This window comes from Durio zibethinus, chromosome 7 (assembly GCF_047325235.1).
Source record: "Durio zibethinus cultivar Kanyao isolate XHJ-2024 chromosome 7, ASM4732523v1, whole genome shotgun sequence".
Taxonomy (NCBI): Eukaryota; Viridiplantae; Streptophyta; class Magnoliopsida; order Malvales; family Malvaceae; genus Durio; species Durio zibethinus.
This window is the reverse complement of record NC_143168.1, coordinates 14,132,132-14,204,220: the sequence shown is the minus strand read 5'-3', so window position 1 is coordinate 14,204,220 and position 72,089 is coordinate 14,132,132. Positions and strand designations below refer to the sequence as shown.

The window sequence follows — 72,089 nt, the reverse complement described above, 5'->3', positions numbered from 1 at the left end:
TTATCTGCCCACTTATTCATGCATTTCGATGCCTTTTCTAAGTATACTTACGTAATTTTTATGTTATATCTCTATTTTTTGCTAAGGTTGAAGGCTCGTAGATTTTTTTCTCAATATAACTTAAGAGATGTATGCATTAACCTTGATAGTTGTTTATTAACCACTTCGAAAGGACTCTTGTTTATAGAAAAACACTTGTTGAAATTAAAATAAAACTGAGCTACATCCAACAATAAATGTTAGTTCATCTGATTAGCTTAAACAAAGTGTCTTAAATACTTATCCAACAACCCATTAAATTGTTCAGCTTAACCATCGATTTATGGGTGATAACTTGAAGAGATGTTGAGCTAAGATCTTGAAAAGTTTTTTTTTTAAATAAACCAGTGAATCTTGAATCCCTATCAGTGACAATGGTTTGAGAAGGGCCTTAATATTTGATCACATGCTTAAATATTAGATGGGCCATATCTTTCACAGTGTAATACTTTTGGGTTGGAATGAACGTGGCATATTTCGAGAAGTGATCAATTACCACCAATATAGACCTAACATTAGCAACCTTAAGAAGGCCCCATATAAAGTTAATAGAGATACTTTCCCAAGGTCTTATAGGTATAGGTAGTGATTCAAACATTTTTGCTAGTTTCTTCTTTTCATCTTTGTCCAATTGGCAAATAAGGTAAGTCTTCATATAGTTCATCACATTTTGTTGTAAATGAAGACAATAATATCTTTATTTCAATAAAGCCAAAGTATGTTGCCAACCATGATGACTTGCCCATAATATGTCACGGTATTCCTTTATTAGCATCTATTTTAGACCTTTTGTTTTTGGCACAAACAATTAAAAATCCTTTGTTAATAAGGCCCTATTTTCTTGCCAAAAGTATTTGGATTTTTTTTTCTACCAGTTTTAAGATGGCACTAGCCTATGGGGGTTTCTTTATATTATCTTCAATTAGATTATGGATATCTATTATAACTTTACTAGCCAACATTGGGGTAATTTTTCTTAAGGTAGCCAACTCTGTCCATCTACTTAATGCATTTGCTATTTGATTGGTTTTTTTTATTATGTGCTCAAAACAAAATTCAAATTCAATTAAAAACTTTTACCATTTAGCTTGCTTAGCCGTGAGTTTTAGCTAGGTGAAAAAATGACTAACCATAGCATTGTTCATCTTAACCACGAATTGTGAACCTAATAAGTAATGCCAACATGCCCTCAAACAATGGATTACTGCTAGGAGCTTTTTCTTTTGAGCCATATATTTTATTTTGGCTTCACTCAACTTTTAACTTTTAAATGCTATCGAGTGTCGTTCTTGTAAAAGCACTCTTCAATAGTGAAATTAGATGCATCTGTTTGAACTTTAAAAGGCATCATAATATCAAGGAGACCCAAGACAAGGTCCTTCATCATGGTTTTTTTCAAGCTTTTAAAAGCCTTTTGACATTCATTTGTCCAACACTAATTATGCTCTTTTTTCAATAGCTCAGTGAGGGCCATTATTCTACAAGAGTACTCTTCCATAAATCTCTTATAATAGTTGACTAGTCCAAAAAATGAGTAGAGTTAATTGACATTCTTTGGTGTTGCCCACTCCTTGATAGCCTTAACTTTTTTCATGTCCATTCAAATGTAGTTTTGCTCAACAATGTGGCCTAGAAAGTGAATCCATGTTTGAGAAAATGCGTATTTCTCTTTTTTTACATATAACTGATTGTCATATAGTATTTGAAACATAAAATATAGGTGCTCTTAGTGTTCTTCCAAAGTAAAACTATATAGACCACTATGTCATTTAAGTATATGACTATAAACTTATCAAGATAGTCATGGAACACCTAATTCATTAAGGTACAAAATATGATAGGGGCATTGTCAATCCAAAATGCATAACAAGAAATTCAAATGCACTATACCATATTACACAAATGGTTTTTGGCTCATCTCTTTTAGCAATTTTAACCTAATTATAGCCAAATCTCAAGTCTAATTTGAAGAAGTATTTGGCCTGGCTTAGTTGATCAAATAGATTCGTAATGAGAGGGATAAGATATTTGTTTCTTACAATGACTTTGTTCAAGGCTCTGTAGTCCATACATAACTATAGACTCCTATCATTTTTTTTTTGAAGTAACACTAATGCCCTAAATGGTGCTTTTGATGGTCTAATGAATTTGGCTTGTAAAAACTTATCTAATTGCGTTCTCAATTCAGTTAGCTCTGATGGAGCCATGTGATATGGGCTTTTAGTTGATGGCTTAACTCTCAAGAAAAGTTCAATCTTATGGTCTACTAATCTTTTAGGGGATAGGGCCTTAAACAATTGCATTGGCATCATATTCTTAAACTCTTCCAATACTTTTCCCACCCCATCAGGCTCCAGTTCTGATTAAATTCATCTTTAAAAATTGGTATGGCCATATAGAAGGGCTCCCATCTTCTTACCCCTTTCTTAAATTATAACATCAAAATCATTTTCTTTATACTTTTAAGAAGTATTGTGGTTTACACCACATATGAGCATTGCTTCAAGAACAATAAACAACTAGTTGTGAGAGGGATCACTTGAGCCAACATCATGAAGTCTAATCCTAGGACAACAAGAAAGTCATCCATAAGGGAAATCGTGAAGTTTACATTTTCTTTCCATAGCCCTAACTTGGTCATCACACTTTTGGAGCTTTCACTGATTGTAAAGGTTGGTGAATTAACCGCTTTCATTTCTTCTTGTATGATAAAGGTATCAGTTGCAGTCATATCTACCATGGCTTTTATGGTTTTGCCATTGAGCATTAAGTCTACATATATTAGGCCTTTCCTAGGTTTTTTTTTTATCATGTTTAGTTGGGTATGGAAAGCATTAAGAAACCACATTAAACCTATCCTTATTGGCTGATCCTTAACTTCTTTGACAGTTTTTGGTGCTTTGGAAGATTCTTAAGAAAAAGCTTTTAAGGCATTAAGGTTATTTCTATATGGGCATTCAGCCACCCAATGTGGCATTCCGACATAGAAAGCAAGCTAGTGGTTGCTTCGACCTAAAATTTGATGCATTGTTTACCTTATGTTAGGCATTGTCTTGACCAGAATGCCTCTTATCTAATCCCTCACTCAAGGGTTGGTCTACTCTGGCCATCTTTCCTCTATTCCTAAAGTTAGAGTTATTGCTATCTGATGGAAGATTTTTTCACTTTGAGGGGCCATCATTACAATCATTAAGCCATTTGGCAGTAGGCATGACAGTGGCTATATCTTACACCTTTTATCTTTGTAATTTTATCCTAGCCCAAGCTTTGAAGCCCTTAAAGAAATAGAATATCTTGTCTTTTTTAGACATGTCTCTAATATCCAACATTAGGGTAGAAAAAAGCACTTCACAAACTCTTATACCATTTCTATTTGCACCAATTCTAGAAGCTTTCTTCAAGCCATGTACTCCACATTCTCAGGAAATAATTGATTTTTCTACTCTTGCTTAAGATCAACCTAAGTTTTAATAGTGCATTCATCATTTACAAATTTTGAACGCCACCATAGCTTGGCATTCTTAGCAAGGTAATTGAAGCCATTGCAACCTTATCCTTCTCTAATTCTATGTGCATAGCTTAAAAGTATTGTTCCATAACAAACAAAAAATTCTTAAGCTCTTTGAAATCCCTTGCCCTTTCATAATGTCTAGGCTCCAACACCTAAGCCCTTTTCCCTTTATCCATTGAGCTAGAACTTAATCTGGCCACACAAGGTATCTCTTATCTTATCACCCAAGCTATTTAAAGTATTGGATAACTCTCAATGGGTTGTTTCAATCTCCCTCAGTTGATCATGGGTTACCACATGAACTTTTAAGGTAGCCACCTCAGCTTCAAGTTCTTCAATCTTTTGTCGGTCATCAAATCCACCACTTGTTGCCATTTTATCAACTCTCTAGCATTTTTCGATCGTACTTTGATATCATGTGTTACAAGCTAAGCTTTCTCTTGATAAAGCAATAGACTGTATGGCACTTGAATAAACACTTTCACAGAAGTCAACCAAAGATAACTCGATATCTGAATAAGCAACAAACCAATTACAAGTTAATTTCAAGAATGCACAACAATATATCGGGGCATAATGGGTGCAAGCCAAGGTGACCCTTGGTGCCCTTGAAAGAAAAAAAGTTTTATTAATATCGAGAATAGTACAATGAATATAAAAGTAACATCTAATCTTCCCATCATCATCGAAGCCAGAGGGACAGCCCTAGATGATTGATCTAGTACGTACCTTAAGTAGTGAGGCAGCCCAACAACACGCTAACTGCTCACTCCTTCTAGAGAGCTTAAGAAAATTTATGGCTATACTCCATTACAATGTCTAAAATAAGGATACTTTTTCTTAGCACATGAGATCTACGCTTCCCCTTGGCATGTCTAATTAATCATGGCCCTGTACATGAGTGGCTCATGACATTCTATACCCGATCATGGCCCTACGCAAGGTTGGCTCACTACATTAGGGGTGGGAATGAGAGTGAGACAGAGATAGAGAGAGTAAGGGATTTTGGAACGGTAGGGAGCAAAGCCAGAATCGTGTTCAATTTGAGATTACAGATTCTTTTCAGCAGAGAAAGTTCAATGGACAAGGAAGCTAATATCTGTTTTCGTGGACAACATTCATCCTTAAAGTAAGGATGGTGACCTGTAGGATCGTATAAAGAAGCATGGCAGAATAATGGATTTCTACATCCCAACACGCAAAAGGAAGTCAAAACGAAGTAAGTTTGGCTTCTTTAGATTCAAAGACATGAGGGAAGAGTTGACAGTCATTAGAGCGGTGGACGGACTAGAATGGATGGGATGGAAACTAAAAGTGAGTTTTGCAAAGTATGAGCGACAACTCAGTGGCAAAATCAGCAGCAGTCTTTGGACCGGAAATGATAACAGAAGGGTGTTCTATCACCATCAAAGTTATGTGGGCAAAGGAAAAGCAAACACAAAGGTTGTAAAAGGAAAAAAGTGTAAATTAATCAGATAACAAGCAGTCAACCCCCGTAAATGTCGAGGTGAATAGTTAAAGGAATATGTCAAAGAAACAGAATTGGTGTCTATAACCAGAAACCAGGTCTCGTCGTTTATTATAATTGAATAAGATGAACTAGAAATGGATTGGCTAGAAAAATATGCAATAGCAGAGGTAAAGAATCCACAATCTATCCACTTACTACAACGGCACATCATCAGTCAAGGGGTGTTGCAATTCTTAGTCACAGTAATGGGAGGTAGTATTGTGCTCCTGTCATTCGAATCAAAGGATGAAATGCTAGGCATGTTGGAAGAAGGTAAAACATGGCTCAATGAATGGATCTTCTGGACTAAACCATGGAACATTGATTTTATCTCCTATGATAAGTTCGTATGGTTGAAACTAAAAAATGTCCTTCTACATGCGTGAAGGAGTTGATGAAGGAGATGTACAGTCAAGAGACAAAGAAGATGAACAACCAAGTGACAATAACAGAAGAAGGAACATACAATGTAGTAACGAATTCTCGAAGCTAGGAACATAGCTGAAAGAGATATTAGTCGGCAGCATCTTTCAAAAGTTTTATCTTCTCAAGAAGTCTCAGATGAACCAAAGCTGTTCTTTAAAGGAACCAGTGGGGAACTAACCAGCATGGCAGAAAGGATCCCACTAGATGAAGACACACTGATGGGAGGCAAAGATTGTATAGCTGGGCCTTCAAAAAAGCAAAGAACACCGTAACGAATCAACAAGTTGGGCTTTTAAATAATGAAAGAAGTGTCAACGATCTAGGGTGTGTCATTGCCAGCCCAAATTTTAGAGAGTAGAATGTAAGTACCCAAAGTAAAAAGAGCAGACTTGGAGATGTTAAAAAGAGTTAAAATCCTTACATTAACAGATAAACAAAAAATGGCCAATTGAAAAAGACTGTGTTGAAGCCACAGAAACTAGTCGAGGGTTGAAAAAGGAGAAAAGAAACAAGAAATACATGCTGGTGAATGATCGTAACTCAAACCAGCATTATATTCATAAAGCCAACAGGAAATCTAATAAAGGGAAGAGATTTTATTGTAAAGACATCCTACAGGAGAATGAAGGGATAGAATCAAGGCCTTTGAAGAAGCAACCTCAGATGAAGATATAAGGAGTCGCAATCAAATGCTCAAAAACGAAGCGCTGAAAACATTAGAGGTGGGGACACTGTTAGGCTTTTTAGCAAGGGCAAAAGAGAAGGAAGCATTTGAGAAATTAATAGCCATTGGAGGTCGAATGGGAAGGTAACAATTAATTTTCGAGGTATATCCTTTTGATATGAAGTCAATTGAAGCTATGAAAATTATCTCTTTCAATATAAGAGTGATCGGTGAAAAGGTGAAGAAAAGGGTTTTCAAGAAGCTTCTAAGGAGGGAGAAACCAACCATTGTATTTTTACAAGAAACAAAATGTGTAAGAATCTCAGATAGGATTATTTCGTAGTTTTGGGGGCAGTGGTGGAATCAATTTCGTAAATAGTGATGCAAATGGTTTAGCAGGGGGATTAATTTGTATGTGGGCAGCGGATGCCATTGAGGTAACATCCACCGTTATCAATGAAAGATATAATTAGCTGAAAGGAAAATTTACAAATTGCTCTAAAATAGTTAATTTATTCAATTTGTATGCCCCAAATGAGGTGAATGAGAGAATAAATTTTGGGAGGAATTGGAGGAACTACAAAGAGAAAATGATGAACTGTGGTGCTGTACGGGAGATTTTATTATAGTACTGTCAGAGGATGAAAGGGCATGTATCTCAGACATGTCTACATTGACAAGGGATTTTATTAACTTTTTTCAAACAATGGAGCTGATGGATCTCCCTTTAGCAGGTAAAAAGTGTACCTAGTGCAGGAGAGGTAATGAACCGGCAATGAGCAGATCAGACAGGTTTTTATTATCCCCAAACTGGTTGCCTATCTTCTCGTCTATCAATCAATGGAGTTTGGACATTGCAATCTCTGACCAAGTAGCAATTTGTTTGCGTATTGACGTCTATGATTGGGGTCCAGAACCCTTCAAGTTTTTCAACCATTGGCTTGGAAATGATGATTTCAATGATTTAGTGGAAGAATAATGGAAAAGCTACGAAGTGCAAGGTTATGCGGGTTATTAGCTTATTCAAAAAATGAAGTTTCTCAAGAAGGTATCAGGTCTTAGCAAGGCTATATCAAAGACGGGATGGGGAGAATCCATTAACACTCTGACTAAAGAAATCAATAAGTTAGAGAAGAAATTTGAAGAAAGGCCACTAGAGGAGAATACTGGTGCTTTAATCTCTGCAAAAAAAAAAAAAAAATTTATGGCAACTTCAAAACATTGAAGAAAAAACATGGAGACAAAAGTTCAAAATGAGGTGGATCTGAGAGGGAGACAGGAACATAAAAGTATTTTCATTGTATAGCAAACGGCAGATGGCGAAACAACTTGCTGTCTCACATCTCCTACAGGGGCAAGCATCTTAATACCCTTAAACAAGTGAGATCAGCTGTTGAAAGTTTCTATAAAGAGCTTTTCAAGAAAACAGCAGGTCCTCTATTCTTTTTCTCAAATGTGGAGACTAATAAAATAACAATCTCCCAAGCTGAGCATTTAGAAAAGCCTTTCTTTGAGGAAGAGGAATGGGAGGCAATTGAGAAATGTGATCTCCTGGCCCAGATGGGTTCAATCTCAACTTTATAAAAAGCAAGTAGGGACTCCTAAAATCAGACATCTTGGAATTTTTCCATGATTTTCACAGGTCCGGGAAGTTTCCAAAAGGAATCAATTGCTCGTTGATTATTCTTGCTGCAAAAAAATAGTGCTCAGAATCTCTAATGGATTTTCAACCTATTTCTCTTATTGATAGTGTCTACAAGATCCAGGCAAAGTTTTAGCCAACAGGCTGAAACAGGTTACCGGTTCTATTATAAACCACTCTCAATTTGCATTTGTCGAAGGTTGCCAAATCATGAATAGCATCCTGATAGTAAATGAGGTAATTGATTGCATAAAGAAGGATCCTAAAGGAGGTCTTTTATTCAAACTGGACTTTTGAAGCTTTTGATAGTGTGGAATGGGACTTTCTAGTCTCTATGATTAATCTTATAGGTTTAGGTAAAAGATGGATCTCGTGGATTAAGGAATGCCTTGCGACAACCTTTGTCTCAATTCTCATCAATGGTTCTCCAATAAATTTTATAAAGATATATAAGGGTTTTCGCCAAGGCGACCCGTTATCCCCATTCTCGTTCAATATAGTGGCAGAGGGATTAAGTATTCTTCTTCAAAAGGTTGTCACTTTGGGAATTTTCAAAAAAATCCACATAGTACAAAGAGATCTGCACATATCTTATTTACAGTTTGCAAATGATACTATCATATTCTGTGAGGGGAATATGGAACATCTTTTGCAGATGAAAAGGATATTAAGATGCTGTCAACTGTGCTCTGGGCTGAAGGTAAATTTTGCTAAAAGTGCTTTATATGGCGTGAATGTGGACAGTCATAAGATCGAAGAATGGGCTGGAATCATTCATTGCAGAGCTGGCTTCCTTCCTACCAAATACCTGAGTCTCCTTCTTGAAGCAAACCTATGGAAGACCTCAACTTGGCAACCGGTGATTGATAAATAAGAAGCAAACTTAGTTTATGGAAGAGCAAATTACTGTCGATAGGGGGTCGAGTGGAGTTAATCGAATCAGTTTTCACAAACTTGCCAATTTATTATATGTCTCTATTTAAAATATAGTGTGGAGTTGCGCACGAACCTGAAAAAATCCAAAGACAGGTTTTATGGGGAGACACAGAGGATAAGAGAAAAATGAGATTAGTAGATTGGCGTACACTCTGTAGAAGCAAGCAATATGGTGTATGGTGGTATGGGATTACTCAGCTTTGAAATCTGTAATGAATCTCTTCTACTAAAATGGCCTTGAAGATTCAATAGAGAGTCAAACTCTTTACGGAGAAAAGTTATCTGTGAGAAATATAACTTGTCCTCAACCAACTTGTGGCCTGCACCCTGCCAATCCCGCTCATACTCTCATGCATGGAGGAACATCCAAAACAACTGGTGTGCTGGAAATAAGCTAACCTTGTTAGTTCAACTTTTCTTCTTTGTGCAGGTGATGGAGCTAGGATTAACTTGTGGACGGATAAATGGATAAATGGCCTCATCTTAAAAAACTCTTTTAGTAGAATATGTGCGCTAACAATCAACAAAGTAGGCCATATCAAAGACTATGGCAAGTGGGAAGGCTTAATCTGACGTTGGCACATTCCATTAGTGAGAAACCTCTTCAATTGGGAGACAGACCTTTGGAAGCAATTTATGGAATTGCTAAATGCAATATCTCTATCTCCTATGGCTAACGATAGAATGATTTGGTCTCCCACAACAAATGGAGTTTACAAGCCAAAATCTTTTAGATTGAGCTGGAAAAATCAGGATACTTTAAACCACTGATCGAAAGCTACATATGGAAAGGTCTTGCTCCTTCGAAAGTTGAGATTTTCTGTTGGAAGGCCATGAAAGGCTGTACACCGATAAAGGATGTTCTCCAAGTACGAAATTGTTTAAGGAATATTACGAACAAATGTGTTTTCTGTGATAAGGTAGAACCGGTGAATCGTTTGCGTTTTCTCTGTTTATTCTCCATGAAGGTATGGTGCAAATGTGTTTACAATGGGGCATTTAATAGGTTATCTTAACTTTTGAAATTTGCTCTTCCTATCTTGGAACGAACGGTTGAGAAACAACGACCAATAGCTGTTACGGGAGACACTGTTCTACGCTATCTTCAACCAGAAAAGTCTTTCAGCGGACCAAATCTTTAATCTGATCAGCATCAGACTCGAATGGTGGTTAAAGGCAAAATTTCCGCGTACGAACCTATCCGTTACTAATTTTGAAGGTTGAATCAAAGATATTACACTCACAACAATCAGAAAGCCAGCCAGACCGCGTATCTCCTAATTGCTGTCATGATAGTTTAAAGGGATGCGCTAGATAAAAATTTGAAAAGTTTCAAAATAGAGGAGTTACTACCGATATTATTTTTTTAAATATGATTTATCACTTAAAAATTTTATTTTTCTAATAAAGTTGAAAGAAAATTTAAAGTTTATCAAAAATATATTTTTGATTTTAGAAAATAGAGTTGAATTTGAAAGTTTAGTTATGCATGAAAAAATATTAATATCCTCATAACGTTTGTTCAAAAATGATACTAATTAAATACGTTATCTTTAGTAGTGGTAAAAATGATTTTAATCTGAAATTTAATGATAAATCCTTTTATTTTCTTTTTTAAACTAAAAAATATATTTTATTGAACCTTTATTTACGAATAGTGCAAAAAATCTTTAGAGTAAAGAATTGCTTTAAAATTCTTCAATATCTAAATAGAATTTAAAAATAATTTTTTCACGTAAGATTTAGTACAAAATTCTTTAAAATGAAAATAACATTATTTGTAAATAATAATTGTTGATGATATCTCAATATATAAGTAAAGTACTAATAATTATTTCTTTTAGAATGTTATTTTTGTTTTATTTTAAAATTATGTATTTTAAGTAACATACATTTAAAAAAAAAAAAATTTAATGCAAAAAACTAGTGATTTTGCAATTAGTTAGCAAATAATAACTAAAAGACAAACACATGCGAATGAGTGCAAACAATGATATATAGATGCATATATGCCAATGGATATTGTGCATGATAATAAGATTCAAATTTGAAATCGGGTTTTTAAATATAGTGAGACGACTGAGACTTTTCAACTTCTAGGTGAAGTTTAGGTGAGACTATTTGTATTTAAGATCACATTTTTAGTTACATTTTTTGTTTAATCTTATTATTATTATTATTATTATTATTATTATTATTATTATTATTATTATATATTTGTTACGGAATCACATGAAAATTTTAATGAAATAAAATTTCTTAAATATCTCATCCCTTAGGTAGCATTCAGGAATAAATTATCTCATAGAAAATTTTCCCATGAATCATTAGAATTTTGGATGGATTTAGGGTTTGGATCAAATTTAGGGTTTCATGATTAAGGATTAAGGATTTTAGTTTTTAGGGCTATAAGGTTTTAGTGCTTTTTTTTTTTTTATCTATGAGAAAAATAAAAATTATTGATAATCCGAACTTCCTCAATCATTCCTAACATCTAGGTGAACTTTGAAAACAAATTTGGTTTTCATAATTCTTTTTTTCCCTTAAAAGTTTTATTTTCAATGCAACATGAAGTAAATAAATTATATAAGTGAAAGCTAAAATTTAGAACAATCAATTTAATCAATTTTATGCCTATATTATTCCTATTTACTTACTGCCATTTCCTTTCCAAAAATTAAAAATGAAATAAATTTTATTTGTTATTTTATTTACTTATGAAAATTTATACTTTCTATTTTAAATTTAAATTTAATTTAATTTAAATTTTTTAATTTTTTATTCTTCAATTCTCCAATATCTATGCGAAATTAAATTTTCAAAATACTATTTTGAAATCCCTCCAACATCTAAGCATAATTTCGAAAAATCATTTTTTTCATACATATATTATTCTATTTTATTCCTTAAAATCAATTTTTCAATACTTTTCTTAAAATAATCAATTTTTATTTTCAGACTTATTCATTATTATTATTTTTTCATATGAAAACATTTATTTTGTTTATCATTATTTATTAAATTTTTATAACACTAAATGTCTTAACTATACACAACAAATTTATTTAAAAAAAAAAAAAGACATTTAGTAGTGAAAAATATTAAAGTACCAATAAATATTTAAGCAATTTATGCACATAATAACACATTAAGATAAAAGAGACAAATATATCGAATAAAACTATGGGCCTTGGACCCAAAACGTCCAAATTTGGCCTCTAATGGAATGGGCTTAACTTAGGTCCACCAACTACAACCCACCTAGCTTCCTATCTTTTCCTTTTTCCTTAATAAGCAAATTCAAACTTTACCATTTAGCATTTTCTTTTGACTTTTCTAAGTTCGATTCTTTCCACCTTTTTATTTCCTTCCCTTTTTGCCAAACTAGATGCCATTCATATTTCTTAAAACTAACCGAATATATATCTTTTTGATTTGATTGCTTTGCTTCTTTTTTTTTTTTGTATTTGCTCAACTTTGGTTTTTTACTCCAATGAGCATTATGAATTTTTCCTAAAACTAGTTCCCTAAGGTTCACGATATGCTTGATTCGGATTTAGGTGTCTAAATGTTCTCAAATTGTTTATTATATCATCGATCATATTTAGACTAGTAGGAACCCCGAACCTCACCTATTATAAGCTATAAACAGAAAGGGTTCGTCTGAGTGAAAGTGTTTTGCTAGCAAATATAAAGGTTATTACCTCACAAGAGCATAACTATTTAACTTTCTCTTAAAAGAGATAAAGCTCAGGTCTAGAGTTTATGCATGCAAGTCATTATGCAAACTGTGTGTGAGAAAATATATCAATCAAAAGCAATATATGGGCAAAACAAATATCAAAATCAAAGTAAGATAGTAATTATCATGCAATAAATTTGAAGAAATAAAATGAAGGGAATTAAAATCAAATGTCATCTAAAACCATTAAATCAAAATCTTTAAATAACGTATGATTAACTTTTGGCTTGAAACAAAAATGTCCCTAGTGGAGTCAGCAAGCTGTCATAACAATTTTGACAAGACTGCTAAATGAAAATTTTGAAAAGTTTCAAAACAGGAAGAGTTGCCATCAACATTTTTTTTAGTCAGTGTGATTGGTCACTTAAAAAGTTTATCTTTTTAATAAAACCAAAAGAAAATTTAAGGTTTATTAAAAAGATACTTTTCGTTTTCGAAAACAAAGCTGGGTTCGAAAGTTAAGTTATATGTGAGAAATGATTAGCATTCCTATAGCACCCATTCAAACATTGTACCAATTAAATGTGTTATCTTTAGTAATGGATAAAAATATTTTTAATTTGAAATTTAATAATAATTCCCTTCACATTCTTTTTTAAACAAGAAAATCAATTTTATTAAATCATTATTTAAGAATATTGCAAAAAATCTTTAGGTTAAATAATTACTTTAAGATTCTCCAACATCTAGATAAAATTTAAAGATAACTTTTTTTGCCTAAGATTTAATACAATATTCTTTAAAAATGAAAATAACATTCCTTGTAGATGATAATTGTTGGTGATTATCCAATATCTAAGCAAAGTACCAAGAATTATTTTCTTTGGAATGTTATTTTTGTTTTTTTTTTAAATTCTATATTTTAAATAACACACATTTTTTTAGAAAATATTTTTATGAGAAAAACCAATGATGTTACAATTAGCTAGCAAATAATAATTAAAAGGTATAAATATGCGTAATAAGTTCAAACAATAACACATAGATACATTTATGCTAATGGTTGTTGTGCATGATAATGAGATGCAATTTTGAAACAAATCCTTAAATATAATGACACCACTTGAACTATTCAACCTCTAAACAGAGTTTAGGTACAATTATTTATATTTAAAATCTCAATTTTAGTTATATTTTTCGTTTAATCTTATTATTATTATTGTTGTTGTTGTTGTCGTCAGAATTTTAAAAAATGGTGGAATAGCTAAATAACAACCACTATTTTACGGTAACACTGATGTCTACCTTAGCTGTTGAAAAAAATTGGGTGAGAATGTCATTCACGATGGTAACGGCATGTTACAATTGCAAAAATTGTCCTAACAATAAATTGCAGCAAAAGTAGACCACCATTGCCGCAACTTTGTTTTTTGTCCAAAGAAAAAGAAAAAAAATCTCAATTTTCATTTAAGAAAAGCCAAAAAATAAAAAAACACAACCTTAATCAAATTCAAAACCTACATTAAGATCAAGCACAAGCAAGTAAAGAGATGGGGTTTCAAGTTTGAAAAAGGAAAAAGATGCACTGTTCAAGGGGAAAAAGGAAGAGAAAGGAAAAGAGGAAAGATTGTTTTATGCTAGGCAACAAATAGAGCAACAGCAGGCGATGGTTGGAACTAGAAGTGGCATCTTGGGTTAGAAAAGAAGAAGAAGGCATTGCTCATGAGAAAAGAAAGAAAGAAGAGAAGAAAAATGAATTAGGGATTTGCTAGGAATTAAATGACATAGTTTGAAGGTTAAGGACAAAAAAAAAAAAGGGCTTGGACTAGACCCATACTATGTTTTGACACAAAAGTTGGCAACTTATTTGGTTTTTGGGCTTGTTGGATTTATGGTTATAGGTCTTAATATCAAAACTTAATTGAATATAATTTTTATACTTTTTAGTTTTTTATTTGCAATTTGTTCATTTTTAATTCATAAATATAAAATATTTATAAATAAAGAGATACATTATTAATAACTAAATAAATATAAAGCTATTTAGAGTATGAAGAACCCTTACAATGACAAAAAATTATGAATATTATTTTTTCTCATATAAATAAAAAAGTCATAAAATTACTTTAAAAATTATTAAAATTTTTTTTATGATTATAATTATAATTATTATATTTTATAATAAATTGTGTAAAATTGAAAAAGTTCACGACTGCAATGAACGCAATGAGCATGATAGCAATTGTTATGTCCGCAACTGTGATAAATGTAATACGATCGAAAAAAAGACCTCTACTGTAATTTAAATCCCTTGTTATTATTATATTTTTTTGTTAAGAAATCACATGAAAAATTAATGAAATAAAATTTTCTAAATACTCTATCCTCTAGGTAGCATTCGAGAACAAATTATCTCATTGAAAATTTTCACATGAATCTTTAGAATTTTGGATAGTTTTAGGTGGATTTAAAGTTTGGATCAAATTTAGGGTTTCATGGTTAGGGTTTTAGTGTTTTAGTGCTTTTTTTTTTAATCTATGAGAAAAATGAAAATTGTTGATAACTCAAACTTCTTCAATCATTTCCAACATCTAGACGAACTTACGAAACAAATTTGATTTTCACAATAAATTATGCAAGTGAATGCTAAAAATTAGAACGACCAATCTAATCAATTTTATGCCTATTTTACTCCTATTTACTTACTACCATTTCATTTCTAAAACTTAAAAATAAAATAAATTTTATTTGTTATTTTATTTACTTGTGAAAATTTCTACTTTATATTTTAAATTTTAATTTAATTTAACTTAACTTAATTTTTTTTAATTTTTAATTCTTTAATTCCTTAACATCTAGGTGGAATTAAAATTTCAAAATACGATTTTGAATTTCCTCCATCATTTAGGCAGGGTCTTCAAAAATCATTGTTTTTATATAAATATTATTCTATTTTATTTCTTAAAAGTAATTTTTCAATACTTTTGTTAAAAAATTAATTTTTAGACTTATTCATTATTATTTTTTTATACGAAAATATTTATTTTGTTTATCATTATTTATTAAATTTTTTATAGCACCAATAAATATTTAAACAATTTATTCATATAATAACACATTAAAATAAAAAAGGAAAAATATACCTAACAAAACTATGGGCCTTGGACCCAAAATGTTTGGACTTGGCCTCTAATGGAATGAGCTTGAATTGGGTTCACTAACTGCAACCCGTTTGACTTCCTATCCCTTCCGTTTTCCCTAATGAGCAAATCCAAACTCAACCTTTAAGCCTTCTTCTTTAACTTTTCTAAGTCATATTCCTTTCACCTTTTTATTTCTTCTCTTTTTTGCCAAACTAAGTGTTTTCCTGTCTCTTGAAACTGATTGAATATGTTTATCTTTTATTGGATTGCTTTACTTTTTTTTATTATTTTTTTGTATTTGCTTAACTTAGATCTTTTTTACTCTAATGAGCACTATCAATTTGTTTTTTTTTTTTATTTTTTTTAAAGAAACAAAAATGTAAAAAGGGATTTTTGGATCTATGAATGGTGGTTTTGGTGGTGGGTTTCGGTCAGTTTCAGGTAATAGGTTTTGTCTTAGTTGCATAGAGGTTTTTTTATTTTTAGGTCAAGGCAAGTAGAAGGTGACAGCTTGAGTTGTGGGTGGTAATCTCAACATAGGCAAGGGAACGCTTTCCTCACTTGTTAATCTTAATGGCTTTCTTTGCTGGTTGGCTAGAGTTTTCACAAAAAGTAACTTTGTCCGATCTTATTCATTCAACCTAGGCTACGTAGACTGCAGGAGTTTTTTCACCTGCGACTGGTAGCTCGAGTTCTTTATTCTTGTTTTTGAAACCGAGACCTCCGAACAATTGGAGAGTAATCATAGTGGTAATGGGTGTTGTTTCAGTGGTGGACACTAGGGATGGGTGGTGTTTTTCAGTTGGGATGATTTTTTATTATGATGGTGGGTTGGGATTTTTAGTGGATATTGGCTGAAAGTGTGAAGGTGGGAGGGTTTCAATTCTAGATAGGATGGGTTTCGATGGTTTTTTTGTTGATTTCCCTTTGGATTTGTAGTGGTACGTAATGGGGTTGGCATGGGTGGAGACAAGTTTTTTAGGAATTTTGGGTTGTTTTAGTTGTAAGGTTTTGGTGGTATGCTATGAAGGCTAGTTTGTTAGTGGTTTAGCTTTGATTCTTGGTGGGAATGGCAAGGGATTGGGTTTGTTTTTGGCAGGGATGCTAGGGCTTTTTAGTTGCTTGACAATGAGGGTTTGCAATTGGTTTCAACAGGGTTGCAAGGATGGGGTTCTTTTGCCATGTCTTTATCCCAAATTGATGATTTTGGCTCAGTTTTATTATGTACATTTTTTTAGACAAATCTCTTAAATTTTCAAGGATTGAAATCCCATTGCCAGTAGGACTTCAACTGTACATATTAGTTGTATTAGAATCCCAGTGTTAGGGTGGTTGGTAGAGCTAGAAGGAGATTAGGTATCGATGGAGGCTCGTTGTACTGACACCCACTATCACTGCCTTCTGACTTTTTTTTTTAACAAAATTAAATAAGACTTAATGAATTTTAAAAAAAGCCCTCACATAGATTATGGTCCAAAGATATTGAATTTGGGCTAATGGTAATGGAGATTGATTTTGGGCTTTAAAATTAGGCTTAAAATTATCATAATTAAGCCTACAAGACTCAATATAAGCCTTAATTGTGCAAATTGACATCTTGAACAAAATTGAGATTTACCTAAACAAAAATTGGTATCTATAGTCGCTATCTCCTCATGGCATATGAAAATCAATATTGATGGTTCCGCTACTGGCAAACTAGGTACTGCAAGCATATGAGAGAATATTTCCACATTAGAACAGTAACATCTTGATGAATTTTTTTTTTAAAGAATATCAGGATCAAAGACTCAAATTTGGTCAAGTCACTAGCAAGCCTTGAAGCTCTAACCTTAGTGGTAGATGCAAAAATCAATCTTTTTCCAAAGGTCATTGAAAATTACTTTAAAATGGTAATTGCTTGTCTTAACAAACTCAATGACAGTCCATGGAAATATATTGATATCATAAACAAGCTTTTAAACTTATTTAGCAAAATAAAAAAAGTCACTTTTGGTAATGTATTTAGAAAAGCTAACCATATCGTAGACTCTTTAGCTAAGATAGAGTCAACTGAGACCGCAATTTGGTGGCATAGCTATAATTCTATAACCTATTACGTTTTAATAAAAATTATTTCAATTTTCAAAAGAAAAAAAAATCAACATTCAACCTAAAGAATACCAATGGATTTTTTAATTCTTCTCTAGTCCTATGAAGTATTTTCAATTCAAACAAATATATACCCATACTTATGTAGACTATCTCATTCTCCTCTAGTCCACTCAAACATATACACATATATAAAGATGTTAATCTCTTATAATCCTATAGGGTCTCTACCCAATAAAATCCTATAACTCTCTTGTATCTTTTTTTCATATCTAACCCTATAGAGACTACCTATTTATAAGCATACAAATTTGCCTATCAAGAATCTATTTCTTTTTAGAATTCTTTTTTTGCAAGTCTTCTTATCTATTAAGCAATACCTTGTTAATTTCAAATAAATCTTTTATGGGATTTAACTTATTATTCCTAACAATCTCCATATTGACTCAAATTCCATCAATTATTAATTTTCATATTAGACATGTTTGGCTCTATCTATAATGAAAGTCTCATAACAATCTTTTTTTATGTCTTCATGTTTCATGCTAATTAATTTCTCAAAACATGAAATCGAACTCTTCCCTTAAGTCGAGTTCCTCTAGGCTTGCTTTTTCTTATTTTTGAACCTTCTACTCTGATACCACTTATTAGAATTATGACAATACCAATACTAGTTGTTAAGCATAAAAGCGCCAATATATTCAAGGCAACTAAAGCATAATCAAACAATCAAGCAACCACATAAGAGAACAATTTAACGTGATTCAGCCTGACTGACTTACATCCATTGATAAGAAAAAAAAATCTATTAATTGTAAAAAATTACAAACATACAATCATCAACACTCAATCCCAAACAATATACATATAGCTTTTTATTATTCTTTAGTCTTATAGAATATTCTCAACCCAAATAAACATATACCAAAATGCACCTAAGAACCATACCTAAGTAAACCATCTTATTCTTCTCTAGTGTACTCAAATATACACACCTATAAATACTTCAATTTTTTATAATCTTATGGGGTGTCTATCTAATAAAACCTTACAACTCTTTTACATCTTTTTTTCAGACCTAACCCAATAGAAACTTCACCTATTATAAGCATATAAACTTGCCTATTAAGAATCCATTTTCTCTTAGAATTATCCTTCTGTAACTTTTCATACCTATCAAGTAATATCTTGCTAATTTTAAACAAATCTCTTATGGGATTTGAGTGATTATTCCCAATAGTATATTATAAGCACTAATTTTTTTATATTTTAATAGTTTTTTATAGAATAAATGTAGTTTATTTTTTAACAGTGTTTATACCTTAAACACTAATACTATTTTTATAACACTGAAGCTCACAACGTTTTTGAATGAAATATGGCCAAAAAATTCACAAAAAAATGATTTCTATATTTAGTATAATTGGGAGATAAAATGATGAAGATATAAAACAAGATCAGAAATGAATACCTAAAACACAAGCTAAAAAATATAAATTAAACCACTATATAAGAATTGATAATGATCGATATGCCTTGGCTTTTGAACAACTAAATACATGACTTTAGAAAGAAAAATATCTAAAAATTATAAATAATATCTTTAAACTTGAATAAAATATAGCCTAAACTTAATTATTGTTTTCAATTTTTGAAGAATTAATTTCTTTATCTCTCTTTTTCTTCTTTTTTTTTTTTCTCAAACAAGCAAAAAAAAAAAAATCAAAAAATTTAATTCTCTCAAGTGGTTGAAATAATGTCTAAGGATATTCCAAGAGGCAACCCATTTTCTTCTTCAAGAACAACTAGCAAGTTGTCTATAGGTTTGAGGAATGACCGAGGTACATGGTACCTAATAATACACATAATGATATTAATTAGTATATTACAAATTTCATTCATGTAAAATTTTTTTAAGTTATTTAATCAATAATATTTTAATTGATTCCTAGTAAGCAATTTTTTGGACAATTGGCATGCAATGAATTAATTTGTGGTTTTGCAAAAAAAAAAAAAAAAAGGTTCCATTGAAAGGAGTAATTGGTTATTATGATAATGGTAGACATAAGTTTTTGCTATATTATCCCTTAAATTTCATTCATATCCTTGGTTTAGTAAATACTTTTATTTTTTACTTTTGTTCTTTGTCTTTGGTTTTTCATTTATTTTTTGCTTTATCATTTTTATTAATTTTTCTGTCAAAAAGAGTAAAAAATAAAATTATTTACCATACTGAAATATCAAAGGAAAAAAAAGTATCTACCATACTAAACCTAATGATTTTTACCTTGATGCATGACATTTTTTTGAAAGCTAAACTTGAACTATATATAGAGAGGTAGATGCACCCTTTGTAATAAGTTGTACATGGACACACTTAAAAGTTGAGAAATAAAAAAAATGAAAAAATAGTTTTCTTAAAAACCTCCGTCAATATTTTTTTCGTCTATAAAATTAATAAATTTAGTAATAGTTTCTTTTATATATTATAAGTGGAAATTATTAAAAAAAGTCTTGGATCCATCATTTTATATATATATATATATGTAGGTCTGTATGTATGTATGAAATTATGTGAGAAGAATTTATAGCATACCAAGTTTGATAAGGTGTTCCTTGTGGTGTAAGAAATGAAACCCAATATCTGCCTATGCTTTGGCCATTAACCCATACTTCACCTTTCCCCATGGACCCAAGATTTAGTCCAAGCGAATCATCTCCTGCTGGTGCATCAAATGTAGTCTGTGACATTAAATGGAAATTTATGCATGCATGGTTAGCGTACGTTATTTTATTAAAAGCTTACTCATGAGAAAAATACATTCATAAATTAAGATTTCATTTGTTTTGTAGAAAATAATTTTTGAAAAATAATTTTTATATTTTTAAATATTTGTTTGATAAAAAACTAACTGATCAAAGAAAAATTTCATACTGATCAATAAAAAATAAGATAATTTTTTGGAAATTGTCTTACCTTTTTGAAAAGTGGAAGACAATTTTTAAAAAACTATATCTATCAATAGAATTACTTATCAATATATTTAAGCATAATTTTACTCAAATTAGATCTTATACCTAATTTTTTTATGCTCAAACTTAATTGATGCAATCTAAAATATTATTGTATTAATAAATAATATGTTTTTAAATTTTACTTAAAAAATTAAAATATTAATATTAAAAGTCTTTTAATATTTTAATTTTAAATATTTTTATAGTTTTATTGAAGTAAAACTTTGAAAATAATATTTTATATTCGAACTTGATTTGATTCGACTTAAAATATTATTATATTAATAAAAATATTTTATTTAATTTTAATTAAAATATTAAAATATTAGCATTCAAAATTTTTTTATATTTCAATTTTAAATATTTTTATTTTATGTATTATTAAACATAAATATTTTTAGTATTTCAATAATAAATAGTATTATATTATTATTTTAATAATAAATAATAACATATCTCATAATATTTTTATCATTTTAATAATTAATGTTAAATAATATAATAATATTATTTTCTTAATATGAATATTTTTAATAATTTCTTATTAATCTTTAGTTTAAACTATACACTTTTATATTTTTATTTGTTAAGGTATTTATATTACTATTTTAATAATAAATATAAATAAAAAATATTTTGTTATGATTTAATAATAGATACTTTCAATATAAAATATGAATATTTTAATAGTATAAATATTTTAATAATAAACATTATTATTTTAATATTAATAAAAATAATATTTTAAGAATAGTAATACTATTTTAAGTATTTTAAAATATTAATATAAAGAATAATAAAAGTTTTATTTTAAGTATTTTTATTTTAATATAATATTTTAATATTAAATATTATTATTAAAATATAATTATTCTTGAATATTAATATTTTTAATAATAAATAATTTCAATATACATTAATAATTAATATTTTTTAAATATTTTAATAGTTATATTAATATTATTTGAAAAAAAACATATTTTTTAGAAAATAACTAAATAACAAAAAATATTTTTCATTATCTCATCTAAGTAATAAAAAATCTTTACTTTCCAAAAAATATTTTTTGAAATCAATTTCAGTGAAACAAATGAAGCCTAAGTTTATAAATGTCATTTTCTAAGACTTTTAAAAAGATTGGATTTGTGCACTATGCTTAAATGATGCCATTATTTTAAAAAAAAAAAATTTAATTTAAGACTTCATAAATGACATGATATAAAATAAAAAATAGATGTAGGCTTGATTTGGATTGAAACGCACTCTTATTGGAGAATAAAACAAATACACACAGCACATTAATACACAAACAATAGGGTAGGCCTAAAACAAAAATCCTTGGTTCGATCCAATTCAAAATGATTTACTATAAATTCAATTCAGTTAACAAATAAATCTTTATAATTGTAATATTTTTGCAATGAAAAAAATTACAAAAAACTCCTTATTCAAAACTTAACCTAAATCTTAATTACACACTTTTAATAATCTATTGAATTAGCTATTATTTTGGTGTCTAACTATTTGGAATAATCCAACTAAAATCAAAACTTTTTATTTATAAAGATGAAACCTCTAATAACTCTACTAAATTTCTCATGTGTGATTCAAGACAAACTCTCAACTATTATAACTCTATTCAATTGTCAATATGGGATTAAAAGATTGAAGACAAATCTTAACAAATCTTCCATTAACTTGAATCTTCAAACACTTTGATAGCATCTATAAAACTGACCCTGCTTGCCTATCTTCTTTTTCTATATTGCTAGAATCCTAACAACTAAACCTCTATCAAGTATTTACAAGTGATTTTTAAACTTTTTCCTTTGCAAAACCACTCTATTATTCTTGTATACTTTTCATCAATCATTTTGTCCATCGTATGTATACCAATGAGAAGCTAACTCACCTAAGGTAATCAAATTATGGTTACAACTCGGTATGTACCTCACATGATGAAGAGTCATAATAGTACCATTATAAGATTTAAGGTGGACACTCCTAATACCTTGAATTTACGCCTTTTTCTTGTTTCCAACCACAACATCAACATACTTCTCATCTCTTCCAACTCTACAAAGTAACTCTTATAATTGTAAACATAGATAAAAGTAGCTGAATTTAAAATCTAACCTTTATTACTTTTCAATGTCTAAGCTTTATCCCTACAAGTCATCTAAATGAGACCACCATCAAACATAATAGCAATAGTGTCACTATTTCTTTCATTTGATTGATTCTCCTTATTCTCCCTTTTGAAAGTAACCATACTTAGATATGTCATTTTTTACCATAGTAATAACATTCTATATCATTATAATTTTTACCTTTTAACTTAGATCTTTCTATTGATCCATAAATCTTCTTTCAATCAGAACCCTCCATAGCTTGTACATTTCCTTCTAGCGATAAGTTTTTTATTCTCATAAACCTTTCATTATTATGCAATAGGGCAATAACATCATCCAACTTCAAAGTAGACCTACCTACCAACAAAATCTGAACTATAGGCTTATAGGACTTAGGTGAAAATGAAAACAAAATTAAAGTTTTCTTTTCATCTTTTAAATCATTAACAAAAAGAACCAGTAATTTTCATTCAAGTAACCATGGAGACTTGTACTTTTTTTTCATTTTTAGTGAATAAAGATACATCTTCAAACACAATTTGTTAATCAAGTCAACGTATAAATATCCTCAAACTTATCCCACAAACCCTTCAGAGTATTCTCAATCAACATATTTTACTTTTTCTAGGACTAAGGCCAATCTAATAGTACTAACAGCTTTCCTATGAATCCTATTCCAATTACTATCAGTCATTCCCTCATGCTTACCATTCTCTAATACCTAATCTAACCCTTGTTGCATTAATAGATCTTGAATCATACTTTGCCATAGTATAAATTACTCTTTTCATTAAAAAAATCTCAAACTTAGACATACTAGATATATCTTCAAACATTTTGAGATATTTAAGCCGTCTTCATGAAACTTGAACACTTTTTCAAATCATGCTTTTTTAGGTTTGTCTTTTCCAATGTCTTGATTCTTTCTCTAATACTACTTATTGGGGAACAAAACAAATATGCACAGCATACTAACACAAACAATTAAGTACGTATAAAACAAAAATACTTACTTTGGCCTAACCCAAAGTGACCTATTCCAAATCCAATCCAATTAACAAATAAATCTTTATAGCTATATGACTTTTGAAAGAAAAAAGTCACAAAAAGTCTCTTTATTCAAAACTTAACTCAAATCTTAATTGCACTATTTTAATAACCCATTCAATTAGCTATTCTTTTGGTGTTTAACAATTTGGGATAACCTAAATAAAACTATAGCATCTTATTTATAAGGGTGAAACCTTTTATAATTCTACTAAACTTTTTTTGTGGGATTTAATATAAATTCTCAACTCTTATAACTACATTCAACTTTTGATGTATGATTAAAAGATTCAAGATATATCTCAACACTTCGTAAGGGTGCAATTGCTATAAAATTTTATGCCACCCACAACTTTTAAATCTAAACATTGCTATAAATCAATGCATTTTGTATCAATTTATCATTGGAGGTGAAGGGTTCAAGTCACCAACCACACTTGCTTTATTTTTTTGGTTTTCGTTTTTCTCCTTTAATAAGTTAGCAACTTCAAACTTTTTTTTTTTTCATTTTGATTTTTGTTTAAATATAATAAAATAATTTTATTAATTTAATATAAAAATAAATTTTGTTATATAATAAATAAATAATTTTTATTATTATATAATAAACTAATAAATAAATTTTAATTATTTATTAACAAAACTATTATTTAATATAAAAACAATTTAATATTTTTTTTATTTATTAATTTTATAAATATTAAATCATTTAAAATTTTTATTATATATAATTTTTACTCAATGTCTTTAGTAGCCATTTTCTCTTCTCACTATAATTCATCTCACTAACTTCACTAATTTTTCATTCAAACACATATTTCATCATTAATTTTAATTCACTACTATAATAACTAATCTTATATCCATCGTTGTTTTTTATTTTATCAAAACCAATCTCCCCACTCATCCAAGTAAACGCATATGTATTCAATCTTATCAAAATCAATTTCCCCATTCATCCAAATGATCCCATAATTTTTTAGGGTTTCTAACTTCTGTTCCAAGCTTTTAATTTCCATCAAAGGGAAGTCTTCATCTAATATCGAAAAAGAATGTCTTTTTTGCTGAGAACAAACTTTTTTGGTGATAATATGTAAGTTCAATATAAGTCCTTTCTAAATCGACTTATAGTCTGCCCTAATCTTAAAATAAGAAAATCTCTCATCTTAAATATTTATGCACCAAAAAAACAAAGAAAAAAAAAGTCTTTGTCAAACATATACCTTGTACCATGTAAGGTCATTGCGAGAAGAAGTAAAATTTCTCCATTGAACTTTGCTTGAGGTTTGCTCCATATAAATTTGTAATTTTTCTCCTAACAGTCCAACCTATAAAAATGACGAAGAATTGACGAAAATGTAAATGGAGTATTCTTCAAGGGAAAAGAATTGCAATAATGTGATAAATGAAAGGCATGAGATTTTGACTTCAAAGAGACTTTGAAGTGACAAAATATGGTACCTGGTATCCCCCCGAATAGTTGGTCAAATCCTTCACACTTTGTACATCATGAATCGTTACCCTTCTTAGCCCGGCAACCTTACTCTCCAAATATGCTCCAGAATCCTTTACATCAAAAGGTAAACTTAGTATGTCAATGCTAAGATAATTGATAACCTTAAACTTGAAATTAGGCTATCTATATGCACTAGGCTATCCATCAAGCCTAAAGATCTGTCCAATATTGAGATGGTTTGGATAAAATTACAAAATAATAAAAAAAAAAGATTTGTTTGAAAACATGAGTTTGGACCAAAAAAAAAAGAGATCTATACGGATTTTGGTTGTATCATTTACAAAATTTGGAAGAATTTAACCAGACTTTAAAATCTGAATTATCAAGTCAGGCCAAGTTTGAACTTGCGTTTATTGTTCATATTATATCCAAATCTATCTTCAATTCAATCTGATTTAATTTGTGGACTCCGCAACTTAAAATGTATATTTTACAATTATCTACAATACTCAAAGGTAACCAACTCAAGGATGTCAAATTTGAGATGCATTTGCATAAAATTACAAAAAAAGATTAATAATTGTGAAAAAATAAGAATATATTGAAAGACTTGTGTATCGAATCATACAAATACCATAAATTTAAATACAACTAACTAGAGAGTAAACTAGGAAACTAAATATTCTTAAATTTAATCCCTATAATCAAAGAATTATCTATTTTGATATTTTGTCCTTAATTCTAGAGATACAAATTCTTAATTTTAAGGATACAGATATATATAGATTACAATCAGCAGATTACAAAATACAAACACTTGTAACTAAATGTTTTCCCACAATAATGATTGACAAGCCAAAGATAAAAAATTCGTACCGGTAAACCAACCATTACACTAAGGAGGGATATGTTGTTGCTGCCTTTGTTTAATGGAATTGTATTCTCTAGCGTGAAACGTGAGTTCTTATGATTTCCTTGGGCAGATCCTAACAAATTAAATTAATTAACATGTTAATATTGTTGAGATTTTATAGAATAAACAAAACAACCAATCATAATAATTATTTTCTTATTCGTTAGTTTATAATATGAGAGAACGTATATAAAAAAGAGTTTATATTTAATAAATTATTAGTGTATAAATTTTATATATTATAAGTAAATCATATGATATTATTTCATTAATGAAAAAAAATAAATAAATAATAATTTTTTATATTAATTTTAAAGATTTATGAAAATTAACGTTATTTATTAATGAGACGATATTATATGATTTATTGACAGTACATCAAATATAAAGGTAACCTATCAAAGATTCTATTAATATTATCTGTTTGTACAAAATAGTAAACTAGAATTAGACGTCCTTACCAACTAAAACACCATTGACAAATGCATGCAAAACATGCCCAGCCGAGTTCAACTTCAGCACTGCTTCACTATTCGATGATTCGTGTTGATAGCTGAAATTAAAGTGTGCCATATTTTACTAGATACCATATTTTACCATACTCTCTTCTGTATATTAGCTCGATTGGATAGAAAAAGAATACCTGAAAGTGTACCAAAGATAATCCGACATGTCTTTTGTTGTATTCATGTGCTCTAACAACTTATCGGATCTTAGTGATGTCTCTGCCAAGGTAGGAATAATGTCCCTGAATTCTTCCCACATTTCGAAATCATTGAACTTCTTGCCTGTTGTTATCAATCTCGTGTTGTTCTGAACACTTACCTATTTAACCCAAACATCAATAACAGAAAAACAAAATGAAATTCAATTATTGCTACAAAGAAAAAAACTTTTTTCAATTTGTTGTTATTATTTTAAAAATTTGAGGCTTGCCTTGGCAGTGTTGAAGGCCACGTTCTTGCAATCAGGTAAAATGCTAACTGAATTTGAAGTCAATTCATATGAAGAATTCTGAAAGAGCACAACAACAGTTTTTATATCGTCCTTGTTCACTAGAAAGGCAGCACATTCTCCCGAATTTCGTTGATATATGTAGCCCTACATAACAAAAATTTATTCAACATTGTTTTCCATTTTCATAAATACTGCAGCTGAACTAAAAAAAGAAAAAGAGAAGACTGCAAAAGGAGAGTCGGATAACTATTGTTACCATTTGTCGTTCACCAAGATATAGCATAGATTGTGTTCCAAATAAAATGGGATATGAACATGACTTAATTGCGGCATGCAACTCCTTCAAATGGCCCCATTTCGGCTGCCTAATGAAACCTGCATGAATTAAGTTAGCCTATTTGATGACTCCTCTAGCCTATTTCAATTATGTTAGTAAGTGTTTGTATTTTTCTTTACAAGGAATAAGCAGTGTAAGTGTAGAAACCTATTTTGTTTGGAATAGACAATGTTATTTCGAGATGATTTTAAAATGAATCTCGGTTTTTTTTTTTTTTTTTTGTATTTACACATACCTAATTTGTACCAATTAGAATATTTTAGTTGGATTTATTTTGTTGTTTTCATGTTCGGTAAATTTGAACTTTGTTTGCATGGACCATGACATACCATACTCGTCAAGAGGTGCATCGTCATAGTAGTTTGTTGTTGAGAATGCAGAGGCTGTTCTCCCAAAATTAGTTCCCCCTTGATACTAAGAAGAAACAAGAAAACAAGAAAACAAGAAAACGATGTCGTGTACAATCATCAGATGCAACTTCTAGCAAACCATGTAACCATAAAAAATATCTTCCCAAGGAAATTAAGAAATTATATAAGGGTTAGGAGTACCATGTAATAATTTACGAAAGTCCCATTCCTTGCAACAAACAGAGCGACTTGGAATGCAATGTCTTGGGGAGATCTTGTGTCTTGTTCCTTACCATATGCTTGATATCTTCAAGGGAAGCAGTGGCATTGATTATTAGATGCAAAATATGGCGTAAATCATTTGATAAAAGTAAGTGCGGCTTTCAAATTCAGAACTTAGATGTGCCGTGACATTCAACAATAATATTCCATTTTTGAGAGTGTGGAAAGGAAAATTAATGGGCTTAAATACAAAGTTGGCCTTCGAAGGTCGTTTAACCCCTACTCTTTTGTTCTGTTATCACATACCGAGATGTCCAATTTTCTGTCCAAATCCAAGGCTTGTTAGGTGAATTGGGACCTGGAAATGACTCCCCGCATTTCATCCCATTGCAAGTGTTGATCTGGACATAAAAAAGTGTATAAAAATTTTACTCAAAGTTGAATATTGTCTTTACTAGTTACGTTTATTACAAGCAAATACAAAATTCTAAGGTATCGTCTTGTTAATTTTGCTGCATTTGGACAGTCCAAATAAAAGCCATTGTTCAAGCCTGTTTTAAAGTTGTGAATGCCAGTTCATATATTGTTTATTTTGTTTCAATTTCTCATTTTATTTTCTTTCTTTAATTTTTTTTTATTTTAATCTTTAAGCTCCAGAATTTTAATCATGTTAATAGGAATTTTAGCTACATTCCATTATATAATTCAAGTCTTGTATTATATGTCGTAGGAGAAAAGCAAGGAATGAAGCAGCTCACAGGTTAATAAAGCATGGATTACGAAATGATGAAGGATTATATTGAATTGAGGAATGTCTTGGATTTTTACAAACAGTTGTAACAGTTGATGCATTTTTGATTCATTAATGAATGATAAGCAATTTATTTTTTAAAAAAGTAATTATTAAAAAATTATAAAACAAAATAAAATATGTAAGGGCACTAACCACGGGATCAGGAGCATCGTCTTGTTTGCACATCATCCAGGGGACCCCAGTTTGAAGTCCTACGGCCATTTGTGCTGCCCATTTCACGTATGGAGGTCCTTTCTCGTGAAATGCATCTTCCACTAATTGGTACTCATTCTCAATCTACTTAATTATTTAATAATAATAAAAATTAATAAAGAAATCATAATTAAGATTTTGTCACATTAATTAACAATTAATGTAAACTTGATAATTTTACGTATATATAATAATATAATATAAAACATATAAAAAATAATTTAAAATTTTAATAAAAACATAAATTATAATTTAATAATTTAACAAAAAATAATAGGATATATATATATGTAAATTTTTAAATAAATGGTTAATAATTGATAAATATACAAAGAACCTGTGATAGAATGATTGGTCCCCCTTGTGAAGCATACAAGTTTTCTGATATCATCATGTCTACTATTTTTGTGGTGAAATTCTGCATATGCAGCTGTGCCATCCATTAACAATGTGTCAAAACAAATAATATTCCGGAATCACCACTCATCATGAAACAGGGAGAAAAGTTTTCCAGTCATTATACCTTGAACGGTTCATTGTCACATCGGTAAACAATGCCTGGGACGTCATGCAACCAGAAAGGTAATCCACTGCAATAAAAATTAAATCAAGTTCCCATTAGCTTCTTCAAAAAATAAAAAATAATAATAATAAATAAATTTCGTAATTATTTGAATTCATGATCAAAATTATCATCATTTTTAGTAGCTAATCTAATTTTTTATATTACAAAAAACAGTTTTGAGAGAATTAGGAAATAAAAATTTATAAGAATCAAATCTTAATTTACGAGAAAAAATGAATAAATTATTTAAATTAAATTTTAAGATTACCTATATGAAATTTTATCATTATATCTTTTAATTTAATTCAAAAAATCAAAAGTTAGAACTTTGAATTACATTTTCTTTTGCAAAAATTAATAATGATCTTACAATTGTCGGTTAAGCATGCATTCAATTTGGAAGTTTTAAAGATTTTTCTAGGCAAATTAAAATCAAAATTTCGGCTGAATTTATATCATATATATATATATATATATATATTCATGTAGAGCGAATTCGTGCAACTCTATGAATTGATAATGCAAGAAGCAAGAAATGTCAATCAAATCAAAGTTTCAAATGTTCTCCTTACCCGTAATTCCATTCACCCTCAATAAAGGGCCCAACGCGGAGACTTGCATATAGGTCTTGTGCTTGGATTTCCTTAATGAACCCAACTAGATCAGCTCTCCCACTGAAATCGTACTGCATGGAGTAATAGTTTAAAAAATAAATAATTTTTAATATATATTTTTAAAAAATCAATAAATAAGTTAAATCAATAACTAATAAATTAATATATAACGTAATGAAACTCATACTAAGATATGGAACTTTAACTCAAAGTTTAAAAATTTTTAGGTGTTAAATTTTAGAATCAATATCAATTTAAAATCGATAATACCTGAAGTAATTTTTTTATGGATTTATGTGTTGGAAATGCTCTTAATTTAACTGATGTAAAATTTATCTAGTATATTATAATTAGTAATAATTCATTCAAAAAACTAAAAAATATACAATATTAAACCCATTTAAAAAAAATTAAGTGTTTAACTAGAAAATATGAAAGTTAATCAACGGAGGAAATAATTTTTTTTGACAAAATCAATATTTATTAGTTCTAATGATAAAAAACTTAATTTTTTAAAATAAGGTTACGATTTTAAATTTTATGAATAAAAAATTTTTTTTAAAAATTTATTTTTTTTATAAAATTTAATTCAATTTGATTTTGAATTAAATTAATTGAGATAAAAAATGATCACCGGATACTAAATGATCTCAGGTAAAAAAAACATTTTTGACAAAAGAAATTAAAACAATTTGAAAGATTGATGACCCAATTTTGAAATTTAAAACGATAAGGATAAAAAATGATAAAAGAGCTAACTTTACCTGGCCTTGTATGGGCTCATGAAGATTCCAAAACACGTAGGTCTGTATCACATCTATCCCTCCCTCTTTAGCTTTGGCTATTACTGATGGCCACATCTGCAAACACACTTCACATGCTTTCATTGGCTTTTAGGAAAAAAAAAAGTTAATAAGATACATTATCAATAATCTAATAACATTGTAACTAGAGGTATAATCGAGTTGTGTCGAATCGATATAGTGAGAAATTCAAACTCGACTTTTAACTCGTAGTTCGATATTCAATTTAAATTCAATCGAGTTTTATTTTTTTAACTCGAGTTTAATTCGTGATCAAATTCGAATTACTTAAATTCGTTCGATTAAATTTGAAAATATGTAAAAATAAATGCGATTCTTATATTCGACAAGAGCTCAATTATTTGTGCTCGAGTTCGAGCTAAAATTCGAGATATTTTATTAATTAAAATAATAAAAAAATTTAAATATAAAAATTCGATTAGATTCGCAAACTACTTAAGTTGAATATAAAAATACTCGAATTCAGTTCGATCGATGAGTAAAGTTACTCGAGCTCGAGCTCGATTCAATAATAATTGAACTGAATTTGAGTTTTATTCGAATCGAATCCGAATAACTTATAAGTACTAATTTATCATTTATATCTCTAACTGTATCTAGTCTCTAATGGGTAAAAAATAAAATTAATTAATTAATTATAGTTTAGGGGCATAAATTTCTTTACAAAAAATAAACTTCGGATTAAATAAAAACATTTGAACAAATACATCCAAAAGAATAAAAAGCCTCCATCCATTATTTGCAATATAAAAAGGTCATACTAACTTTTCGTAATTAAGAGTTTCAAATTTTATGATTCCATGCCCTAAAGAACTACTTTTACAAATTTAACCAAGGAAATAGTGCCCTTAAACTATAAAATATTTAGCTGAATTTATATGTTATTTTATTTTTAAAAATAAAATAAAAAACTGCAACGATCATCCATCATCCGTTGTCATCGATTGTAACTCCTAAATGACGTCTTCAACTCAAAACACCTATTTTTCTTTCTTTCGTTGTCCTTCTCACCTTGATCGGTTTATTTTCTCCAAATCCCTTTTTCCTGTGAAAATTAACAAAAATCCAAAACCCTAGAATCTAAGATCGTACTTTCGTTGGCCTTTATTCATCGTCAACGACTTTCCTCCTCCCTTCTTCCTTTCCACATAGAAATCTAAACCCAAGACCACCACGGCCACCGTTAACCAGTGGCTGGTGGCGACTATAACCAAAGGGAGCCCTGGCTCCCCTAACTTTTGAAAACTCTTAAAGACATACTATACACTATAATAATTTCATATGCATTTAAACTAAATTAGAATTGTTATTTATTATTTAATATTTTTATCTTTGACTTAATTTTATTGATTGTAATTTAAGAGAAATAAATTTTATTATTATTTATCTATGTGTTGTACTCACAATCATTATTCACAAATCTTTAAAAGTAAAAAACTTGTCACAAATATTAATCTACTGTCATGTAAACTTTAAAAAAAATAAATAAATAAATAAACTTGGTTTGGGAGTGGAAATAAAAAAAAAAAAAAAAAAAAAAAAAAAAAAAAAACAGGTTGGAATGGTTCATGGTTATGGCGGAATGGGTTGTTGCATTCAAGGATATAGTCAAAAATACTTAAGGAGATCGGTTTCTGATCATTGTCCCATGGTACTGTCATCTAACATGGTCGAGTGGGGTCTAAAACCATTCAAGGTCTGGGATTGTTGGTTCTCCAATAGCAAATTTATGAAGGAGGTAAAAGAGAAAGGGAAGCAGTCATTAGTTGCAGGAAAAGCAGGGCATTGTCTACGTGTAAAATTAATGAAGATGAAGTCCTTCATGAAGAAGTGGAATACTGAAGTTTTCGAAAATCTAGAGGAGAAGATTGTGACGCTTGAAGAGAAGGTCGACTATTTTGATAACTTGAATAATCAAAGGGATCTAAAGCTAATTGAAATTGAAGATCGAAAAAGGGCGTTAGAGGCGCTATGGGTCGTTCTTAAGGACAGAGAATCCGGTGAGGGCAAAAGTCGAGAATCATGTGATTAGAAGAGAGAGATAAAAATACTAATTTTTTTCATTATATGGCCAAGTTGAGGGCTTATAAAAACTCTTTGTGTGGGCTGTATGACAATGGTGTTTGGATATCAGATCCACGGAGAATCAAATCTCTGGTGCTGGAATTCTACAAAAGGCACCTCTCGGCTGATGAATGGACTCATAAGGATGTTGTTGGTCTGCCTTTTTGTAAACTCTCTAAAGAAGAAGTTGATTTCTTGGAGGCACCTTTCTTAGTGGAGGAATTGAAAGAAGCAATTTGGGATGGTGAAGGTTCAAAGGCCTCTAGCCTGGATGGGTATAACTTTTTTATAGGAAGGCATGAACTTTTTTGAAGGATGATCTAATGCATTTTCTGGAGGACTTTCATGTAGAAGCGAAATTGGAGAAAGGTTTAAATTCATTCTTCATCACTCTCATCCCTAAAGTGGAGAACCCTGTTGGATTTAAATGAGTATAGGCCAATTAGTTTGGTGAATTCTCCGTACAAAAATTCTCACAAAAATCCTAAAGGCTGAAAATGGTTATAGACGAATTGGTTTATGACACGCAATCGGCATTCATTGTTGGGAAGCAGATCATGGACGGAATCTTACTAGCTAATGTGTGATTTATTGAATGAAAAAAAACTCACAGCATATTAGATGAGTGATTTTAAAATTGGATTTTTAAAAAGCCTACGACTGTGTGAATTGGGGCTTCTTGTATCATGTATTAGAGTCCATGGGTTGTGGGGATAGGTGGATTAGATGGATAAAGGAATGTGTCTACTGTTAGGGTATCAATATGGTGAGTGGCTCTCCTACGGGTGAATTCTAGATGCAAAGAGGTTTGAGGCAGAGGGCCCTCTCTTACCATTCCTGTTTATACTAGTTAGCGAAACACTACACCTAATAACCAAAGCGAAGGCTCTCAATCACAAAGAAGGGGTTTTTTTTGTTTTGATTCTACTATGTCTCATCTCCAATTTGTTGATGACACAATTCTATTTTTAGATGCCAATGAGGAGGTCATTTACAATATGAAAATGACTCTAAAATGCTTCAAGTTGAGCTTCGGCTTGAAGATCAACTTTAATAAATCAGTGTTATATGTGATTGGGGTGAAAGAACCAAACGCCGATAACTTAGCCTCGATCTTCGACTATAGGTGTGGGAAGCTCCCTTTTCAATATTTAGGTGTCTCGATTGGCTCAAATCCAAGAATAATAAAGCTATGGAATCAATAATCAAAAGAATACAAAAGAGATTGGCCCTTTAGAGAAGTACCTATCCTTTGGAGGTAGAGTTATGTTGATCAATTTGGTATTATCTTACTTACCTATATATTATATGTCTATTTTTAAGCCCCAGATGGAGTTATTAAGAAAATCGACCAATTGAAGAGATCTTTTTATGGGGAGGGGGAGAGAATCAGAACAAGATTACTAAAGTCAGCTAGTTGGCAGTTTGCAAACGTGAAAAGTTTAGGGGATTGGGTATAAAAGATCTTCATGCAAAAAATTATGCTCTGTTACAAAATGGTGGTGGAGATATGCTTTTGAACCAAACTCGTTATGGAGAAGAGTGGTTGTTGCCAAATATGGGTTTTGTTAGAAAAATAGGGTCCAACTTCATGTAAGTGATTTTGGATCAAGTAAAGGCTATAGGCCTTGATCTTTCATTTTATACAGAGCCTTAGCTACTTAATAAAAAAATAGGTGGGGTTGTTTTAAGTGTGTGTCGAAAACCAAGTAAAGAAAGAAAAAAAGTCAAAAAAAGCAAAGAGAAAAAAAGAAGGGAAAGTTGGTTGAACGGAAGTCGATCCGTGGTCCGATTGAGTTAGAACCTTGTCAGGAGGTTTATGATTCAGAGTTCTACATTCTGAACGGTGAAGATCGGGTTTGAAGCTCTCTAGGAATAAATCCAGGGTGTATTTGTTGAGTCACTTATTTGGTGAGATTTCTCCAATTGTTTCTCTAGTTGTTGATTAGTTCTAGTTTTAGCTAAAGAAGAACTTTGTATACATATTATTTGATAGTGAAGATTTTTTTGGTGGTCCGTGATTTTTTTCCTGTACACTGGAGAGTTTTTCACGTAAATCTTGGTGTGCTTTATTTTTTTTTGCGTTTTTTTATTATTGATTATTGTCTATTACTTCTGTATTGTTGTGATTATTACTTCAGGCGCAACAAATGGTATCAGAGCGAGGGTTATTTTGAGACATCGATACAAAAGCAACCCAAGATAGAAGTAAATTCTGTTTGAAATCATAGAGGGTGATACAAGTTTCATGATAAAATTGACAGCATCGAATTATTCAATTTGGAAGCCTATGATGGAGGATCATCTATACTGTAAAGATTTGTATGAGCCAGTATTAGGTGATTCAGCTAAACCAGCAGATATGAAAGATGAAAGCTGAAAGAAGCTGGTAGAAAAATGTTGGTTACAATAAAAAAATAGATTGATATCAGCGTGTTTCATCATGTAGCGCAGGAGTCAGAGCTCACATTGTTTGAGAAAAATTGACAGCATTGTATGAGAGAAAAACATGTATGAATAAAGTTATGCTTGTTAAAAAGCTTGTAACTTTCTAGTATAGGGATGAACAATCTGTTACAAGCACTTGAGTGATTTTCAAGATATATTTAATCGAATGACTACTATGGAGCTTAAGATGAATAATGAAATAAAAACGTTATTTTTTTTTTGGGTTTATTGCCAGACAGCTGAAATACTCTAGTTGTGACTGTTCTTAATTCAGCTCCTGATTATAAGGTGACATTAGAGATGGTAAATGACAGTATGCTTAATGAAGAAGCAAGGTGAAAAGATGTGACCTTAAGAATCAAGCTCTGGTCACAGAGAACAGGGGTAGAAACATCGACAGAGGTCAGGACTCAAAAGGTCATGGTAAGTCTAAACATAGATCCAAGTCTAGAGGTAAGTGAAGTGTTTCTATTATGGTAAGGTAAGTCATATAAAACGAAATTGTAAGATCTTAAAGCAAAAGCGAAAAGATGAGAAAGATAAGAGTTTAGATGATGGTAATGTTGTAGCAGTGAATCAAATAATGATTCAGGTACTTTGATTTGTACACATGATGATTGTAATCATGTTAGTGATCTCGACATTGAGTGGATAGTTGACATAGTAGCGGCATATCATTGTGTTCCTAAGAGAGTTGTTTACAACTTATAAAGCAGGAGACTTTGGTTATACCAAGATGAGAAACAAGAGTGTGTCACAGATTGTTGGGATTGATGATATTATTGTACAAACTAGTACAGGTTGCATGTTGACTTTGAGGGATGTCAGACACATTTCAGATATGAGAATAAACTTACTTGCTATTAATGTCCTTGATAAGAAGGGATATGAAAGCCAACAAAAAAATAGATAGTGAAAGCTTCTCAAATGATCTATGGTAGTTACAAGGAAAAAATTATGCTGCACAATGTATAAGACATGGATGCAATTGAACGGTAACCAAGTAAATGTCGATGAAAATGATGATTCAGCAAACTTGTGGCACAGGAGGCTGGCACACATGAGTGAAAAGGGGTTACAGGTTTTGGCAAGGCAGTCTCTTATTCCCTTGACCAAAGGTATGTCTCTCGATTCATGTGATTATTATTTGTTTGGTAAGCATCATAGAGTTTCTTTTCGTAAAAGGTCTCAGAGAAAAGAAAATAAATTGAAATTAATTTATTCTGACGTATGTGATCCTATTGTGGTTGAGTCATTAGGTGGTAGCAAATATTTTGTTACTTTTATTAATGATGCTTCACATAAGACTTGGATGTATATGTTGAAATACAAAAGTTAGGTACTACAGTATTTTAAAAAATTTCATGCCATGATTGAAAGGATGACAGGGTTACCCTTGAAGTGTATTCAAACTAATAATGGTAGGGAATACACATATAAAGGCTTTGAAAAATATTGGTCAAAGCATGGGATCAGGTATGAGATGACAGAACCTGAAACATCACAGTATAATGGTATAGCTGAAAGAATGAATCATACCATTGTGGAAAAAGTCAGATGTATGTTGAGGATGGTAAAATTACTAAAGCTATTTTGGGTTGAAGCAGTTAACACGGCTTGTTATTTACTTAACAGATCACCATCAATTCCTTTGGGCTTTGACATTCCAGAAAGAGTGTGGACAGAAAAAGATACTTCATACTCTTACTTGAAAGTTTTTGGGTGTAAAGCATTCATGCATGTGCCGAAAAAACAGAGATCAAAGCTTGACAGTAAAGCCACACAGTATGTGTTTGTAGGATACGGTGATGAGAAATTTGATTACAGGGTATGGGATCCAATAAAAAAAAGATAGTCAGAAGTAGAGATGTGGTATTTCATGAAAAAGAAACCATAGTAGACCTTGAGAAAAATGAGAAGACTACACGGATTACTGTTAAGTGTGATATTTCAACACCAACAGGGATTCCACAGGAAAGAGCCACAGATGGTGAAAATGAGTAAGAAATAGAACTTGGGAATATGAATGAGCCAGCCACAGTTGGTGATGAGCCAGATGTAATTAGTTTTGAGCAGGAGGAGTAATCTTTTCTACTTGAGAGTGTTGAGCAGGGGGAGCTACTTTTGGCATCAAGTGATGTAGAGTCTCAACCCAGGAGATCTACTAGAGAACGTAAGCCATGTACCAGATATCCAAGTTCAAATTTTATTTTAGTTACCAGTGAAGGAGAGCCAGAAAGCTTCCAAGATGTGCAAGCTACTCCGGATAAAAAGCACTGGTTAAAAGTAATGAAAGAAGAGATGGAGTCATTGCGAAAGAATGGTACTTATGATCTTGTTAAACTTCCAACAGGGAAGAGGCCATTAAAGAATAAATTGACGTTCAAGTTGAAAAAGGATGGTGACAAACTAGTGAGGTACAAAGCTCGATTGGTAGTAAAAGGTTTTTCTTAGAAACCATGCATCGATTTTGATGAGATTTTTACTCTAATTGTAAAGATGAGTTCTATTCGAGTGGTACTGGGATTAACAGTTAGTTTGAATCTTGAGTTTGAGCAACTTGATGTTAAAACTGCATTTTTGCATGGTGATTTACAAGAGGACATTTATATGAATCAGCCTGAGAGTTTTGAAGTGAAAGGAAAAGAGCACTTAGTTTGTAAATTGAAGAAAAACTTGTATGGCTTAAAACAAGCTCCACGACAGTGGTACAAGAAGTTTGATTCTTTTATGGTGAGTCATAGCTATAAAAGAATAGCAGCGGATTTTTATGTGTATGTTAAACAATTTCCTAATGGTAACTTCATTATTCTATTATTATATGTTGATGATATGTTGATTGTAGGACAAGATGCTAGTATGGTTTGCAGGTTGAAAGAATAATTGTCTAAGTCCTTTGATATGAAAGATTTAGGTCCAGCAAAGCAGATTCTTAGTATGAACATTATCCGAGATAGAAGAGCTGAAAAGTTATGGTTGTCACAGGGAAAGTATGTTGAATGAGTGTTTGGTAGATTCAACATGCAACATGCTAAATCAGTTAGCAGTCCATTTGTCAACCATTTTCATCTAAATAAGAAATTTTATCCAGTGTCTAAGGAAGAGCAACTAGCTATATTTAATATTCCTTATTCTTCTGCAGTCGATTCTTTAATGTATCTTATGGTTTGTACAAGGCATGACATTGCTCATGCAGTTGGTGTAGTGAGTAGATTTCTTTCTAATCCGAGAAAGGTTCACTGAGAAGCAGTGAACTAGATTTTTAGATATTTGAGGGGTACCTCAAAAATGTACTTGACTTATGGAGTTTCACAATCAGTTCTAAAAGGGTTTACTAATGCTAACATGGTAAGCGATCTTGATGGTAGGAAATCTACTTCAGGGTATTTATTCATTTTTGTAGGAGAAGCTGTATCTTGACAATCTAAGTTGCAGAAGTGTGTTGCTTTGTCAACTACAGAGGCTGAGTATATTACAGCAACCGAAGCATGTAAAGAAATGCTTTAGATGAAACGTTTTCTTCTTGAATTGGGGTTGAATAAGAAAAAGTATGTGGTATTTTGTGATAGCCAGAGTGTTTTAGATTTGAGTAAGAATATCATTTACCATGCTAGAACAAAGCACATTGATGTTAGATATCATTGGTTACATTCAGTGATTGAAAAACAGCAGATGCTATTGAAGAAAGTCCATACTGATAAGAATGTAGCAGATATGTTGACTAAGATACTTCCCAGAAAAAGCTTGAGCTTTGCAGTAACTTGGCCGGAATGAGTTCCCTGGCCAAGGTAAGTTCCAAATGAAACTGCTATGGTGATGAATCTCCTCCTAATGGGGTTGGAGGGGGAGATTGTTAGGAAAATGGGGTTCAACCTCATGTAAGTGGTTTTAGACCAAGTAAAGGCCATGGGCCTTGATCTTTCATTTTATACAGAGTCTTAGCTACTTAATAAAAAATAGGCGGGATTGTTTTAAGTGTGTGTCAAAAACCAAGTAAAGAAAGAAGAAAAGCCAAAAAAACAGAGAGAAAAATGAGAAAGGAAAGTTGGTTGAACGGAAATCGATCCGTGGTCCGATTGAGTTGGAACATTGTCAGGAGGTTTATGATTCAGAGTTCTACATTCTGAACGGTGAAGATCGGGTTTGAAGCTCTCTAGGAACAAATCCAGGGTGTATTTGTTGAGTCACTTATTTGGTGAGATTTCTCCAATTGTTTCTCTAGTTGTTGATTAGCTCTAGTTTTAGCTAGAGAAGAACTTGTATACCTATTATTTGATAGTAAATATTTTTTTGGTAGTCCGTGATTTTTTCCCTCTACACTGGAGGGTTTTCCATGTAAATCTTGGTGTGCTTTATAAATCTTGGTATGCTTTATTTTTTTTTGCATTTTTTATTATTGATTGTTGTCTATTGCTTCTGTATTATTGTGATTATTGCTTCATGCGCAACAGGTTTGGCCTCCGAAATTGCATACCTTGTGAATCGTACAAAAACAGAATGTCTTGACTATGAAGAGATGTGATCAAGTTAGCTAGTGTGAGTCTTATCAAAAAGTTTGTTGGTGGTGAGAGTTGTAGATGGCCTATTGGGGAATGGGACTGATATTTTATTCTGGATCGATAAATGGTGTGAAGAAAGACCTTTAAGACCAGTATTCCCAAGGCTATATATGCTGGCAGTAGACAAGAGAGCTAAGATGTGTGAATATGCATATGAAAACAGACTGAGTCATCAATAGTGGGAAAACTATTTAAGAAGGCAACTTTATGAATAAGAAGCAGTGTGGTTAAGGGAGCTGCACAGGTTGATTCAAGGGCACGTTTTGATGCGCTAAAAAAATGACAAGATTGCTTGGGAACATGATAGGCTAGGTAAGTTTTCTGTCAAAAAAGTCTCAGAATTACTTATCCAGGATGATAATCATGTGGTCTTGCCTGAGTTCTGTCAGATCTGACAATTTAAAATTCCTCCCAAAGTTCGATGCTTTCTATGGCTGTTAGTTTTGAATAGAATCACTAACAGGCATTTCTGAGAAGTAGAAGAATTCCCTTAGAAGTGTCTCAATGCCACTGCCCTTGGTGCAATAGTGTGGAAGAAAGCACGAACCATATGATGTTTACCTGCTCTTTGATGTTTCAATTCTATTGTGGCTTTCAAAATGGTGGAATATTAAGTGATGAATTCCATTGTTCCTATATTCATTTATACTACAATGCTTTGAGACCCCTATTACTGTGTTGTCAAAATCATGGTGGTTAGCTGTTATTATTGGTTAAACTACCATCACTAACATGAATCAAAGCCGCGTGTGATGATAGCTTTCTACAAGATTCAATGTGGGAGGTTGACCTGCTAGCTTGTGCCCTAAGAACTCGTACTATAGTGGTTAGACCCTCAGTATCTTGGTGTCCCTCGGAAGAAGTTTGATTGAAAGCAAATGTTGACGGCCCTGCGAAGGGGTCGCCTGATCCAGCGGGTTGTAATGGTGTTGTGAGAAACTCTAACGGTGAACTGGTGGCTATGTTTTCATGCCTCCTGGAATACAACATTTGAATATGGCTGAACTCTTTGCAATCAAATTCGTATTTGAAGTGTTCATAAAATTAGAAAAGAGAGCATGCAGAGGCCTTATTATTGAATCAGATTCAATGGTCACGATAACAAATAAGGAAAGAAAGCTCAGGAAACTTTATCACATATTTCTGGAAATTGAAGAACAAATGTTTGGAATTGAGAATGTAGAGTTTGTTAAGGTATTTAGAAAGGCAAATGGTATGGCAGACACCTTGGCAAAGGCAGGGGTTGATAGAATGGAGAATTTTTTTGGCATGGTGGTAATCATTACCGGTTTGTCTTGTCAGTTGGAAAGTGAGTGTTTGGTCTACGAAGTTACTGTAATATGCTTAGTTTTTATGTTTCCTTGCCCACTGCCTTCAGGACAAGCAATCTTAGGTGTTATGCTGTAAGCATACTATCTTGTATTAATAACACCATGGCTTAGCTAAAAAAAAAATTTTTTTTCTGGTTTTCTTAATGAAATTCTAAATCTTCAACCAAGAACCAAAGGTGTATTGTTTTTCTTCTTAGCTCACTGCATTTATTTTTTCATATTTTTGTGATCATTTTTAATTTTGTTCTGTTTGATAAATCTTTAAATAAACTATATTAACTATTCAAATTCTTCATTTTTCTTAAAGTATAAGTGCTCAACAAATATACGATAAACATAGGCATGGAGTAGGACAATATAGATATCTGAAAATTTTTTGAAAAAAAAAATGTTAGACATATATCTATAATTAACACTCACTATTGAGTTTGAGTAACATAGCAAATAAAAAAAATCTACAATCTTAATTGGCCCCCTCAAACCAAATATCAAGATCAGCCATTGCCGTCTATAATGGTTTTTCTTTCCCCTTTCTTTCCTTTTTCTTGGTTTATTTCTCTTCATTTCCACTCAAGCTACCATTTTACTCAAACTCAAGTTCCTTAGACTTCTGTTGGCTCTGATTTCCATTATGGCAATGAGAATATTAAGGTTTTTTTTTTTTTTTTTTTTTTTTAAGGTTGGTGATGTTTGTTGGAGGTTTGGATGCTCAAGTGAGAATTTCCAGTTTGAAGCAACTTAAGAATTTTTTTATTTTTTTCTTTTTGAAATATGAAGAAATGACAAAAAAAGAGATTAAATAACAAATATGTGAAAAAAAAAAAGTTACTGTACTTAGGACTTTTATATTATAAAAGCGGTTCTTTAGGCTTTAGAAATTGCATAGTGCTTTTGAAAGCATTAAGGAGAAAAACTTTATAACTTTGTCTTTCATTTTAGGTGGAGAGAGTGTGTACAAAGGTTTTTGGGTTGGTTTTGGTTACCATTGAGAGAGATCTTATTGTATTTAAGTTTATTAATAGTAGAAGAATTATTTTTTCCATGGAACTAGGCAAGTGATCGAGCTACGCAAATTATTACGTGTTTTGTTTACTTGATTTCTTTATGGATTTTTCTTTTGTTGTTTCTTGGGAAATTTTTAAACAAGTGGTATCAGAATTTTCGTAACAATTAAGAGAGATCTTATTGTATTTTATCTTCTTAATAGTAGAAGAATTATTATTATTTTTTTTTTGTGGAAGTAGCTACGCAAATTCCTATGTGTTTTGTTTACTTGATTTCTTTGTGATTTTTCTTTTGTTGTTTCTTGGAAAATTTTTAAACATAGAGCTTTGGATTCTTTATATCAAGATTTATCAAAAGATGTTGAAAATTATTAGTTCTATTATTTTCACATTTGAAAAGTTTGACAAAAGACTAGTTCCCGCAATGGTAGAGAATAGTGAAAGATCTTTTTGTGTAGCAGGGCTTAATGCTCCCTTTTGTAGGGAAGGAGAAATGGTAATCAAATGACACGGAGGATGGTGAATGGGCAGAGCTGAAGGCAAGGTGTGTTACCACCATTCGACTTTGCATCGAAAACAATGTGTTAATCACATTGTCGACAAGGAGTCTGCTTTAAAGTTTTGGACAAAGTTGGAAAAGATTTATTTGGCCAACAAGTTGCATGTGATGCGAAAACTGTATTGATTAAAGATGTAGGACAGTGGAGACCTTATGAAGCACATGAATGAATTCGACAAGATCATTGATCAGTTGAAGAAGGTTGATGTGAAGGTTTAGAAAGAGGAAAAGGCACTGTTATTCCTCGCATTGCTTTCGAATTCCTATGAGTTAATAGTGGGATCTCTAATTTGCGAGAAAGATAAAATAACATTAGAGCAAGCACAACAGCGTTGATGCTTGGTGATGCTCAAAAGAAAAGTAAGAAAAGCGATAAGGATTCACTTGACCAACATTGGTGACCAAGTTCGAAAGAGCAAGTCAATCGGTAAAGGATCTAAAAGTGGCAAGTCTAGATCCAACATTATTCAATTTTTTTATGCAAAGGATATGGATAAATTCAATTAGATTGTCCTACAAAAGGGTATGAAGGTAATGGAAACAGCGGTGAGTATGCTTACGCAGCTGCTAATGATAATTATAATGATATTGTCCTTGTGATTTTTAAAGGTATGGATGCAAATTCTAGTAATGGTTGGTATTTGGATTCTGCTTGTGTTACTCAAATATGCTCCCAAAAGAATTATTCTGATTTGCTTCATGGAGTGGCAAAAAATTTGACTGCAGGTGACAAATCTATTGTGAAGGTCGTGGGTCTTGGAGTTGTGAAAATCAAAATGTATGATGGTGTTGTGCACTCTTTGGGTGATGTGGCCTATGTCCCAAGGACGTTTAAAAATCTAATATCATTGAGCCTGTTAGACTCCAAGGGGCATGGATATTTTGTCAATGGTGGAGTGGCAAAAGTTACACAGGGTGATATGATCTTGATGGAAGGGAATTTGCATAATGATTTGTATCATCTAAATTGTGAGGTCTCGAAGGAATGCAACCTATCGCAGTCGGATTTCATTCACCAAGGAGGTGATGAAAAGTTCTCTTGCTGAATGTGAGAGGATTAAAAATCATGCCAATGTTGGTGAATTGGCGGGGTCATCCCTTCTTGTTAATAGCAAGAATTCTCAACTATGCAAATATGAATTATATAATTATAATGCTTTGAAATTTAGATATTTTTACCTGTCAAAAGAAATATGAATACACATTAAAATTTTTATTTTTGTTTTATTTATTTTTATTTTGTTATTTATTGATTTGTTTACTTTTTATTTACATACTTATTTAAATTTTTAGATTAGGAATATGTTTTAATCATTTAATAATATAAAAAAATTAAAAATACAGGTTAAACAAATAAATTTGTAAATGTTTTATACTAATATTTATTTATTTGTATGATGTAAATTTTATAAAATTTTGAAAATAAATGAAAAGTTTTCCAATGATTAAATTAAAAGAAATTGCATATCGTGATCTTAAAATCTTATCAATAGTGTTAGAAAAACTTTTGAAAATATTCTAATAAAAGACTTTTTAATTTACTTTTTAATAGAATAATTAGTAAAAATAAAGGTTAGTAAAATCAAAATAAAAAAAAAAAAAACAAACTTTTTCCATAAATAAAAAGTGAAATAAGTTGTTAAGTTTGATAAATCATAATGTTGGCCTTTAATTGAATGCGACATAATAAGTTGGACTTAGATTGGATTTGAAAAAGAATGTAGGTATTTGTTTGATATATATTTATAATTAGGTGTATTTTTTATGAATTTTGAGTTTTCATAATTCAATATCTATAACGGAATAAAATAAAATCTTAAAATATTAAATAAGAGAATAATAATGATAAATATAAAAATAAATATGAAAACATAAAAATAAAAAATAAAATTACTATTTTTTCTTTCTTTTTTTCTTTTTTGTTTTAAATATTTTTACAAAGAAAGCTTATAATTTACAACAAGTTTGAAATCATACATTTGATCAAATATTTAGTAAAATTACAATACTTATAATACAGTATGAAAAATTAACAAAAAAATGGATTCATAATATATGAATACTATATATATTCTAAATTTAATATTTTTATAATATTTTTATCTTTTATTATTTAAAATTAAAATAATTATAAATATATTCAAAATAATAAAAAAATTTTACAAAGAATAATCTACACTAACATAGTGAGAGTGGCTAATTCTAATTCTTTTTAAAGTTCACAAACTATGTTAGATGTTTATGATGTGTCTTAAAAGGTTTTTTCAGATGGAGCACATGATTTGACATGTGTTGTCCCAAAAAAACCTTAAAAAATATGGCAACTTGCCGGTTCTGAATGCTGTTTCCTGGATTTAGAAATGGAAGCAGCCAAAGATTGCATATTGGATGATTAAACAAATACAAGATTGGCGAAATAATCAATGACAAAAGTTTAAGAAGTCATAGGCAGAAAGGAAAACGTAGCAAATACTCCAGACATCAGAGTTTTCTTCCAAGCAATAGTTTCCAGTTAACAGTGCCCGTGACATTTATCTTTGTTTTTTTTTTTTTTTTTTTTTTTTTTTGCTATTGTTTTATTGGTATATTTTAAAGTATTTAACTGTTACGGAGTTCGTTCTTTTTCTTTTAATTAGATAAATTATTTTTTGTTTTTTTTTTGTTCTCAAGTGGATGTTTTGTATTGCTTCTATTAATTGTATCGAAATTCTATTTACTAACTTTTGCTAGCTTTGTAACCTCTTGATTGTTTTAATAAACTTGACATTAAAAAAAAAAAAAAAGCAATAGTTTCTACTTTCCTATACTAATAAGATCCTAACATCAAATTTATAAATCTTTTGAATCTAACATGTTCTTGATATCTCAAAAACTTCTTAAGAAATTCAAGCAGAAATCCTGCGGAAAAGAGGTCAACTTAACTTTTCTAACCTTTTTATTTTTCTAGCCTATTCATGTTTAAAAGAATAATTTTTTAATTTTATTATTGAAAAAATTAAAATTATTAGTATTATTCACTATATTGACCCCTTTCATGATCTTGTTGACTTCTTTCAAAGATGTATTCAAATCTAAGTATCTATACTAATATTAAAGTTGCTAAAACCAAAGTTAATTTATATAATAAAATAAAACCAGTTATTCACAAATGGTTTGTAGGATCATTTATTTCTTTAGGAGTAATCAAACTATTCACAAATGGTTTTCATTATAATTCTCTTTGAGATAAAAATACTTTCTTGTCAAATTCACTACAAAAGAATGAACATAAAAGCTTTACTTGGTAAAAGAGATGGAAAAGAGTTAAAATTTATAATTATTTTTTTATTTTATACCTTAATCATTATATTAATAAATTTTTATCTTACTCTTTTTCGTTTCTTTTTTATCAAACAAAGCCATAGCGTATGATTTTCCATGATGCAAAAGGTATGTAGACATGCTTGAAAGTGCGAGGAACTTGGGTAGAAAGATAAATGTACCTCAGGAGTGCTTCGAGGATAGTGTATAGAACCAGAAAATAGAAGCTTTCGCTGTCCTTGAATGATCAATGATCTGCCATCGTAACTTACGTCTCCTCCTTCAACGACAACACTAGCCACAACCACAAGAAGCACAAGTACTAGCAACCCAAACAGCCTGATTTCCATCCCTAATTCACACTACAAATTGATGCAATTTTCACTCGATTATAAGCCAAAAGGAAATGAAGCACATTTATGGAGGAGGGAAACTCTCTTGTTGTGCAGGCTAGACTGCAAATTCTCTCCAACAACGAGGCTCAACTCTCCTGAGCGGAGTCCCTTATAATAATGGAAAATACTGATCATAGATTGAAAAACACGTCAGGAAATCATAATCTTCGGGATTTGATATATGTCATACATATATGTAGATTAAAAAGGGAGCAATTAAATGGGGTTTTACCTTGTTTAATTTCTTCTTATTAATTTTATATATTCAATGAGGATGAATTAGGCATAGCTCAAAAACGTAAACGACAGTTGTTAAAGAGTTAAAAGGCGGCATATAAAATCATGATTTGGTTTCTGCATAGAGTTGTGGAGTGTGTGACGATGCTTTCACCAAAGCCAATGACAATAAGACTTTGGTACGTCCGTCCAGATATTATCATAGAACTTCTGTGAGAGGCTAAAGTGAAATACCCATGATTCAACTTCTCACTCAAGATCAAACTCAATTTCCTTCAGTTGGAAATGACATTCTTGCACTTCTAGTCACAAAATAGAAAAAAAATTTTAAGACACATATGAAATGACACAAGCAAAATAAACTTTGCGTCTTATGCCTAGACCTTACCAAGAGTCGGGTCGAGCCGGGCTAGATCCGGTTGAACTTTGAAATCTCTTGCTTAAGGCTTGACTTGATTCGTTCAACGACTAACATGTTCGGTCAATGTTAAAAAATATTAAAATATGAAAAATTATTTTATCTTAATATTTTATATATTTTTAAAATTAAATTTAAATAAAATTATTTTTTTTATTCATTAAATAATGATTCAGATTAAATCTGATTAGATTAGACTTTAAAACTCAGTCTAAAACTCTACTCATAAATATTTGCACTTTAATTTTTTTTTTAAATACCATTTCAAAAAAAAATAACAAGTGTTACTTCAAATTTAAATTGTCATTTTTTCAAGAATATGAGAGCTACAACTAATAGTATTCAAATTCTAATATCAAGCATCTTTATTTTGATCTTCCAAGTCATTTTCATTACAAGAGTATAGCCCTTTAGCTATAAAAAATTTTTGTCGTTAAAAGTTTCCCTTTAATGATAGATTTTAGAAATAAATGATAGGCAGGGTTCGCGAAATTATTGACAGGAATTTCTTTGGAAAATTTTGACAAAACCAAATGTCATCTGTAATGTTTGGCGCCAAACTGATCCGATATGACATGATTTTTTTTATGAAAATTTCATTAAACTTCCATCGAAAATAATACTATTAACGAGATGTGATGAAAATTTAATTTTTTCTTAATTATCACTATCAACCTATACCGACGAAAAAATTCCTTAAAAAATAAGCCCAACTCTGACAAAAAATAATTTCCAATGACATAATGGATCGATCTTCTTCCCTAAGAGATCGATTCCTTTTGCATAATTTGTGAAATCTACTAGAGGACCAATGCCCTTTAAATGCAGGATCGATCCCCTTTAAATCATGGATCGATCCCCAACAAATGAAAGTTGCTGACTATTAACGTAATATTTAATTTACTCTATCGGTAAATCACTATTTTTTTTTTTAAGTTGAAGAATTTTATTAAGGCGATAGCATACAAAAACTTACAACTAGGCTACTAAGTCAGAGTTTCGAAAGACACCTGACTTAACTAGAGAATCAGCAAAATTGTTAGCTTTCGTAAGAACATGGAGAAATGAGATTTTCTTGATTGAGGCTACCAGGTTGGAAATCTTGTTGAAAATGTCTTTGTATTTCCAGGGCCTTTGCTTCGTTTTGTTTATCCATGCTATGACTACTTTCGAATCATTTTCTATAAAAATCTCTGTTCTTGAACTGATATTAGCTTACACCACGATTGATAATGCTTCTTGAATTGTTAGTTCTGCTTAGTTGGAGTCTACCACGCCTATTCTTTTGTAGAAAATGAGCCTGACATTTCCATTACAGTCTCTAATTACTCCGCCAATACCTCTAGGTCCAGGCTTCCCAATGACTGATCCATTGACATTTATCTTCCATGTATCTGCAGGTGGAGGGGACCATACTGCTACCTGTCTCGCTGTTTTCTTCTATAATGGGGTCGTAAGGTATTCAGGATTTTCCATAAAATTCAGCACACTAAGTTGAAGGTTAAGGAATTTAGCCTTCATCCACCATCAAAGCCTAATACAGATTAAGTTCATCAATTCATCAACCATTAGCTCTTTCTTGTTGAAGATCTTTTCGTTTCATGCCAACCATATCGACCATACAACTGCATAAAAAAGGGTTTCCCATATCAGTATCTGGTCTTTCTTGAACATTAGACATTTCCATGTTTGATATAATGTTTTTAACAAATCTGGTATTGTCCAACTGATGTTCCATCATTGGCAAAACTTGCACCATATTTTCCACCGCATCTGGCAGAATAGGAATAGATGGCCTATGGATTCAACCTCGTTACAAAAAGCACATTTATTTTCAATGCCTCTCGAATAACCCCTTGCTTGAATTCCCTCTATCATGGCAATGCTTCCTGTCATCGTATTCCAGCAAAAAACTTCACTTTTGCTGGCGCGATCCCTTTCCAAATTTGGCTCTTTGTTGGTATCTCTTCATTGGCAAGCTCCATCAACATTGTTCTGAATGTTTTGGTTCTGTATTCACCATTTGTCGCATGCAACCATATCAATTTATCCTGGCCTTCTCTCAAGAGTGTGACATTACTGAGAAGATTCATAAGCTGTCTTAGCGAGTCTTTCTCCCAGTCGAATAGTTCATGCCTTAGGAGTATGTGCTAACTCCAGATGGTTCCTTTCCATTCTCTGAATTCATTGATCTGACCATATTTATTAACTGATAGTGCGCATAAATTCTTGCATATACATCTTTCAGGACAAGACCATTAAGCCATTTGTCAGTCCAAACTAGGATTCTGGCTCCATTACCAGCACAAGGAAAAAAACTAGATTTTATAAGGTTAGATAGCTCTCCCGAATTCCAACTGTTCTAAATGTCACTTCATACTCTAAAGAGGGAATGAATAGGATAGGGAACCAGGCAACAGCCACATGGGGCATGTTGTATTTTTCACATATCACTGTTCTCCATAGTGCTTGATTTTCATTATCAAATCTCCATGTCCATTTCAGTAGTAGGGTCTAGTTGCACGATTCTAGGCTTATGAAGCCTAGACCACCGAATTCTTGCTTCTACAAATTTTATCCCAATCAACCAATCTCATTTTTCTTTTTTCGTCAGTGTTGCCCCATAAAAACTGTCTTTGAATTTTTTCCAACTCTTATCTAACACCAGTAGGCATTTTGAACAGGAACATGTAGTATATCGGCAGATTTGCGAAAACTGATTTTATCAAAGCAATTCTCCCTCCCATTAATAGTAGTTTTCCCTTCCATTTACTCAGTCTGTTCTTGAAGGATTCAATCACTGGCCTCCATGTTGATACCAGTCTTGGGTTCACTCCCAAAGGAAGACGCTGGAAGAGTGTCTGCTTTGCATCTAAGACTCGGTGCTCACTCCACCATCAAATGCTGCTCCACCTTAATCCCAAATGGTGCACTCTTTAAGAAGTTCACTTTCAAACCAAAGGTTAGCTGGAATCATTTTAATATTTTTTTTTATTTAGCTCAGATGATCGACATCACTTTTACAGAAAATGATCATATCATCCATGAACTGTAGGTGCGGGATATAAAGGTTTCCTCACCCAATCTTGATAACGTTAAACAAATTCATATCAACCACCCTTCTTAGCATCAAACTTAATTCTTCAGCTACTATGAAATAACAGTGGAGAGAGCGAATCACCTTGTCTAAGTCCCTTTTACATCATGATCGGACTATTGGGCTAGCCATTGATAAGAACAGATACTGATGCTGTTGAGATGTACCCCCCCATAGCCATGAAATCCATTTTCTGTCGAAACCCATTGCCACCGGCATTGCAATCAAAAAGTCCCAGTCATCATTGAAAAAAGCTTTCTCAAAGTCAAGCTTGAAAATCACACCCCCTCTGATGTTTTTCACATGCTTGTCAATCAATTCATTGACAATAAGAATACTACCCATAATATGTCTTCCCTTGACGAAAGCTGATTATGTTGAATGAATCAGAGCGTTAATGACTTGTTTCAGTCTGTTTGCCAATACTTTCACTATCATCTCGTATAAGCTTCCAAATAGGGATGTAGGACGAAAATCTTTAAAAACTCGTAACACTACTTCTTGACTGCTAACACAATAAAGGAACAATTGATACCTTTTGGCATTTGTTTCTATTTTTTGAAATTCTTCCGAAAATTTCAGAATATCAGACTTTAGTAAGCTTCATTTTCCTTTTATGAAATTGAAGTTGAAACCACCGGTCCAGCGAGGCCTTATTTCCATCACACCCTTCAACTACATTCCACACTTCCTCTTCCGTGAATGGTACCTCAAGCTGCTGGGATTCCGTAACACTTAGCTTTTTTTGGTTCCAATTCCTCAAAGATAAGCATCTGTTCTGAAGACTTTCTGAACATATTTTGGAAATAATTTTCTGCTGCTACTCTAATCTCCTTCAGGTTGTTTAGTCTTTTACCTTTATGGGATATATGACTCAGGAAATTATTTCTCTATCTGCTGTTGAGATACAATAAAAGTATTTCTCTATCTTATCCCCCCATTGTATCCACTTTACCCTTGCCTTTTGCCTCAATGTTTGTTCTTCCTTTCTTTGCATACTCCAGAGTATTTCTTTTTTTGTTACTATAACAGAACTGATGTTGTTGTCTGATGATCTGGCTTTATTTTCCTTTTCCAACAATGATATCTTCTTCTCAAGTGAGTCTATTGAAGCTGCCATATCTCTTCTCCCATGGCCTATCCGTTGCCTAATGTCCTTTTTCAACCATTTAAGCTTTTGCAGCACCCTGTATCCACATATCCCTCTAACTTGTATGACCTCCATTTATTTTCTACCAACCAATGAAACTCCTCATTTTCAAGCCAGTGGTTGCAAATTTTGAACGGTTTTGGTCCATAATCCTGTACATCAATTGCCAGGCAAATAGGAATATGGTCTGATATAAAACATTCCAAGCAACATTGATTGATAGAAGAGAAAAGTGATAACCAGTTCCGTGTGATGAGAAACCTGTCTAATCTGCTCATTGCGGTTCTTGCACCTTTCCTATACCACATGAATTTTCTACCAGCTAGAAGGAGATCGATTAGCTCAGCTTCTTGTATAAATTTGCCAAATCTATTGATAATTTAGCAATGTCTGTTATCCCAGTTCATTCCTCCTTGTTTAGCACTACATTAAAGTCACCTGCAAAGCACCACAATTCTGTACTATTTACTTTCACAGTTGCTAATTCTTCCCAGAATAATTTCCTTTTGTAAACATCATTTGGGGCATACACATTGCACAAATTAAAGGTACCAGCTCTATTTGAGAAACTGACACGAATCCTTGTATACCTCTCCCTACTTATAGAGGATACAAGTGTGAAATCCTCTTCTGCCCACATACAAAATAGTCCCCTCACGGCACCAGATGGTTCACTTTGAGTAAATTTTATTCCTTTTCTTGCCCATAATTGTCTAATGGTTCCATCATTCACTTTGATGGACTTGGTCACTTGTATAAAAATAATAGTTGGTTTTTCCTTTTTCATGAGCTTCCTAAAGGCCTTCCTTTTCTCACTTCTTCTAATTCCTCTAATATATACCGAAATAAGCTTCATTTTAAGTTGTAACAACCCATTGTTCCTACTAAAAACCCATATTAAATAGAAGAAATTAGCAGTTACCTTCTCATTCCTCTTCTCTCGCCTCCATCTCCATGAGCTTTTCAACACTTCTTCATCTCCTCCTCATCGATAGTCCCAGTAGTAGGCCAACTTCCAGCTTTTTTTTTATCTTTTCTAAGGACTCTATTTCTGCTCCTTATGTCTTCATTTGATATTTCAGCCTCCTCCCAGGACTGTGTCTTCAATGCTTTCTTCCTAGTTGCTTTAGCTTGCCCTCGGTCTTTCTTTCCTTTTAATACCCTCATGTTTCCTTTTGTTGTTCTTCCTCGGCTTTGTATCGACTATTCTAATATCGGTGTATTTCTTTCTTTTCTGCCTTTGTTTTTATCTTCTTTATGACTTTGAGAGACTGTATTCTCTTCCCACGACAGCTCTATTTATTCCTTATCATTTTGTGGTCCTCTTAATTCTTGCCCAAGCTCAATGCTGCTATCATTATTTAATTGGGCCCTAAGCCCTTCAGATTTATTTTGGGCAGTATCCTGGCTTAAATAGTTTGGGTTTTGTCCATCGCACAAAACCAACTGCTTGTTAGCTAGTTTTCCTCTACAACCCAGATGTCATCAGCCCGCACTTATCTTACTGTGTTGTCAATTGAGTTCCCATCCCTGTTTTTCAGAATTAATTCCATATCGTCTTGAGATTGCATCCGGTTTGGAATTTGCGGCTGGCTTATCTTTCTTCTAGCTGGATATCCTCTTTCCAACATCTTTCAACTGGCTCGTGAAGCACTATCTCCCAGAGTTGCCTTTTCGCCTTCTCCTTCCTCACTGTTGCTGCATTGTTGGAGTTCCTCTTCGAAGCTCGAAGACTTGAGCTTGAGGAAGTTAATGGTGTTGACTGTCATTTATTGATTTGTTTCACCCCTTTATTCTATAGGAATCTTGACCGATCTTTCAGCGTTACTTTAATATGATATGATTTCCCGTTTATCACTATCTAGATGAAACTTGGAGGATGAATATCTGTTCTGATGAGAGCTAATACTTGCCACGCCCAATCTTCGTTTCCTCATTGTACTATCATCGAGAGTAATAAAAGTTCCCCAATGGTTTCCAATTCTACTGAATAAGTCATAATTTCATGCATGCAGTGGGATATTTTCGAGTTTAATCCAAACAAACCTATCCCTCGGAACTATCTCTGCATCCTATCTTGGTCTAGAAGAACCACTCACTCAGCCATACCTTGCCGTCTTCGAGCATCCTCATCATTTCTTCTCTTGAGTCGTAACATCATTTTTTTTTTAAAAAAAAAAAAATTGATATTTTTAAATTTTTTTAAAAATATATTTTTGAAATTTTATTTTAAAAAAAAATTATTACTTTTTTTTTTAAGTCCATCTTTTAAAATATTCATTTTCAAGATCAATTGATATTTTCAATTTTTTTAAAAAAAATATTTGTTTGAAAATTATTTTTAAAAAATTAATACTTTTAACTTTTTCTAAAAAAATAATTTTTTGAAATTTTTATTTTAAAAGAAAATTTATTTTTTAACTTTTCTTTAAAAAAAATTTGGAAATTTATATCTTAAAAAAAAATTAATACTTTTAAATTTTCTTAAAAACATATTTTTTAAAAAATTTTACTTTTTAGGAAAATTGATACTTCAATTTCCCTAAAAACATTTTTTAAAATTTTATTTTCTTCAAAAAGTATTTTTTTTAAATGTTTTTGTTATTTTTTATTTAAAAAAATACTTTTTTTTTCCTCACATTTTTAATTTTTATTTAAAATATTTTAATTCTCTTCAAAAATCTTAGAAGGGAAAAAAAGCTTATACATAATTGAATAAATGCTATTGATTTATAAATAAATAAATAATCGAATAAATAAGTAAAAGAAAAAAATACCTTAGCTTTCATTGGCTCAGCTTAACTAAACTTGAGCTTGACTTGGCTTGGCTATAGACTCAAACCACCGATCGAAAGGATACAACTTAAACTCGACTTAGCAATTCAATCAGCTAAACATTAGTGCGGGTCGCTGGGTCAAGTAGAATGAGTCAAACTCGGGAAATGGAAAATACGTTGACTTTGGTTTGTTTTTAACCTAAAACGACGTCATTTTCAGGCAATATAAAAACTCAAAATTTTAGTTTTTTCTTCATACCACTTCTTCTCTCCTTCTTTGTACTCTTGTTGTTTTTTTCTGTATGAGATTTTCAATAGTCGATTTTCATCAAGCATTGCCAAAAAACTCATTGGTATTTGGGTTGGTTGCCAAGAATTGGTATTTAACCTCCAAATTCTATAAATAACCCATTGAAAATTGGGAATTCGACTGAAAAAGTCACCGAAAATTTCAAATTACACTTGAAAACTCACTAGATTTTGAAATTTTCAAAATTTTTCATAAAAATATCCAGAAAAAAACTCCAAAAAGAATTATAAATCTACTTTTTATTTCCTTAAAATCTTCCAAAATGCAACCTAAAATAATTTTGTCAAGAAAACCAATTTAGAAAACTAACCAAATTTATTCGAAAGTAGTTTTCTTTATACTTTCTAACTATCGTCTTTTCTCCCCATTTCTGTGTGTGTGATGAATGGTTTATATAGGGATTAAATCACAAAGACTAAGCCCCAAATCAGCCAAAAAATTAAAAAAAAAATAAAAATCCTTTTTTAAAAAAAAAAACCCCTATCCGTTCATCTCTTTTATTTTGATTCCTAAAGAATCCTCTTATCAACCTAATTTTAAAATATAAACTTCCTTATCCTAGAGTTTTACTAAGACTAGAACTTTGCTTTTATTTTTATTATCCTTATCTGAAACACACGAATTAAAAAAACCAAAATTTGAAAAATGGATGTCTACAATTATGATTAAACTATGTAAATTTCTCAAACATCCTTATAAATAACTTTTCATAACTTTAAAGAAACTCTTCAAAATTACCAACATTAATTCTTATAACATAATAAAGAGGGCATATCACCATACCAATCAAGCATAACAGCCACTAATAGTCTTGTTTTAGCAAAAACCATAACATCCATCGGATATTTGACAAAATAATAGACCATCAAATAAACACCTAGCCATCCAAGGAGAATGCCAAAGCACTTACAACATAGTGTTATTTTTTAACACCAATCATTCTGAAAAAGAATCTAATCACATCGAATATAGTTCACAAATTTCAAGGGCTCAAGCTCCATTTTCTTTACCCATTTATCATCAAAATATGGATTCCAAAAGCACAACCTCACATATCTTTTCCCATTATTGTAACGATTTTGTATATGTTCGACGAATTTTGAAATGAAAAAAAAAAATAAAGTCGCCATTAATCTTTTTTGGCTAGGTGCTATTAACCACCTATTAAAATATATCATTTTAATAAAATCTTATAATTGATTAAAATTTATTAAAAAGATAATTTTAGAGTCTGTGAAACAATTTGGATGCAGGAGTTGGTTATGCATGGGGAAAAATTAGCACCCCCACAATGCCTGTTTAAAACGGTACCAATTAATTACATGTTATCCATTGATTTTGATAAAAACTGTTCTATTTTAGGTGTTTGAAAAATAATTTCCTTAATTTTTCTTATTTATCAATTTTTTTAGCTTTTCCTTTATTTTTATTTTATATTTATTGTTTCTTTTTATGTTATTTAAGAAAAATAAATTAGAACCTTTTTTATTAAAATAATTCTTAAAATATTTCAGTACGTTGGTAACATTAGAAGAATTCTTTTTCACCTAAAGATTTATTAGGCATCACTTCTTGATATGCTTTAGAATTTTAACCTCAGAGACTCGGAGTTACTTTTCATAAAAGTTATGTTGTGCATGCAATACAAAATGTTAATATGTTAATGCACACATTTTATTTTACTCTTTTAGAAATTTTATTTACTTTATTTATTGAATTATTATTTTTTAATTTTTTGAAAAAAAAAGAAAAATTATCATATTGAAGATTTTTATAAGTATTCTAATACACTAGTAATATTTTTTAAAAAAATCTCATCACCTAGTGATTCTGTAAAGTATCACTACTCGGAATACTTTTAGAATCCCATCCTTGGATAATATTTTCTTTTTCTTCATTTTTTATTATTTTATTGTCAATTTTATAACAAAGAAAAAGAAAATTTTAATTGTATTGAATATTTTTCATAAATACTCCAATATGCTGGTATTATTTTTAAAAAAAAATTTCATCGAGAAATTTCATATGTATCACTACTCGCAGTGCCTTTGAATCTCATTGTCAGATAAAAATTTTCTTATCTAACATTTTTTATTATTTTTATTATTATTATTTTTAAGCTTTATTAACAAAATTATCAAAAATTTTAACTATATATTTCATCATTTATTTTTATTTATTGATTAATTATTTATTACGATAAAAATTTATTCTAACAAATTTAAACATTTTAACATGAATAAATAATAATAATAAAATTTAAATTAATAAAAATAATATATAAAAAAATTTTAAATTCAAAAAAATTTACTTGAACCAGACCAATCAACAGTCCGGTTAACGTAAGTTTGGTTAGTTCAACGGTTCGGTCTAATCTGTTCTAGTTCAACTAGACCGATCAAAAATGAAGGGATGCTAAGTCATCGAGTCAGGTATGTGGACTCCGAGTTGGGTCTCAAGTCGACACGCAAATCCTTTGAGTCCTAAACGACATCATTTCGTCTTGGTAACAATTATAAAAGCCTAAAATCTTTTTATTCATTTTCTCTCTTCCTTCTCTTTCTTCTAGACTCTCTTTCTAACTCCAGCTGGCCACCGCTGCTCCTAAAATCTAGCACCGGTCTGCTGTGCAGTTTGTCAATCGTTAATTGTCGAAAAACTAAAAAACTTTTAAAAACCTTCCTTTCAACCCCCTAAACAATGATCCTAGTCTAGTTTTACGAGAAATGTCCTCGAAGATCAAGGCCTAAATTTACAGCAAAAAATGTTTTTTTATGTTTTTTTTTCATTTTTTTGCACTGTTGGTCCCCATTACCAAGGGTTGTGATTTCTTTTGATTTGCGTTTGTTTGGCTCACTTTATGTTTTAATTTTTTTTCAAAGATTCTTTTTTTTTTTGGATCTAGCAAAATTTTTTTGGGTATTTTCATTTTTTTGCAAGGTTTCTCTTTCGATGGCCTCATTCTCTCGTGGATCTTTTATAGCTCTATTTATAAAGCTAGATCATAATCAAAATCTCATTTTTTTTAGATTTTACTGAACTTTAGCTGCTTAGGGTTAGAGTGGCTGCTGACAGCTGTCAAAATGGTGACCACTGGCTATCAGAGCTACTGACAGTGTGGTTGTCGATGGTTGACAAAAAAGGTGCCAAAAAAAGAAAAAAAGAAAATAAATAATAATAAATAAATAAAATGGTGTTTACAGCTGCCCCTATTTGCCTATTTCTAAAAATCAAGAATAAGGCAAATACCAAAAGACAACCATTTTATTACATACAAAAGATAAAACATTGAACACAAAGGTTTTCTCTTTTTTTTTTGTTGAAAATTTAGAAAGTTTCTATAAGCAAAGGCTCAATTTTTTTTAAAATTTAAAGGAGCTCCTTTCAGCAAAGGCTCAATTTTTTTTTTTTTGAAAATTTAAAAGGGCTTCTCTAAGTAGAGGCTAAACGACTTTGAAAAATATAAATAGCTCCTCTAAGTAGAGGCTCAACGAATTTTGAAAATATAAATATCCTGCCTGAAGGACTTACGAATCTTGATAATGATTGCTCCTCTAAGCAGAAGTCCAACAACTTTAAAAATTTTCTCTTGAAAAAGTTTTTCTAAGCAGAGGCTCAATAATTTTAAAGATTTCATTTTAGAAAAGCTCCTCTAAGTAGAGGCTCCATAACTTTAAAGATTTCATCTTAAAAAAGCTCCTCTAAAAAGAAGCTCAACAACTTTAAAGATTTCATCTTAGAAAGCTCCTTTAAATATACACTCAACAATTTTAAAGATTTTATCTTAGAAAAGGCTCCTCTAGATAAATGTTTAACAACTTTCAAAATTCATATTTTCCCAAAACTAATTTTTCATCTTTAAACAAGCAAATTCTTTTCTTTTGAATCTTTTGTTTGATTATTATCTTTACTCGAAGACCAAAATTTTATTTTTATCAAGGAATGAAAAATCCTTGTGCTTGTTATAACTATTCATGGATACATATACTAAATGCTCTAGATGCAATGTATGTAATGCAATCAAAATTATTCATTTCTAATTGTGGTAAAAAGGCTCTCAAAATTTTTTGCCTTTTGCTTCTTTTATCAAAATTCCAAACAATCGCCATATAACCAATTTGTTATTAACGTCTAACCATTGTATTTTTCCTTAACGATATTGTTCTTTTTCCAAAAATCTACAACATGCTTTTCTCATTCTTTTTCATTTACCTTTTTTAACTTTTAAAAAGTAATACTGAGATCTTTCGTGTTTATTTTTTCATCATTTTATTTTCAAGACAAATAAAATGCAATCACACATTTCTCTTATTCATTTGTAAGGTAAATCAAAGTTATCGAATGAGATAAAAAAATGGACAGATGTTATTTCTGAAGGAAAGAAAACATATTTCATTAAACTGATAATAAATGCATGGCAACAAAAATGTTCAAGTAGGAACAAAGGTACCCAAGTAATGATTACTAGATAATTATGAACAAAATATTCTCAAATTCTTTTTTCAAAACTGAATCAGATGACTTTCTTGATTCTTTAAAGCTTGTCAAACTACACTTGCCCCTGTGTTGTAAGGTCTTTTCTTGATGATGCTTCTCATTCACGTCTAAGCCACCTTTTTTAGGTTTTCAGCTTAGATATGTCATTTTTTTCAACTTTTTTTTAAGCAAAAATATTTCTTTACAGCATCTAAATTTATCAGAGTAAGTAAATTACTTCTATCCATTTCTACCAAAATTAATACCCCACTAGAAAAGGCCTTTTTCACCACGTACGGGCCCTCCCAATTTAGTGTCTATTTTTTCGATTGTCATGTTGATTTGGAATGATCCTTTTTAGCACTAAGTCTCTTTCTCAAAAGTAATGAGGGTAAATTTTCTTATCATGCGCTCTCATCAACCTCTTCTGATACAATTGACTATGGCAAAGCACTGTAAGTTTTTTCCCTTTAATGAGGTTCAACTACTTGTAGTGATTCTGAACCCATTTTTTTTCTCTAACTCTACTTCTATCAGAACTCTCAATGAAAAAACTTTTACTTCGATTGACAGCACAACTTCTATTTCATAAACTAAAGAGAAGGGGGTGGCCCTAATAAATGTTCGGACTAATGTTTATAAGCATGCAAGATAAAAAGTAACTTTCCATGCTAATCTTTACAAGTATTAGTCATTTTCTTTAAGATTATTTTGATATTCTTGTTTGCAACTTCTACTACCACATTCATTTTTAGATGATACGGTGTAGAATTACATGACAAATCTTAAGCTTACGGCATATTTCATTCATCATTTTGTTGTTTAAGTTTGACATTATCAGAAATAATCATTTGTAAAAGCTTATATTTGTATGTTATCTCTTTTTTTATGAACTTGCATACCATGGATCGAGTCACGCTAGTATACGATACGGCTTCTACCCACTTTATGAAGTAATTAATCATTACAAAGATGAATCTACATCTATTCAAAGCTTTTGGAATAATAGGACCAATGACATCGATGCCCTATATAGAGAATAGCTATGGAGGAGCCAAAACGTGCAATATTGATGATTGAGTGTAAATCTTGTCAGTATAAATATGACACTTATGGTATTTTCTAGCATAATCAATACAATCACGCTCTATTATCAACTAATAATAGCTAGCTCTTACGATTTATTTAGTCATCATATGACCCTTTGTAAGTGCCCGATAGACTACGTCATATACTTCTTCAATAATCTTTTTTGCCTCACTACACTCACACATCTTAAGAGCATTTGATCTTGACTTCTTTTATAAAAAACATCTTTATAAAAAAAAAAAAAAACTCATAGCCAACCTTCTGATAGTCTTTTTATCATGTTTTGTTGCATGTTTCGGGTATTGTTGATTTTTTATGTATTGCATAATATCATGATACCATGGCCTCCCATCAAATTTTTCTTTGACACCTGAGCAATGAGTTGATACCTCTTTCACGTCTAGTTTGATGGGTTGGATCTCAATATTTGCATCTATTATGATCATTGCAGCCAAAGTAGCTAATGCATCAGCAATCTAATTCTCTTCTCTAGGTAAATGCTCGAATTGAACTTCTTTAAAATGCTTGACTAACTTATAGATATATTTATGATATCAGATCAACTTGGAATCTCTTGTTTTCTATTCACCTCGAAACTGATAGATGACCAATACTGAATCTCCAAACACATCCAACACTTTGATCTTTTTTTTAATTGCTGCTTGTAGACCCATACCACAGGCCTCATATTCAGTCACATTATTTGTGCAATTGAAATTCAATCTAGCTGTGATAAAATATAGTATCCATCAAGAGATATAAAAATTACCTAATACCATAACCCAAAGTGTTAACAACTCCATCAAAATACATTCTCTAAGACTTTTTAGCAGGTTCTTTTTTTCAATGATTATCACATTTTCATTAGAAAAATCTAGTTTCATTGACTCAAAATCTTTGACTACTTGATTGGCAAGGAACTCGACTATTACACTCTTTTTAATAACCTTTTGAGTCACATAAACAATATCATATTCTAAAAGCATAACTTGCCATTACGTTATTCTTCTTATCAATAAAGGCTTTTCAAAGATATACTTAATAGGATTTCACCTTGCTATGAGCCAAGTAGTATGATAAAGCATGTATTGTCTGAGCTTTCGAGCTGTCAAGGCTAATGCATAACATATCTTCCCTAATAGTGAATACATGGACTCATAATCGATGAACTTTTTACTCAAGTAGTAAATTGCTATTTTTTTCTGTTAGTTTTATCTCTTTGCCCCAACATACATCCTATTGAATTTTCATATAATGTTAAGTACAAAATTAAAAGCTTTTAGGGAATTGACGATACTAACAAAAATAGATTTGACAAGTATTCTTGGACCTTATCAAAAGCTTTTTGGCATTCATCATTCCATTCTTCTAGATTATGTTTTCTAAGAAACTTGAAAATAGGCTCACACTTGCAGGTGAGTTGAGAGATAAAATGAGCAATATAATTTAATCTTTTAAAAAAACCTTACACTTTTTTAAGGTACGAAGATGAGATAAGTTCTGAATGACGTGTATCTTGTCTGATCCACTTCAATTCCTTTTTCACTAACCACAAAGCCTAACAATTTTCTTGATTTAGCATCAAATGTACATTTGGCAAAATTTAACTTCAGCTAAAATTTTCTCAACTTATCAAACAGTTTTTTGAGTTTGACTACATGATCATCTCTTTCATGAGATTTTGTAATCATATCATCCATATATACTTCTATTTGTTTATGTATCATGTCATAAGAAAGAGTCATCATTGCTTTTTGATAAGTAGCACTAGTATTTTTAACCCAAAAGGCATGAATTTATAATAAAACATCCCTCGTATAGTCACAAATATGGTCTTTTCCATACCATCTCAAGCCATTTTAATCTAATTATAGCCTGAGAATCCATCTATAAAAAAAGTGGAATGTTTAGCAATGTTATCCACTAAGGTATCAATATGGGGCAGAGAAAAATTATCCTTGGAACTCACCCTATTCAAGTTTCGATAATCAACACAAATTCTCATATTTTTCATCTTTTTTAGGAACTAGCATTATATCAGCTACCTATTTTGGATACTTTGCCACCTCCAAAAATCTAGCATCAAATTACTTTTTCACTTTCTCTTTAATTTTTAGCAGCATTTTTGGCTTCATATGCCTTAGCTTTTGCTATACTAGCTTGTATTCTGATTTTAAAAGTAACTTATGCTCTACAGTATCAATGTTAAGTCTTGGCATATCCCAGTAAGACTATGCTAACACGTCTACATATTCTCAAAGTAATTCTTATAGCTTTTGCCTATTAGCTGGTAAAAATTATATATCAACTTTAACCTCTTTTTTATTTCATCGTCCCTCAAATTCATTAATTCAGTAATTTCTTAGTGGGACTCAATTGACTTATCTTCATGTTCTATTAATTTTAATAAATCATGAAGCAATGTGTAATTATCTAAATCTTTTTCATTATCAAGTTCATAAATATTAGTTAAGTTTTTGAAATCAAATCCGAGATTATTGTTGTAATTATCTTCATGTTCATTATTTGGGACCCTACAAAGGATAAGATGAAGAGAATATTAGCACATAAAAATAAAATGGCAAGAAAATGATTAAGATAGAATGAAAAGAGAAATGATTCAAATGAATGAAAGTGAATGCAAATAGAAGAAATATATATGCATTTTATAAGTCTTTTATTAAAATAACAAACATAAACACATCACAAACGATCTTTTAATGCTCATCGAGACTAATTAGGGATTTAAAGTTTTATAAAACATTACTTTTCAGAAGTTTTAAAAACAACAGGCATCTTTATGACTTTTCAATTATCTAGCTTGAAATTCGAAGAACAAAGGTGCACGAACAACTCTTCATGATGACTTTTCTTTTTCCATCATCCACCATTTGAATGGCTAGTTTTAAAAATGTTTTAACTAGTTTTATACTTAGGGCTTCGAATAAATCTGGGTAGATACATCCTTTCGAATGAAAAAAATCATAGAGATACAAAATGACCATTGGATCTAACTTCGATTGATATCCCCTGAGATTAGTCATTCTTTTTTTTTCTTCTTATTCATTATTTTTATTTTATCCCTTTTTGTCAATTTATAACCCAAGCTGAATCTATCTTTCTTTTGATATATTACTAGTGACTTTGTGATTCCTTGCAGATTCTTCCTAAATCCAATTTCAAGTTGCCATTCCATCCAGATAAGCTACTTAACAATCATTTTAGTAGTCATAAACATGCATAGTGGATATAATTTAAATCTTTCATCCATATATATTGCATTGATAATCTCAAAATATCTATAAGAGCACTTTAGTACTTCATCTACTAATTTTATACAAAGAGTATTTATCAATTAGGTTATCAATAAATCTTTTTCTCCTACCATACATGTCAGTTTTTCATTAATAATGAATTTGACTTTTTAATGCAATAAGGATGGAATGACACCTATCATATAAATCCATGACTTATCCAATAAGCAATTGTATAAGGGAGAGATATCCATAACTTAAAATTTTAAATTGAAAATACAAAGACTAATCTCTAACAACATTTTAAGATCTCTTAACACCTCTCTTTGGGTTTCATTGAAAGCTCAAACTACCATATGACTAGGTTTCATATAAGATCCATCAATAGGTAGTTTTGTCAAAATAGTTATAGGCATAACATTGATAAATGAGCCATTATCAATCAAAATCTTAGCCATTATATGATTTTTATATTTTCTAGTAATCTGGATAGCCTTAGTACTTCCTCGACCCTTAGAAAAAAAATTTTCATCACTAAAAGAGATATAGTTTAAGATTATCAAATTACCAATAAACTATTTTACATATTCAACAAATATATAGTGGAATACATATGCTTGATTAGGCACATTCAGTAAAACATCACGATGCAATTCTGAGCTAAGCAATAATGATAATAATGAAATTCTAACTAGCATCTTGTTTAACTGTTCTACCATACTATACTCGTTATGTTTTATTAGCTTTAAAAATTTACAAGTTTCACTCTTAGAGACTGGCTTTTAACATTTTTTTATCTAAAACTACAATAGGATCACTCTAACTTCTTTTCTTTTATCTCACATTTACTTTTTTTTTAGCTTTTTTTAATGTTTTTGAAGTATAACATCTCCCACTTCGAGTTATACCTCCTACACTTGCTATGTTTATAGTATCTGAATTAACTACAACATCAAAATTGTACTTTTATTCTACTACTTTATCATTTTGGTATGAAAAAAAGATAAAAATTTTAATTGTCACTACAGGTCAGGAGATAGACTTTTCTGGCCTTGGGGTCAGCTTCTCATCATAGTAAATAATTATTGGTCTGTGCACAAATTTATTTTTTAAATCAATGGTTGACACTTTAGCTTTCATCAACTTTTCTCTTTCTTTGTAAAACTTTATCCTACCCACATTCATTAACTTCTATACCTCTTGATGAAATTTGTTGCAACTCTAGATAGAATATCCTAAAGTGCATTTGTGATAATTACAGCTCTTGGTTGAGTTAATCACTTTGAAGCAATTTTGAAGTTTTATTGACTTCAACATATCAGCCTTGACCAAGGCTTCAAACATCTGAGTCATCAAAGTCTTAACTTCTTCTATCTTTCTCTTCATGTAGCTTGCTTACCCATTAATTAAAGCATTTATTAATGGTCTAGCATGATTCGATAAAAGGTTTTCATTAGCATTCGGAGTCTTTTTCTGGCTAGTATTAAAATTTAACACCCTTTTATTAATTAACCTTTGTACTTTATGCTTTAGAATGGTACAATTCTTAATAAAATAACCCAGATTTCTATAATGATAATCACAATGTGCATTGAGATCATACCATTTGAGAAACAGAGGTTTTAAAGGTTCAATAATAACAAAGGCCAATAAATATTTCTCAATAAGTCAAAAGTATAAATCTATATATGTCATAAGAATAAGATCAAAAATGACTTTTTCTTAGGTATTTCTTAAAGCTCTCATGCCACTATTTGGATTAGGTCTTCATTCTAGTCTGATAGGTATAGTAAGATGGTTGTATGAATAGGTGGGTATCCAAAAAAATGGTTAGAATTGGGGTGGATAGGCTGGTTATGGTAATGGCTGATATGACTGATATAGATAAGGGATGGATGTAACATTGTTTATAAAAAGGTAATAGGTTTAAAAGACTGGTACGGGTTATAGCATGAAGCTTCTAAACTGTTGTCTCACATAATTCACTGCTTAGGTTTTATTTTCTTTTTTTTTTTATGTTGCACCTCTTTTTATGTCACTAATTTCTCCTGCATTGAGCTTGCCATTCTTTATGACGTTTTTAATAATCTCACCTGATATCAACATATCTGTAAAGTACTTGGTTGCATTGCCCATTAATCTTTCATAATAAGATGCTTTTTGGGTGTTCACAAATAGGACAGTTGTATTTTTCTTAATGAGGAAAGGTTATACTTGTGTTACTATATCTCTTTATCCCTGTGTATACTCTTTAAAGCTTTTTATTGCCTTCTTTTCTATCCTCTATAGAGATAGACAATCTAGAGCTAGATTCATGACATGTTAATATTGTGTAAAGAATACCTTTATAAGCTTTTGCCAAAAATAAATATGAGTCCTATTTAGTTAAACATACCATCTGACTGCAAAACCTATAAGGCTATCTTAAAATACATATATCAACAACTTCTTATCATGAACATGTGTCACCATTTTACAATAATATATGGTGACATGAATCAATAGGCATTTTGTGCCATCATATTTTTTAAATTTTGAGATATTAAATTTAGGTGGAATGACACATCTGAAACCAAACAAAGCTCAGCTGCATCTATGGAGCCATAAAAATTCATTACCTCTATGGCTTTAAGTCTTTCTTCTAATAATTTCATCTTCTATTGGGCACTGGTTTCTTTCACTTTCTTAAGTGCCTTTATCCTAGCTTTTTTTTCTATTTTAGATCATCTAAGTTAGGAACCAAAATTCGTTCGGGTGATTTTTTCATCATAATAGGATTTACAAAATTTTGGAATTGTTTTAGAGTAGGTGTGGATGTCATTTCTAGATAAGGATTGAAATATCCTTCAAGAGTAAGAATTTACACTCTGGTTCCTTAAGAATGTTAGGTTGCTCATGGCTCAAACCTTGAAGGGTAAATAGGATCCACCATGTCTAGCAATTGCTTTTAAAAATTGAGATTTTTTTTATCACTTTTTTTTTGTCAAGATTTTTTAGCATGTCCATTCTCTTACTAAGATCCTCTTTTAGTTCTCCTTGAGCCTTTTCAATCCTTTCAAATCGACAGGCTTGTTCTTTTTTCATGATTCTTGTTTAAGCTCTAATGTTGTAAGAATGACGAGTAGGTTAAGTCAAAATTTTTAACGAGTGAGCTATTCTTGAACCTTTATAATCATAAAAAAAAATTTTAAATCAGAATGCCATGTGATGAAAATTTTATTTTTCATTTTTTATGATTTTTTGAAAAAAAACGTGCATATGATGCATAAATACAAATGGGAGATATTTGCTCTTGGATAAATTTTAACACTAAAAATTTTCATTAATTCCATTTAACATTGTTACATAAGATTTATCATTCTAGAATTATATCCATAAAAATGTTTTATTTGATCACAATGATCATTGGTTTTGTCTAGAAAGTTTATTAGATGTTGCCTATATTCTCCAACGGGATTGATTTTTTTTTTTAACATTTTTACCTTTTCAACCATCTTCCATGCCTTCTTCACTACCTTGCAAACTTGATTGATTAGGTGCTCCATGTACTATTGTCTTTCTAAGCTTTTTGCTCTCTATCTCATGTAAGCATCTCTTTCCAAATCACATGTAAAGATCTAATCTTTTTCCCTTTTCTGCCATTCATGTATTATTGTTAAAATATGGTGCTTATAGTCTTGTAATTGCAACTCCAACCCTTGGATCACCTAGTGAAGTGATTCTCTTTCGTTCAATACCTCAAAGTGTTTTTTTCTCTTTTTTACGAGCATAGCCTTCAACTTTTGCTTTTCTTTTTGGCATTCTACCAATCTTGCTGAAGTTGTAAAGTATAATCTCTTCCAATTCTAGCATTCTTGAAAAATTTTGGTGACCTTTTCTTGTTTTTCTTAAGCTTTCCCTCTCTATTAGTTTATTTTCTCACGAAGCTCATCCATTTCACTCTATCGACTAAGGTAAGACTTAGTAACTTTTCTAGTCTTGCATTGGACTCGTAATCTTTTATTTTTTTACTGTAGATCTTTCAAATTATTGTTGGCCAAATCTTGTTCTTTTATGACCTTCTTCAATCTATGCTCTTATACTTTTGCTTCATATTTAAACTGTCCCATCTTTTTTTGAAGTCTCAAAATTTCTCTTCTTATTTCATTTTTTTTTTTAGCTTTTAGTTCTTTTCTAACAAGTTTGACCTCTGATAATTGTATTTTTGTCGAAAGGTTAGCTAATTGATGTGAGTCGTCATCAGAAGGTAGTACTATATCACTAAGCTGCCTTATTTTTCAAATTTGATAATCATGAATAACTTTGCTGTGGAGAGGCCCTAGTCTCATTCTTTGTGTTTTCTTCTATACTTGGATCAATTACTCTATGGTTCTTGGTGGATTTGATTCCCCATAAATGAATTATACTTGGACCAGACCATGAGTGGTAAGAACAAATTATTTTGTATCGAATGGCCTAAACACCATTAATGAAGTGTAACTTACAACACCCCATAGTCCTAACAATGGTATCCGCAGTTCATTTCCTCCATGATACAACATGGGCACACGAGGTATCCAAGGTGCCATCCATTTTATTTCATCTCCGATAAACCTTCACAAGACAAGAACCTATCTTCTTTAGTCTTCAATGTTGGCCATTGACTTTTGCAGAACTCTTCAACTAGTGCCTTATTTCAAAGATATAGCTTCAAGAATGCACTCTTCTTGCACTTGAAATAACTTTTAACCAACACATATAACAGTAGTATACACCTTATGAATCGTCTTTTTCCATTCCATCGATAGAAATTTAATAACTTGATGGTTTTGGCTAGGACTGCTAATGCGAGATTAATTGCTTGGATTTCAATTTGATCAAAAAAGGCCACCACAGTTATCTTAAAATAACTCAAAGTCTTCAGGAAGATTATCATGCCATACAATACTAAAGCAAACACAGCCTTACCTTGAACATTATCTAAATGCCTTTGAATAAAATTTCAAAGAAAGTCCCAATGAATACTATGATGTTCACCATTAGGTTTTGTGAAGGAATATATGGTTTCCACCTTAACCCCTATAAGCTTGGATAAATTTTTGTGATAACCTAATTTTTGCTTTTGGGTAAACACTTTATCCAGACACTATAGTTCTATCCTAAGTAAAACTGAATATACCTCAATAATTGGTACCAAATCCTTTTAATTAAAAATGAAGCATTTATAGGATGGATCCTAAAATTGTATAGCTACCTTAATCAACTGTTCATCAATCACTATCGAAATGAGAGATGCAATATGTCTGTATTTCTTCCAAAAGCTTTCTTTTTTTTCTTCATTTAACTGACCCTAGATAACTGTTAAGTCTTTTAAATTATTCTATGTGAGATCTAAATGAACCTTATTAGGTAACTCAGACACATAACCAGTAAGCAAATAATCTTCATTCTTTTGCGGGGCTTCTTTTGACCAAACATATACATTATATGGCTCACATAGAACATTGACTGAAGATAAGCAAATATGTAGTTCTATAGGATCCATGAAGAACTTCTCTAAAGAAAGATATCCTAGAGCAAATACATCGATGCAAGACTATATGATGTAATTTATGTAAAAGAAAAGAAAAAGGAAAATAAAATTGAGTTAGTACGAGGCTATAGTTTAAGATTAAAAAAGTTTTTTTTTGAAAATTTTTTTGTTTTTTGTTTTGTTATTGTTTTACTTTGTTTTGTATTCTTACACATTTTGGACTTGGTACTTTCTACAAAAAGGTTGGCAAAGCTCTACCTAAGGTTGGCTTCCTATAACTTATTACATGCTTGGTTTGGATTGACACACGTCTAAAGATTTTCAAATTGTTCCTCATTATTGTTCATGTTGGGCAAGTATGGCACTTCGATTTTTACCCATTATAGGCTACGAATGAAAAAAAATTAATTTGAGTGGAAGTATTTCGCTTGGCATTATGGAGGTTATCACCTTACGAAGGCATAGATACTTTACTTTCTCTTATAAGGGATGAAGCCCAAGTACAAAGCTTATGCAAGAAGTGTCATTGTGTGTGCAAATGTTTCCTAATTTATTGAGAATAATATATACAGATAAATAAAGATGAACAAAAGGCATAAAAAAACATATGAAATTTTCTTTTTGTTTTCAATTTTTTTTGAAAAGAAATCAAAATCTAGGAACTTAAAATTAAATACCAATTAAGAGTGTTTAAAGCAAAATTAAGGATAACATGTAGTTAATTTTGGCCTGACACTCGAAAAAAAATGGTATTCTCAGTGGAGTCACCAAGCTATCGTAACGGTTTTGTGTCCACCCAACGAATTTGAAAACGAAAAACGGAGTCACCACCAATCTTTTTTGGCTAAGTGCGATTGGTCACCTATTAAAACATATCTTTTTAATAAAATCTTAAAATTAATTAAAACTTATTAAAAAGATAATTTTAGGATCTATGAAACAATTTAGGTTCAGGAGTCGATTATATGTAGAGAAGGATTAGCACCCCACAACGCCCATTAAAATAGTACCAAATAATTATGTGTTATCTATTAATTTTGATAAAAGCAATCTTATTTTTGGAGTTTAAAAAATAATTTCTTTAATTTTTCTTATTTATCAAAGTTTATTTTTATTTTTTCCTTTATTTTTTCTGTATTTATCATTTCTTTTTGTGTTATTTAAAAAAAATAAATTAGAACCATTTTATTGAAATAATTTTTAAAATATTCTAGTATATTGGTAACATTAGAAGAACTTTTTTTCACCTAGAGATTTCTTAGGCATCATTTCTTGGAATGTCATAGAATCTTAGCTTTAGATGCTCAAATTTACTTTTCGTAAAAACTATATTGCGCATGCAATACAAAATGCTAATATGTTAATGCACAAATTTTATTTTACTCCTTTAAAAATTTTATTGACTTTATTTATTGAATTATTATCTTTTTTTTTTAAAAAAGAGAAAAAAATTATCATATTGAAGATTTTTATAAATATTTCAATACATTAGTAATATTTAAAACAAATCTCTTCAAGAGATTTCGAAAAGCATCACTACTCGAAATACTTTTAAAATCTCATCCTCTGATAATATTTTCTTTTACCTCATTCTTTGTTATTTTATTATCAATTTTATAACAAAGAAAAGGAAATTTTTATTGTATCGAAAATTTTTTATAAATATTCTAATACACTAGTAGTATTTTAAAAAAATCATTTCACCTAAAAATTTCATAAATATCACCACTTAGAGTACTTTTGAATCTCATTATCAGATAAAAATTTTCTTATCTTACATCTTTTATTATTTTTATTATTTATTATTTTAATTATTATTATTTTATAAGGTTTATTAACAAAATTATCAAAAATTTTAACTATATACTTCATCATTTATTTTTATTTATTGATTAATTATTTATTATAACGAAAAATTATTATAACAAATTAAAACATTTTAACTTGCAAAAATATTAATAATAAATTTTAAAATAATAAAATAATATATAAAAAATTCAAAAAAACATTTACCTGAATTAGATCGATCAACGGTCTGGTCAACACAGGTTTGGACAGTTAGGCAGCTTGGTCTAGTCTGGTACGGTTCAACTAGACAGGTCAAAAGCTGAGGGATACCAAGTCATCAAGTCAGGTGCGCGAACCTCAACTCGGGTCTTGGTTCGACGCACAGGTCCTTTGGGCCCTAAAGATGTCATTTGGGTCTTGGCAGTAACTATGAAATCTTAAAAAAAATTTTATTCATTTTCTCTTTTCCCACTCTTTACCCCGTTCTCTCTTCCAGACTCTTTCTCTAACTTAAGCCGATCGTCGTTGCTCCCAGAATTCGGCACCGATGTGCCATGTAATTCACATGTTGTCGGTTGTCGAAAAACATAAAAACTTCCAAAAGCCTTTCCTTTAACCCCCTAAACATAGATTCAAGCTTAGTTTTGCAAGAAACAACCTCGAACTGCGTAAATCAAGGCCCAAAGTTATGGCCAAAACTGTTTTTATTATTTTTTTCATTTTTTGGCTCTATTGGTCCCCATTACCAGAGGTTGTGATTTCTCTTTATTTGTGTTTGTTATGCTCATTTTGTGTTTTTATTTTTTTTACAAAGATTTTTTTCTTTTGGATTTGGCAAAAATTTTTTTTGGTATTTTTGTTTTTTGCAGGGTTTCTCTTTAGATGGCCTCCTTCTCCTATAGATCTTTTGTGGCTTTATTTATAGAGCCAAATCAGAATCAAAATCTTAGATTTTTTGAAATTTTACTGAAATTTGGCTGCCTACGTTTAAAATAGTTGCTAATGACTGTCAGAGTAGCAATTAGTAGTTGTCAGAATTGCTAGCAGTGCGATTACAAGGGCTGGCAAAAAGATGCTAGAAAAAAAAAAGAATAAAAATAATAAATAAATATAATGGTGTTTACACCCATTTAATAGAGAAAATAGAGGCCAAATCCACAATAAACATTTCCATCCCCATTTAATCTCAAAAGCCAATACAAGCTAATATTCAACACTAACAATTTGTATCCTTATTAT

At 30.8% G+C, this 72,089-nt stretch overlaps 1 protein-coding gene and 1 long non-coding RNA gene across 2 annotated transcripts; both read right to left on the bottom strand.

Annotated features, from left to right (window-relative positions):
• Positions 1-19,384: 19,384 nt before the first annotated feature.
• On the bottom strand, positions 19,385-46,697 carry LOC111278004 (beta-galactosidase 16-like). The gene is made up of 18 exons (XM_022864444.2): positions 46,530-46,697; positions 31,023-31,118; positions 30,217-30,329; positions 29,603-29,669; positions 29,417-29,509; positions 29,020-29,163; positions 28,380-28,474; positions 28,053-28,158; positions 27,831-27,915; positions 27,421-27,539; positions 27,144-27,308; positions 26,851-27,032; positions 26,669-26,760; positions 26,171-26,280; positions 25,300-25,404; positions 25,062-25,166; positions 20,241-20,386; positions 19,385-19,496 (listed from the first exon to the last, which is right to left on the bottom strand). Exons 1-18 carry the CDS (start codon positions 46,695-46,697, stop codon positions 19,385-19,387), a joined length of 2,103 nt encoding a protein of 700 aa, XP_022720179.2.
• A 3,296-nt stretch (positions 46,698-49,993) lies between these two features.
• Positions 49,994-53,629, bottom strand: LOC149518010 (uncharacterized). Its single transcript, XR_016343492.1, has 2 exons — positions 52,567-53,629; positions 49,994-52,082 (listed from the first exon to the last, which is right to left on the bottom strand). It is a non-coding gene; the product is annotated as an uncharacterized LOC149518010 (long non-coding RNA).
• Positions 53,630-72,089: the final 18,460 nt, after the last annotated feature.

Bases quoted from the DNA above. Each gene is read 5' to 3' on its own strand.
- LOC111278004 (XM_022864444.2), bottom strand. From the start codon at position 46,697: ATGGAAATCAGGCTGTTTGGGTTGCTAGTACTTGTGCTTCTTGTGGTT. The intron at 29,670-30,216 runs GTAAGGAGAACA...TTTTTATTGCAG, and splicing joins GAGGGTGAATGGAATTACGG to TGGATTACCTTTCTGGTTGC. The intron at 29,510-29,602 runs GTATAATGACTG...TGGATGGCACAG, and splicing joins GTGACAATGAACCGTTCAAG to CTGCATATGCAGAATTTCAC.